The 72,089-nt window shown below is 30.7% G+C and overlaps 1 protein-coding gene across 1 annotated transcript; it reads left to right on the top strand.

Moving 5' to 3' along the window:
• The first annotated feature begins 31,908 nt into the window (after positions 1-31,908).
• Positions 31,909-53,580, top strand: LOC145239950 (uncharacterized). Its single transcript, XM_080103540.1, has 2 exons — positions 31,909-32,145; positions 49,277-53,580. The coding sequence occupies exon 2, from the start codon at positions 50,946-50,948 to the stop codon at positions 52,047-52,049; it is 1,104 nt and encodes a 367-aa protein (XP_079959666.1). The 5' UTR covers positions 31,909-32,145; positions 49,277-50,945; the 3' UTR covers positions 52,050-53,580.
• Positions 53,581-72,089: the final 18,509 nt, after the last annotated feature.

The following is a 72,089-nucleotide window of genomic DNA, read 5'->3' as shown; positions in this document are numbered from 1 at the left end:
GATATTCTTGTTCCCAAAAATTTACGTTAGTGACACATATGAGAATGCACACTAAGGAAATGTTATATTCTTGTGAAGTGTGTGAATATTCTTCTGCTCAAAAATCATCGTTAATATCACATATAAAAACTCACACTGGAGAAAAGCCATATACTTGTGAAGTGTGCGAATATTCTTGTTCTAAAAAATCACATTTAGTCATGCATTTGAGAACTCACACTGGGGAAATGCCATATTCTTGTGAACAGTGTGGATATTCTTGTTCTCAAAAATCAAGGTTACTGTCACATATGAGAACTCACAATGCGGAAAAGCCACATGCTTGTGAAGTGTGTGGATATTCTTGTACTGAAAAATCAAATTTAGTCACACATATGAGAAAACACACAGGGGAAAAGCCACATTCTTGTAAAATCTGTTCATATTCTTTTTCTCAGAAATCAAATTTAGTCACACATTTGAGAACTCACACTGGGGAAAAGCCACATTCTTGTAAAATGTGTGGATATTCTTGTTCGCAAAAATCTCATTTAGTTTTGCATATGAGAAAACACACTGGGGAAAAAAATCCTAGCAACATATACCCGAACGAACAGTTGGGAATGACAACTACACTATTCACTATGACTACATAATCCCTACTGCTACATATCTTGAAAATGCAGCTTTTAAACCAGATATAGTGATTTGGGACAGAGCAAACAAAAAAGCGACCGTAATAGAGGTCAGTGTACCCAATGATACAGGGCTTAACAGAGTTGAGAGGGAAAAGATTACAAAGTATCAAGGACTTATGTATGATATGAAACGAAATTGGAAATTAAAAGACGTTTCAATTATACCAGTCATCATAGGAGCAACTGGGCTTATGAAAAAGAACTTTAAAAAGTACATAGCAAGCATACCCGGTGAACCAAGTGCAAGTGAAATACAAACGATTGCACTGAAAGGGACGGCTAGAATCCTGAAAAGATCTCTTGGTTGGACTCACTAAAATAGGGGTAAATGTCAGACATCTGGTTGGATGTCCCATCCCCTAGAAGAAAAAGTTTAAGAAAAATGAAAAAAAAAAAAAAGGGAAAAATTGTAAAAAATTAAACATCCAATGTAGCAGCAAATCCTGGGAACATCAACCTGAAAGAACAGTTGACAACGTCTTATATACCATACATTACGATCAAGTAATCCTTACAGCCTTGCAACTGCTACTGTGAAACCTGACATAGTTCTATGGAATAAGTCAGAGAGTTGCAACTTTGGTTGAAGTGAGTGTTCCTAATGATGGAGGTCTGAACAGAGCTGAAAGGGAGAAACAGACCAAATATCAATGTCTCATGTATGATATGAAAAGAAACTGGAATTTTAAAGAGATAGCAATCATACCAGTCATTATATGTGACACAGGGTTTAAGAATAAGAACTTGAAATCCTACCTAACCAATATTCTTGGTGAACCAAGTGCAAGAGAGATCCAGACAATTGCACCTAAGGAAACAACGACTATACTAAAAAAAAAGCTCTCGGTTGGTTTCAATAAATGCAGAGCAATGTTGGCCACAGGTTTGACTGCCCCATACCTAGCGTTACAATCTTCAAAGGAAGAAAATGAAAAGGGAAAACCCATATAGTTGCAAAGTGTGTGTATAATGCTGTTCTCAGGAAAAAAAATTGTATTATACATTAAAAATTTACACAATAAATAAAAACCATATTCTTACAAAACATGCATAGTTAAAAAAAAATAGATTCCAATAGGAGGTACTAAGAATGTTCCTATTCTTTTTAATAAATGTGTTGTGGAAACAACTAATTCACAGAGGCCATATTCTGATATGCTATTCCAGTATTTATTTCCTTGTAAATACAGGGTTAAAAATTAACAGACAATTGACAAAAGCCGTATTTATTTTCTTGTAAATAAAGTGTTCTTCAAAAAAACAATTCATAAAAGCAATATTCCTGCATCTGTATATAAGGTGTTGAAGAAATAAACAATTAACTCTGTTAATATTCCTGTTCTTGTCAATAAAGTCTGCTATTAACAAACAATTAACAACAGAAAAATTCTTTTATACATAAACAAATGTTGTGAAATTAATCACCAGTTCAAAATGTCATATTCTTGCTTATTATTTGAAAATTCTTTTTAGAAAAACAAATTTTATGAAATTAATTACCAATTCAAAATGTCATATTCTTGCTTACCATTTGAAAATTCTTTTTTAGAAAAACAAATTTTACGAAATTAATTACTAGTTCAAAATGTCATATTCTTGCTTACCACTTGAAAATTCTTTTTTAGAAAAACAAATTTTACGAAATTAATTACCAATTCAAAATGTCATATTCTTGCTCACCATTTGAAAATTCTTTTTTAGAAAAACAAATTTTACGAAATTAATTACCAATTCAAAATGTCATATTCTTGCTCACCATTTGAAAATTCTTTTTTAGAAAAACAAATTTTACGAAATTAATTACCAATTCAAAATGTCATATTCTTGCTCACCATTTGAAAATTCTTTTTTAGAAAAACAAATTTTACGAAATTAATTACCAATTCAAAATGTCATATTCTTGCTCACCATTTGAAAATTCTTTTTTAGAAAAACAAATTTTACGAAATTAATTACCAATTCAAAATGTCATATTCTTGCTCACCATTTGAAAATTCTTTTTTAGAAAAACAAATTTTATAAAATTAATTGTCAATTCAAAATATCGTATTCTGGCTTATTATTTGAAAATTCCTTTTAGCATAAAAAAATTTTGTGAAATTAATTACTAGTTCAAAATGTCATATTCTTGCTTACCATTTGAAAATTATTTAAAAAAAAAAACAAATTTTGTGAAATTAATTACTAGTTCAAAATGTCATATTCTTGCTTACCATTTGAAAATTATTTTAAAAAAAAAACAAATTTTGTGAAATTAATTACTAGTTCAAAATGTCATATTCTTGCTTACCATTTGAAAATTATTTAAAAAAAAAAAAAAATTTTGTGAAATTAATTACTAGTTCAAAATGTCATATTCTTGCTTACCATTTGAAAATTATTTTAAAAAAAAAACAAATTTTGTGAAATTAATTACTAGTTCAAAATGTCATATTCTTGCTTACCATTTGAAAATTATTTAAAAAAAAAAACAAATTTTGTGAAATTAATTACTAGTTCAAAATGTCATATTCTTGCTTACCATTTGAAAATTATTTAAAAAAAAACAAATTTTGTGAAATTAATTACTAGTTCAAAATGTCATATTCTTGCTTACCATTTGAAAATTATTTAAAAAAAAAAACAAATTTTGTGAAATTAATTACTAGTTCAAAATGTCATATTCTTGCTTACCATTTGAAAATTATTTTAAAAAAAAAACAAATTTTGTGAAATTAATTACTAGTTCAAAATGTCATATTCTTGCTTACCATTTGAAAATTATTTAAAAAAAAAAACAAATTTTGTGAAATTAATTACTAGTTCAAAATGTCATATTCTTGCTTACCATTTGAAAATTATTTAAAAAAAAAAACAAATTTTGTGAAATTAATTACTAGTTCAAAATGTCATATTCTTGCTTACCATTTGAAAATTATTTAAAAAAAAAACAAATTTTGTGAAATTAATTACTAGTTCAAAATGTCATATTCTTGCTTACCATTTGAAAATTATTTTAAAAAAAAACAAATTTTGTGAAATTAATTACTAGTTCAAAATGTCATATTCTTGCTTACCATTTGAAAATTATTTTAAAAAAAAACAAATTTTGTGAAATTAATTACTAGTTCAAAATGTCATATTCTTGCTTACCATTTGAAAATTATTTAAAAAAAAAACAAATTTTGTGAAATTAATTACTAGTTCAAAATGTCATATTCTTGCTTACCATTTGAAAATTATTTAAAAAAAAACAAATTTTGTGAAATTAATTACTAGTTCAAAATGTCATATTCTTGCTTACCATTTGAAAATTATTTTAAAAAAAAACAAATTTTGTGAAATTAATTACTAGTTCAAAATGTCATATTCTTGCTTACCATTTGAAAATTATTTAAAAAAAAACAAATTTTGTGAAATTAATTACTAGTTCAAAATGTCATATTCTTGCTTACCATTTGAAAATTATTTAAAAAAAAACAAATTTTGTGAAATTAATTACTAGTTCAAAATGTCATATTCTTGCTTACCATTTGAAAATTATTTAAAAAAAAACAAATTTTGTGAAATTAATTACTAGTTCAAAATGTCATATTCTTGCTTACCATTTGAAAATTATTTAAAAAAAAACAAATTTTGTGAAATTAATTACTAGTTCAAAATGTCATATTCTTGCTTACCATTTGAAAATTATTTAAAAAAAAACAAATTTTGTGAAATTAATTACTAGTTCAAAATGTAATATTCTTGCTTACCATTTGAAAATTATTTAAAAAAAAAACAAATTTTGTGAAATTAATTACTAGTTCAAAATGTCATATTCTTGCTTACCATTTGAAAATTATTTAAAAAAAAACAAATTTTGTGAAATTAATTACTAGTTCAAAATGTCATATTCTTGCTTACCATTTGAAAATTATTTAAAAAAAAACAAATTTTGTGAAATTAATTACTAGTTCAAAATGTCATATTCTTGCTTACCATTTGAAAATTATTTTAAAAAAAACAAATTTTGCGAAATTAATTACTAGTTCAAAATGTCATATTCTTGCTTACCATTTGAAAATTATTTAAAAAAAAACAAATTTTGTGAAATTAATTACTAGTTCAAAATGTCATATTCTTGCTTACCATTTGAAAATTATTTAAAAAAAAACAAATTTTGGGAAATTAATTACTAGTTCAAAATGTCATATTCTTGCTTACCATTTGAAAATTATTTAAAAAAAAAACAAATTTTGTGAAATTAATTACTAGTTCAAAATGTCATATTCTTGCTTACCATTTGAAAATTATTTAAAAAAAACAAATTTTGTGAAATTAATTACTAGTTCAAAATGTCATATTCTTGCTTACCATTTGAAAATTATTTAAAAAAAACAAATTTTGTGAAATTAATTACTAGTTCAAAATGTCATATTCTTGCTTACCATTTGAAAATTATTTAAAAAAAAACAAATTTTGTGAAATTAATTACTAGTTCAAAATGTCATATTCTTGCTTACCATTTGAAAATTATTTTTAAAAAAAACAAATTTTGTGAAATTAATTACTAGTTCAAAATGTCATATTCTTGCTTACCATTTGAAAATTATTTAAAAAAAAAAAAAATTTTGGGAAATTAATTACTAGTTCAAAATGTCATATTCTTGCTTACCATTTGAAAATTATTTCAAAAAAAACAAATTTTGTGAAATTAATTACTAGTTCAAAATGTCATATTCTTGCTTACCATTTGAAAATTATTTAAAAAAAAAACAAATTTTGTGAAATTAATTACTAGTTCAAAATGTCATATTCTTGCTTACCATTTGAAAATTATTTTAAAAAAAAACAAATTTTGTGAAATTAATTACTAGTTCAAAATGTCATATTCTTGCTTACCATTTGAAAATTATTTTTAAAAAAACAAATTTTGTGAAATTAATTACTAGTTCAAAATGTCATATTCTTGCTTACCATTTGAAAATTATTTTTAAAAAAACAAATTTTGTGAAATTAATTACTAGTTCAAAATGTCATATTCTTGCTTACCATTTGAAAATTATTTTAAAAAAAAACAAATTTTGTGAAATTAATTACTAGTTCAAAATGTCATATTCTTGCTTACCATTTGAAAATTATTTAAAAAAAAACAAATTTTGTGAAATTAATTACTAGTTCAAAATGTCATATTCTTGCTTACCATTTGAAAATTATTTTAAAAAAAAACAAATTTTGTGAAATTAATTACTAGTTCAAAATGTCATATTCTTGCTTACCATTTGAAAATTATTTTTAAAAAAACAAATTTTGTGAAATTAATTACTAGTTCAAAATGTCATATTCTTGCTTACCATTTGAAAATTATTTAAAAAAAAAACAAATTTTGTGAAATTAATTACTAGTTCAAAATGTCATATTCTTGCTTACCATTTGAAAATTATTTAAAAAAAAAACAATCTTGCTTACCATTTGAAAATTATTTTAAAAAAACAAATTTTGTGAAATTAATTACTAGTTCAAAATGTCATATTCTTGCTTACCATTTGAAAATAATTTAAAAAAAACAAATTTTGTGAAATTAATTACTAGTTCAAAATGTCATATTCTTGCTTACCATTTGAAAATTATTTAAAAAAAAAACAAATTTTGTGAAATTAATTACTAGTTCAAAATGTCATATTCTTGCTTACCATTTTAAAATTATTTAAAGAAAAAAACAAATTTTGTGAAATTAATTACTAGTTCAAAATGTCATATTCTTGCTTACCATTTGAAAATTATTTAAAAAAAAACAAATTTTGTGAAATTAATTACTAGTTCAAAATGTCATATTCTTGCTTACCATTTGAAAATTATTTAAAAAAAAAAACAAATTTTGTGAAATTAATTACTAGTTCAAAATGTCATATTCTTGCTTACCATTTGAAAATTATTTAAAAAAAAACAAATTTTGTGAAATTAATTACTAGTTCAAAATGTCATATTCTTGCTTACCATTTGAAAATTATTTTAAAAAAAACAAATTTTGTGAAATTAATTACTAGTTCAAAATGTCATATTCTTGCTTACCATTTGAAAATTATTTAAAAAAAACAAATTTTGTGAAATTAATTACTAGTTCAAAATGTCATATTCTTGCTTACCATTTGAAAATTATTTAAAAAAAACAAATTTTGTGAAATTAATTACTAGTTCAAAATGTCATATTCTTGCTTACCATTTGAAAATTATTTTAAAAAAAACAAATTTTGGGAAATTAATTACTAGTTCAAAATGTCATATTCTTGCTTACCATTTGAAAATTATTTTAAAAAAAAACAAATTTTGTGAAATTAATTACTAGTTCAAAATGTCATATTCTTGCTTACCATTTGAAAATTATTTTAAAAAAAACAAATTTTGTGAAATTAATTACTAGTTCAAAATGTCATATTCTTGCTTACCATTTGAAAATTATTTTAAAAAAAAACAAATTTTGTGAAATTAATTACTAGTTCAAAATGTCATATTCTTGCTTACCATTTGAAAATTATTTAAAAAAAAAACAAATTTTGTGAAATTAATTACTAGTTCAAAATGTCATATTCTTGCTTACCATTTGAAAATTATTTAAAAAAAACAAATTTTGTGAAATTAATTACTAGTTCAAAATGTCATATTCTTGCTTACCATTTGAAAATTATTTAAAAAAAACAAATTTTGTGAAATTAATTACTAGTTCAAAATGTCATATTCTTGCTTACCATTTGAAAATTATTTAAAGAAAAAAACAAATTTTGTGAAATTAATTACTAGTTCAAAATGTCATATTCTTGCTTACCATTTGAAAATTATTTAAAGAAAAAAACAAATTTTGTGAAATTAATTACTAGTTCAAAATGTCATATTCTTGCTTACCATTTGAAAATTATTTAAAAAAAAAACAAATTTTGTGAAATTAATTACTAGTTCAAAATGTCATATTCTTGCTTACCATTTGAAAATTATTTAAAGAAAAAAACAAATTTTGTGAAATTAATTACTAGTTCAAAATGTCATATTCTTGCTTACCATTTGAAAATTATTTAAAGAAAAAAACAAATTTTGTGAAATTAATTACTAGTTCAAAATGTAATATTCTTGCTTGCCATTTGAAAATTATTTAAAAAAAAAACAAATTTTGTGAAATTAATTACTAGTTCAAAATGTCATATTCTTGCTTACCATTTGAAAATTATTTTAAAAAAAAACAAATTTTGTGAAATTAATTACTAGTTCAAAATGTCATATTCTTGCTTACCATTTGAAAATTATTTTAAAAAAAAACAAATTTTGTGAAATTAATTACTAGTTCAAAATGTCATATTCTTGCTTACCATTTGAAAATTATTTAAAAAAAAACAAATTTTGTGAAATTAATTACTAGTTCAAAATGTCATATTCTTGCTTACCATTTGAAAATTATTTTAAAAAAAAACAAATTTTGTGAAATTAATTACTAGTTCAAAATGTCATATTCTTGCTTACCATTTGAAAATTATTTTAAAAAAAAACAAATTTTGTGAAATTAATTACTAGTTCAAAATGTCATATTCTTGCTTACCATTTGAAAATTATTTTAAAAAAACAAATTTTGTGAAATTAATTACTAGTTCAAAATGTCATATTCTTGCTTACCATTTGAAAATTATTTAAAAAAAAAACAAATTTTGTGAAATTAATTACTAGTTCAAAATGTCATATTCTTGCTTACCATTTGAAAATTATTTAAAAAAAAAACAAATTTTGTGAAATTAATTACTAGTTCAAAATGTCATATTCTTGCTTACCATTTGAAAATTATTTAAAAAAAACAAATTTTGTGAAATTAATTACTAGTTCAAAATGTCATATTCTTGCTTACCATTTGAAAATTATTTAAAAAAAACAAATTTTGTGAAATTAATTACTAGTTCAAAATGTCATATTCTTGCTTACCATTTGAAAATTATTTAAAAAAAAACAAATTTTGTGAAATTAATTACTAGTTCAAAATGTCATATTCTTGCTTACCATTTGAAAATTATTTAAAGAAAAAAACAAATTTTGTGAAATTAATTACTAGTTCAAAATGTCATATTCTTGCTTACCATTTGAAAATTATTTTTAAAAAAACAAATTTTGTGAAATTAATTACTAGTTCAAAATGTCATATTCTTGCTTACCATTTGAAAATTATTTTTAAAAAAAACAAATTTTGTGAAATTAATTACTAGTTCAAAATGTCATATTCTTGCTTACCATTTGAAAATTATTTAAAAAAAAACAAATTTTGTGAAATTAATTACTAGTTCAAAATGTCATATTCTTGCTTACCATTTGAAAATTATTTAAAAAAAAACAAATTTTGTGAAATTAATTACTAATTCAAAATGTCATATTCTTGCTTACCATTTGAAAATTATTTTTAAAAAAAACAAATTTTGTGAAATTAATTACTAGTTCAAAATGTCATATTCTTGCTTACCATTTGAAAATTATTTAAAAAAAAAACAAATTTTGTGAAATTAATTACTAGTTCAAAATGTCATATTCTTGCTTACCATTTGAAAATTATTTAAAAAAAAACAAATTTTGTGAAATTAATTACTAGTTCAAAATGTCATATTCTTGCTTACCATTTGAAAATTATTTTAAAAAAAAAACAAATTTTGTGAAATTAATTACTAGTTCAAAATGTCATATTCTTGCTTACCATTTGAAAATTATTTAAAAAAAAACAAATTTTGTGAAATTAATTACTAGTTCAAAATGTCATATTCTTGCTTACCATTTGAAAATTATTTAAAAAAAAACAAATTTTGTGAAATTAATTACTAGTTCAAAATGTCATATTCTTGCTTACCATTTGAAAATTATTTTTAAAAAAAACAAATTTTGTGAAATTAATTACTAGTTCAAAATGTCATATTCTTGCTTACCATTTGAAAATTATTTTAAAAAAAAACAAATTTTGTGAAATTAATTACTAGTTCAAAATGTCATATTCTTGCTCACCATTTGAAAATTATTAAAAAAAAACAAATTTTGTGAAATTAATTACTAGTTCAAAATGTCATATTCTTGCTTACCATTTGAAAATTATTTTTAAAAAAACAAATTTTGTGAAATTAATTACTAGTTCAAAATGTCATATTCTTGCTTACCATTTGAAAATTATTTAAAAAAAAACAAATTTTGTGAAATTAATTACTAGTTCAAAATGTCATATTCTTGCTTACCATTTGAAAATTATTTAAAAAAAAACAAATTTTGTGAAATTAATTACTAGTTCAAAATGTCATATTCTTGCTTACCATTTGAAAATTATTTAAAAAAAAACAAATTTTGTGAAATTAATTACTAGTTCAAAATGTCATATTCTTGCTTACCATTTGAAAATTATTTTTAAAAAAAACAAATTTTGTGAAATTAATTACTAGTTCAAAATGTCATATTCTTGCTTACCATTTGAAAATTATTTTAAAAAAAAACAAATTTTGTGAAATTAATTACTAGTTCAAAATGTCATATTCTTGCTTACCATTTGAAAATTCTTTTAAAAAAAAACAAATTTTGTGAAATTAATTACTAGTTCAAAATGTCATATTCTTGCTTACCATTTGAAAATTATTTAAAAAAAAACAAATTTTGTGAAATTAATTACTAGTTCAAAATGTCATATTCTTGCTTACCATTTGAAAATTATTTTTAAAAAAAACAAATTTTGTGAAATTAATTACTAGTTCAAAATGTCATATTCTTGCTTACCATTTGAAAATTATTTAAAAAAAAACAAATTTTGTGAAATTAATTACTAGTTCAAAATGTCATATTCTTGCTTACCATTTGAAAATTATTTAAAAAAAAACAAATTTTGTGAAATTAATTACTAGTTCAAAATGTCATATTCTTGCTTACCATTTGAAAATTATTTTAAAAAAAAACAAATTTTGTGAAATTAATTACTAGTTCAAAATGTCATATTCTTGCTTACCATTTGAAAATTATTTAAAAAAAAAACAAATTTTGTGAAATTAATTACTAGTTCAAAATGTCATATTCTTGCTTACCATTTGAAAATTATTTTAAAAAAAAACAAATTTTGTGAAATTAATTACTAGTTCAAAATGTCATATTCTTGCTTACCATTTGAAAATTATTTAAAAAAAAAAACAAATTTTGTGAAATTAATTACTAGTTCAAAATGTCATATTCTTGCTTACCATTTGAAAATTATTTTAAAAAAAAACAAATTTTGTGAAATTAATTACTAGTTCAAAATGTCATATTCTTGCTTACCATTTGAAAATTATTTTAAAAAAAAACAAATTTTGTGAAATTAATTACTAGTTCAAAATGTCATATTCTTGCTTACCATTTGAAAATTATTTTTAAAAAAACAAATTTTGTGAAATTAATTACTAGTTCAAAATGTCATATTCTTGCTTACCATTTGAAAATTATTTTTAAAAAAACAAATTTTGTGAAATTAATTACTAGTTCAAAATGTCATATTCTTGCTTACCATTTGAAAATTATTTTAAAAAAAAACAAATTTTGTGAAATTAATTACTAGTTCAAAATGTCATATTCTTGCTTACCATTTGAAAATTATTTAAAAAAAAACAAATTTTGTGAAATTAATTACTAGTTCAAAATGTCATATTCTTGCTTACCATTTGAAAATTATTTTAAAAAAAAACAAATTTTGTGAAATTAATTACTAGTTCAAAATGTCATATTCTTGCTTACCATTTGAAAATTATTTTTAAAAAAACAAATTTTGTGAAATTAATTACTAGTTCAAAATGTCATATTCTTGCTTACCATTTGAAAATTATTTAAAAAAAAAACAAATTTTGTGAAATTAATTACTAGTTCAAAATGTCATATTCTTGCTTACCATTTGAAAATTATTTAAAAAAAAAACAATCTTGCTTACCATTTGAAAATTATTTTAAAAAAACAAATTTTGTGAAATTAATTACTAGTTCAAAATGTCATATTCTTGCTTACCATTTGAAAATAATTTAAAAAAAACAAATTTTGTGAAATTAATTACTAGTTCAAAATGTCATATTCTTGCTTACCATTTGAAAATTATTTAAAAAAAAAACAAATTTTGTGAAATTAATTACTAGTTCAAAATGTCATATTCTTGCTTACCATTTTAAAATTATTTAAAGAAAAAAACAAATTTTGTGAAATTAATTACTAGTTCAAAATGTCATATTCTTGCTTACCATTTGAAAATTATTTAAAAAAAAACAAATTTTGTGAAATTAATTACTAGTTCAAAATGTCATATTCTTGCTTACCATTTGAAAATTATTTAAAAAAAAAAACAAATTTTGTGAAATTAATTACTAGTTCAAAATGTCATATTCTTGCTTACCATTTGAAAATTATTTAAAAAAAAACAAATTTTGTGAAATTAATTACTAGTTCAAAATGTCATATTCTTGCTTACCATTTGAAAATTATTTTAAAAAAAACAAATTTTGTGAAATTAATTACTAGTTCAAAATGTCATATTCTTGCTTACCATTTGAAAATTATTTAAAAAAAACAAATTTTGTGAAATTAATTACTAGTTCAAAATGTCATATTCTTGCTTACCATTTGAAAATTATTTAAAAAAAACAAATTTTGTGAAATTAATTACTAGTTCAAAATGTCATATTCTTGCTTACCATTTGAAAATTATTTTAAAAAAAACAAATTTTGGGAAATTAATTACTAGTTCAAAATGTCATATTCTTGCTTACCATTTGAAAATTATTTTAAAAAAAAACAAATTTTGTGAAATTAATTACTAGTTCAAAATGTCATATTCTTGCTTACCATTTGAAAATTATTTTAAAAAAAACAAATTTTGTGAAATTAATTACTAGTTCAAAATGTCATATTCTTGCTTACCATTTGAAAATTATTTTAAAAAAAAACAAATTTTGTGAAATTAATTACTAGTTCAAAATGTCATATTCTTGCTTACCATTTGAAAATTATTTAAAAAAAAAACAAATTTTGTGAAATTAATTACTAGTTCAAAATGTCATATTCTTGCTTACCATTTGAAAATTATTTAAAAAAAACAAATTTTGTGAAATTAATTACTAGTTCAAAATGTCATATTCTTGCTTACCATTTGAAAATTATTTAAAAAAAACAAATTTTGTGAAATTAATTACTAGTTCAAAATGTCATATTCTTGCTTACCATTTGAAAATTATTTAAAGAAAAAAACAAATTTTGTGAAATTAATTACTAGTTCAAAATGTCATATTCTTGCTTACCATTTGAAAATTATTTAAAGAAAAAAACAAATTTTGTGAAATTAATTACTAGTTCAAAATGTCATATTCTTGCTTACCATTTGAAAATTATTTAAAAAAAAAACAAATTTTGTGAAATTAATTACTAGTTCAAAATGTCATATTCTTGCTTACCATTTGAAAATTATTTAAAGAAAAAAACAAATTTTGTGAAATTAATTACTAGTTCAAAATGTCATATTCTTGCTTACCATTTGAAAATTATTTAAAGAAAAAAACAAATTTTGTGAAATTAATTACTAGTTCAAAATGTAATATTCTTGCTTGCCATTTGAAAATTATTTAAAAAAAAAACAAATTTTGTGAAATTAATTACTAGTTCAAAATGTCATATTCTTGCTTACCATTTGAAAATTATTTTAAAAAAAAACAAATTTTGTGAAATTAATTACTAGTTCAAAATGTCATATTCTTGCTTACCATTTGAAAATTATTTTAAAAAAAAAACAAATTTTGTGAAATTAATTACTAGTTCAAAATGTCATATTCTTGCTTACCATTTGAAAATTATTTAAAAAAAAACAAATTTTGTGAAATTAATTACTAGTTCAAAATGTCATATTCTTGCTTACCATTTGAAAATTATTTTAAAAAAAAACAAATTTTGTGAAATTAATTACTAGTTCAAAATGTCATATTCTTGCTTACCATTTGAAAATTATTTTAAAAAAAAACAAATTTTGTGAAATTAATTACTAGTTCAAAATGTCATATTCTTGCTTACCATTTGAAAATTATTTTAAAAAAACAAATTTTGTGAAATTAATTACTAGTTCAAAATGTCATATTCTTGCTTACCATTTGAAAATTATTTAAAAAAAAAACAAATTTTGTGAAATTAATTACTAGTTCAAAATGTCATATTCTTGCTTACCATTTGAAAATTATTTAAAAAAAAAACAAATTTTGTGAAATTAATTACTAGTTCAAAATGTCATATTCTTGCTTACCATTTGAAAATTATTTAAAAAAAACAAATTTTGTGAAATTAATTACTAGTTCAAAATGTCATATTCTTGCTTACCATTTGAAAATTATTTAAAAAAAACAAATTTTGTGAAATTAATTACTAGTTCAAAATGTCATATTCTTGCTTACCATTTGAAAATTATTTAAAAAAAAACAAATTTTGTGAAATTAATTACTAGTTCAAAATGTCATATTCTTGCTTACCATTTGAAAATTATTTAAAGAAAAAAACAAATTTTGTGAAATTAATTACTAGTTCAAAATGTCATATTCTTGCTTACCATTTGAAAATTATTTTTAAAAAAACAAATTTTGTGAAATTAATTACTAGTTCAAAATGTCATATTCTTGCTTACCATTTGAAAATTATTTTTAAAAAAAACAAATTTTGTGAAATTAATTACTAGTTCAAAATGTCATATTCTTGCTTACCATTTGAAAATTATTTAAAAAAAAACAAATTTTGTGAAATTAATTACTAGTTCAAAATGTCATATTCTTGCTTACCATTTGAAAATTATTTAAAAAAAAACAAATTTTGTGAAATTAATTACTAATTCAAAATGTCATATTCTTGCTTACCATTTGAAAATTATTTTTAAAAAAAACAAATTTTGTGAAATTAATTACTAGTTCAAAATGTCATATTCTTGCTTACCATTTGAAAATTATTTAAAAAAAAACAAATTTTGTGAAATTAATTACTAGTTCAAAATGTCATATTCTTGCTTACCATTTGAAAATTATTTAAAAAAAAACAAATTTTGTGAAATTAATTACTAGTTCAAAATGTCATATTCTTGCTTACCATTTGAAAATTATTTTAAAAAAAAAACAAATTTTGTGAAATTAATTACTAGTTCAAAATGTCATATTCTTGCTTACCATTTGAAAATTATTTAAAAAAAAACAAATTTTGTGAAATTAATTACTAGTTCAAAATGTCATATTCTTGCTTACCATTTGAAAATTATTTAAAAAAAAACAAATTTTGTGAAATTAATTACTAGTTCAAAATGTCATATTCTTGCTTACCATTTGAAAATTATTTTTAAAAAAAACAAATTTTGTGAAATTAATTACTAGTTCAAAATGTCATATTCTTGCTTACCATTTGAAAATTATTTTAAAAAAAAACAAATTTTGTGAAATTAATTACTAGTTCAAAATGTCATATTCTTGCTCACCATTTGAAAATTATTAAAAAAAAACAAATTTTGTGAAATTAATTACTAGTTCAAAATGTCATATTCTTGCTTACCATTTGAAAATTATTTTTAAAAAAACAAATTTTGTGAAATTAATTACTAGTTCAAAATGTCATATTCTTGCTTACCATTTGAAAATTATTTAAAAAAAAACAAATTTTGTGAAATTAATTACTAGTTCAAAATGTCATATTCTTGCTTACCATTTGAAAATTATTTAAAAAAAAACAAATTTTGTGAAATTAATTACTAGTTCAAAATGTCATATTCTTGCTTACCATTTGAAAATTATTTAAAAAAAAACAAATTTTGTGAAATTAATTACTAGTTCAAAATGTCATATTCTTGCTTACCATTTGAAAATTATTTTTAAAAAAAACAAATTTTGTGAAATTAATTACTAGTTCAAAATGTCATATTCTTGCTTACCATTTGAAAATTATTTTAAAAAAAAACAAATTTTGTGAAATTAATTACTAGTTCAAAATGTCATATTCTTGCTTACCATTTGAAAATTCTTTTAAAAAAAAACAAATTTTGTGAAATTAATTACTAGTTCAAAATGTCATATTCTTGCTTACCATTTGAAAATTATTTAAAAAAAAACAAATTTTGTGAAATTAATTACTAGTTCAAAATGTCATATTCTTGCTTACCATTTGAAAATTATTTTTAAAAAAAACAAATTTTGTGAAATTAATTACTAGTTCAAAATGTCATATTCTTGCTTACCATTTGAAAATTATTTAAAAAAAAACAAATTTTGTGAAATTAATTACTAGTTCAAAATGTCATATTCTTGCTTACCATTTGAAAATTATTTAAAAAAAAACAAATTTTGTGAAATTAATTACTAGTTCAAAATGTCATATTCTTGCTTACCATTTGAAAATTATTTTAAAAAAAAAACAAATTTTGTGAAATTAATTACTAGTTCAAAATGTCATATTCTTGCTTACCATTTGAAAATTATTTAAAAAAAAAACAAATTTTGTGAAATTAATTACTAGTTCAAAATGTCATATTCTTGCTTACCATTTGAAAATTATTTTAAAAAAAAACAAATTTTGTGAAATTAATTACTAGTTCAAAATGTCATATTCTTGCTTACCATTTGAAAATTATTTAAAAAAAAAAACAAATTTTGTGAAATTAATTACTAGTTCAAAATGTCATATTCTTGCTTACCATTTGAAAATTATTTTAAAAAAAAACAAATTTTGTGAAATTAATTACTAGTTCAAAATGTCATATTCTTGCTTACCATTTGAAAATTATTTAAAAAAAAACAAATTTTGTGAAATTAATTACTAGATCAAAATGTCATATTCTTGCTTACCATTTGAAAATTATTTAAAAAAAAACAAATTTTGTGAAATTAATTACTAGTTCAAAATGTCATATTCTTGCTTACCATTTGAAAATTATTTTAAAAAAAAACAAATTTTGTGAAATTAATTACTAGTTCAAAATGTCATATTCTTGCTTACCATTTGAAAATTATTTAAAAAAAACAAATTTTGTGAAATTAATTACTAGTTCAAAATGTCATATTCTTGCTTACCATTTGAAAATTATTTTAAAAAAAAACATTTTGTGAAATTAATTACTAGTTCAAAATGTCATATTCTTGCTCACCATTTGAAAATTATTTTTAAAAAAAACAAATTTTGTGAAATTAATTACTAGTTCAAAATGTCATATTCTTGCTTACCATTTGAAAATTATTTTTAAAAAAAACAAATTTTGTGAAATTAATTGCTAGTTCAAAATGTCATATTCTTGCTCACCATTTGAAAATTCTTTTTAACAAAAACACATATTGGTGAAATTAATCACCAATTCAAAATGTCATATTCTTCCTTACTATTTGAATATGCTCTGTTCTCTGAAAAAAAAGTGTTTGGAAAATAACAACCCATTGAGAAAATTAATATTCTTCTACAAGAATGTCAATTATTCTGTTTTGAAAATAATATACAATCAAAATAATCAATTGACAAAAACCCTATGCTCGCACATTGTCAATATACCTGTACTTGTAAATACAGGGTTGTGAAAATAAACAATCCACAAAAGGCATATTCGTGTTCTAATCTCAGCCAGATTAAACCATCACCATCTTTTATGAAACATATATTTGGACTGAAAAATTTTAAAAGCCACTTTACGGTTTCTGTGAACTCTACATCCATAGTCTTTTGAAGTAGTTTACAAACCTACCGTGTTCAGCAATTTCCAGATTTCATAAAAGCAGATGAATTCTTTTCGCAATTGACGTGGCAGAGGTATTCATAGCTTCTATAGAATGTGTCAGACGTTTAGTTATGATCAGGGATGTAACTAAACGTGTATATGGTGTTCCCTATCATGCTTTTCTCTCCGTTCTTTGTTGCGATTTTGAAAACTAATTTCTGACTTTTGTACAGTTTTTTTTCACAGCTGTAGTTTCTGAAGGTGTTGTAGAATCAATTTTTCCTTAGTGTCATGTTGTTGTTTTTTTCAGTTTTCTATAGTTTAAGCATATGGAGTTTTTGTAGTTCTTGTTGCTATTTAAACATCTTTAAAAATATCTTTGATATCTTGTATTGCCTTTTCAAAAGGGAAAATGACTTGTAAAAAAGCTTATTAATAATCAATGTTTACCACTGTTTATTGAAAACAGTTTGTTTTCTTCAACAGAAAAATATTTAATTTAAGAAAAACTATTTTATTACTTTTAAATGGAAAATCTTAAAGTAAAGTTTGAAATCTTCTTAAAGTAAAGTTTAAATCTTCTTTCAACAAAAAGACATTCTATTTCGGCAGTGAAACATTTGTGTTATGTGTCCGTAATCTAATAGCTTCTGTGTGTAATTACTTGTAGAATTTTATCATTTCCCTTTTCCCGTCATTGTATATTTTTTTGTTAGTGGTCATTTCCACAAATCTTGTAAATATAAATATTGTGGAGTATGGATTAAAAAAGGGATATGCAAAAAGAAAGAACAGAAAATCACAAAGATATAGATTCAAAAGTTGATTTGCATTAGAATAAAAGGATTTGTATTACTGTACACATAGATTCGAAAAAGTTGTCAAAAAAAAAAACAAATATATGACAAATAAATGTTATCAAAGGCAAGATAAGTTACTTTTCTACCAAACTGGATATATTTTTTGTGTTTTTATTCAATGTAACATGTTTATTTAGCTCGAAAAACATGCAGTGTTTACCAATGTATTGGAAAATCCAAAATGGCGGCCGACTCTCTCTCGGAGAGGGTAAGTTTGGGAAAAGGTATTATAAATAATAAACTAGACAAAATACTGTTAGAAATTCGCTCAATATATGTTACCGTGACATAAGTTGACATATATTCGGTTGTTTTTTAATAGTATTTTGTCTAGTTTATTATTTATAACATCTTTTCCCAAACTTACCGTGTTAAAGAGACAGTCGGACGCCATTTTGAATTTTCCAATACATCGGTAAACACTGCATGTTTTTCGAGCTGAATAAACATGTTACATTGAATAAAAACACAAAAAATATATCCAGTTTGGTAGAAAAGTAACTTATCTTGCCTTTGATAACATTTATTTGTTATATATTTGTTTTTTGACAACTTTTTCGAATCTATGTGTACAGTAATACAAACCCGAATAAAACAATATAAAAAGGAAAGAGTCGAAACACATAGCGCCAAGATGGTGTAATTTGAAGTGCACAGATATACCCGAGATTCACCGTCTATTTATACAGTTTAGAGGGCTTCATCTCTTGTGCATGGTTATGCTACACAAAACTATGTCATTATTCTTGTTTTCATAAATAATATGTTGTGCAAATAACAACCGGTTCACAAAAGCCATATAAAATGTGAAAATAACAACCAATTGAGAAAAGCAATATTCGTACACACCATGTCAGAATTTTTATGGAAGAGAGGAAACTAAAATGATAAAAAATAATGATATATTTTTTATTTTTATAAATTGTAACTTTAATTGTAAATAAACTTGTATGTTTACAAAATTCTTTGTGTTGATTTTGAGAACAACAACAAAAATGTCAAATGTATATAAAATTATATATACATTCAGTAACATAATAACATTATATATATATATATATATATATATATATATATATATATATATATGCAGCCGGTAAAAAGAAAGTCCGCATTTGCAATTTTTTCAAAAACTGCAAATTTAAGCTAAATAGAATGCAACTGTTTGAACAGACTATATATCATTTGATTCGCCTTTTATTCTTCTGTAATTTTACCCGTTCATATTTGACTTTTAATTGAAATAGTCTAGTGTTTGTGTCAATTTAAAAAAAATAACTTCAAATTGAGGAGGCAAAAAGAAAGTCTGCACAATAGAAAATTGTTATTTAAATGTAACTTTAGGACATTAATGCAACACAAATACAACAGGAACACAATAAACTAGTTAATATTTAGTAGCATAGCCCTTTTGCAATTTGACAGCCTACAATCTTATGGGAATTCCTTGAATTAAACTGCAGCACTACCCCGGGGAAAGGGCATCCCACTTTTCTTTAATTTTTGCCCGAAGTTCTTCCAAATTTGAAATTTTATTATTGTGTAGCTGTTGCTTGATGAAATGCCATACGTTTTCGATAAGATTGAGGTCTGGAGATTGGGCAGACCAATCCAAACACGGAATATACTGCTCTTCCAGGAACCTCTTGACATTGGCAGCAGTGTGAATGGGATAATTATCCTCCATGAAGATGGGATTATTATCCAAATTCCGACCAGAGTAAGGTAGAAAATGTTCAGCTAACATATTAATGTAGTTGGTCGAATTAATTCGACCTTGCAAGCAAACTATAAGCCATGGACCATTGGTACTTATAATGCCCCAGACCAAAACTGAACCTCCACCACTTTGCAGCGTTGAAATTGAGCACTTAGGATTAAATTCTTCGTCTTTTGTCTGACGGACGTCCTGCCTACCATCACTGCCTAGCCTATTGAACTTGCTTTCATCGCTAAAAAGCACTTTTGACATATATGGAGAGTCATGATCATCATTGCATCTGACGAAGTCCAGACAACGCTTTCTATTCTTTACAGAAATCATTGGCTTGCGTCTTGCAACATATCCTCACAAATTAAATTTCTTTAATCTGTTCTTGACAGCAGAAATAGAGCATTTTTTTAACAAGATTGCACTGTTGTTGGATTTGGGGAGCTGTTTCAAATCTGTTTCTTAGGCTGCGGATCTTGATAGCAGTGTCTTCTCTGTAAGGAGTAACTCATGTACGAGCAGATTTAGGGGCATCACGAACACTGCCAGTGTTTTGGTGCTTTTTCACAATCTTTCGTGCCGTTTTCTCATCACATTTCAATCTGCGGCCGATTTCTCGATTGGCTAAACCAGAAAGGTGGAGATAATGAGCTCCTGACGAGAACTAAGAGAAAGTCGTCGCATATGGACTGAATGTTACGTTGAACAACAACAATTACGATTAGAGTTGCTTTGTTGCCCGTTGGTGGATATTTTAAACTGATTCAGGGGCGATAATTTAAGCTGGTTTTAAGCAAATTTGTTGCTGTAGACTTCTTTTTGCCTCCTCAATTTGAAGTTATTGTTTTAAATTGACGTGATTACTAGAATGTTTCAATTAAAAGTCAAATATGACCAGGTAAAATTATAGAGGAATAAAAGGCGAATCAAATGAGGTATAGATTGTTTAAATAGTTACGTTAAATTTAGCTTAAATTTTCAGTTTTTGAAAAAAATACAAGTGCGGACTTTCTTTTTGCCGGCACTGTATATACAAAGAAACGGAACACAAGACATTTTAACATTTTTTTATGGAAATACCTACTTAATAGAAGGGGTACACTAACTCGCAAAAAATGCCGAGAAGGCAGGTTAGCATTATGGAACCTATGTTGCAGGCGAAAATTTAAATCTACCATCTTCCTGGCTTGGCAATTACAAGCCAGCTTTCAGGTACATGATCGAGTGTATAAAACGTGAAACAGGCAACAAGCTCTGTCTTTTTCTCCTTGGTTGCATCGCCTGTATGATTACCACAAACTAATATGGCTATCTTCACACACATGTACTCTAATCCTTGCCCCCATCTCTACTATCAGACGCATGCTCCTACAACATGAATGCTTTTCTCTTTTTTTCTCCATTAACTGGCCTAATCTATGTATCAGCACTGTCTTATCCTTTGTCCCAACTACTACTGATTACAACGCGTGTATAATGAACTATTGTAGCGACATGCCAGAGACATTAAAATGGATGGATAAAGAACGTTTCAGTTATGCGTACATTTGTCATATCCACCCACGCAAATTCTGGCAAAGTAAAAAGTAAAACTGTGCCTCTTTGCATGGACGTAGTTCAAGACTATACCACGTGACAGAGTATCTGTCCACTTTCTCTCCAATCAACGCTCAAAGAAAACACCTTTATAAATTATTTTTTTGATAGCCTTCTCTGGGAACCATCGAGAACCATATGAAGGCACTGCATGCGAAATCCATATCAGTTCTGGATGCAGTACCACGAGTAAGCCACTTTCTGCCCGACTCCATCCCTCGACGTTAAACCATGAGCATGACTTCACACGTTTTTTCCTCTTTGCCTATTTTCTCGCCGTGAGCTAGCAGCAAACCTTGTGGGGGCTGTGACCCCAGCCTAAGCGCATGGTACAGACCCAAGAGGAAAAAAAAGGGTTTGTACAGCTAATATTAACGCTCAAATTTCACTGGATTAATTCCCTCATAAAATGACCTTGTGTCACATCCGACACATGTATGGAGTAAAATTATCACATGACTGGAAATCACTCATATAAAAAATTTTTAATTCCTTTTGTTTTTTAAAAAAAAAAAAAGAAACATTTTTTTTCTCCAAAGAAAAACATGATTGCCTCAGTCAGAGAAGGACTTCCTTTTCTCCTTTTAGCTACTGTTCTTTTACTCCAGTCCTAACAAACTCTATTTAAGAGAAAAATATATAAAGTCCTCGCGACTGTACATAGTTCTAAAATCCTATCATTTATTGCCAGGATACTCTTTACGAGAACATTAAACTTCTCATTAAACACTGAACGATATAATCTTTTTGTCGCGTGTCCAATCGGCACACGCACATATCAAATACAACAACAAAAAGATTTTATTATTTTCTTTCTACTGTTAAATAAAACCATATTATGAACTTTGAAATTCGTTTCTACTGATTCTGACACCTTTTAATATTCTTGTTTACGATGAAGTGCATAAAGAAAACTTTATCATCCTCACCTGTAACACTATTACCTCTTTCAACAAGCCGGTATAATATATATTATTCCTTAATTGGAATTCATTTTTGGGATGAGCATTATATATACTAATTTATTTTTATTTCGGATTATTATTCTCATCTTTATTAGTTGTTTTTTTTCATCTTTATTAGTTGTTGTCTTCATCTTTATTGGTTGTTGTTTTTCACAACGTTTCGGTCAACTATTCCTCTGGCCCTCGCCAGGTGGTAACCGCGACGGATAGGAACTCCTAACTGCATTCTCAGCAATCACTGCCATCCATAGTTGTTGTCGTCTCACCACGTTTTTGGCCAAGTAAACCTCTGGCACGCTTTGGGTAGGATTGAAACCGCTATCTTCAGACAATGTCCATCTGGAACCGATTTAACGTCTCTATTAACTGCACCACGGGCCCCGAAGGGCAATCAAGGTTGAATTCTTTGATCTTATAAATCCTCGTTTATTTATTATCTGTTAAAAAAAAAATATATATATAACAAATAAATGTTATCAAAGACAAAATAAATTACTTTTCTACCTAACTGGATAAGTTTTTAGTGTTTTATTTAATGATAAATGTTTATTCGGTTCGAACATCCCTAGGTGTATCAGAATTTTGGGGGAATTTTTGACACCCTGCGTATAAAATATAAAAAACTCGTAATTTCTCTTTTAAAAGTGGATTGTTTATTTTTTTTATGGAATATACTTCCAAAATAAACTATTAAAGTTGTTTAAAAAATAATAGAAATATTATTTTTTTATTTAAAAAAAAAAAACAGTGTTTACAAAGTGCCGGCGCGCCTTCATGCAGCCATGTTTTTACGTAATGAAATCAATTGAATTTTACGAGTTAATTTTTTTTCAATTTTTAAAATTTAAAAATCTATCAAAAATTTTCTATTGGTTAAATTCTTACGATATTTTCAGGGTCAATGTGAAATTTTATGCTCTTTCCAATAAACTGAATATGATATTTTAGATAAACGTTTTTTTTAAAAATCCACCCCCATTTTGAAATGTCTATTAAAATTTTAATCAATTTACTCACCAAAGTTTTATATATCACAAATTGAAGATAAAAGATCAATAAATAATGTATTGTAAATTAAAAAAAAAACGAAATGTTTTTTGGAAATTTACCTGTAAAGTTCAAAGTATAAAAACATTTTTTTAAACCACGTTCATTTTGTTTTTAATTGGAAATTTATGTTCTGCTTATATTGTCCAGTAAGTATTGGACACTGACGACAATGTTTTTCTATTTCATTCAATGTTTTCTTTTTTTTAGATATAAAAAAGAATCACTAGATAAAGAAGAATTTAAATATATTAAATCAAAAATGTATGCATTTCTTTGAGAAAAAAAAATTCCTCTACTGTTTTTTGTTTTAAGTCAAAAACTTATAAGTAAAATTTGACTAGTTTTCACTTATGGGGACACATATCTCTTTATGCACAAGGCTAACGTGTGATTTTTACTTCCTTCTTCCCATCCGTAATTCTTAACAAGAAAAAACACTACTTCCAATGTTTCAATAAGAACATGAAAATGCTTACGTAATGGCGGCTTTTTCAAATAGTCGTTTAAAAAATTCTTTTATTTAAAAAATAAATGGAATTTAAAATATAAATATGGATAAATTCTTAACAATGAAGAATGGAAGCACACATTGAATATTATTTTTTATAAATAAGTGATTTTTTTTAATTTATATCGATTTTTATAATCAAAGTAAGTAAAATTTCGTTGATTTTCTTCAAATCTTTTTTTTAAAGAAAAACGATTAAAAAAACAAATACTGCATGATTTGCTATTAAACCTGTTATTTTTTTTAAAATTTGGTCTTTGCGCCTTTATTTGAAAAAAAAAAGATTAGGGTTTGAATTACATTTTTCAAGTAGTTATAAGCTTGGAAAGATAGGAGGTCGATTTATTCAATTTTTACGCATTCTTTATGCTAGAAAATCACAGTGTTTATCGATATATTTGAAAAAGACAAATGGCGGCGAGCTTGCTGTTGATTATGTTAAGTTTAGGAAAAAAGTTTAAACTAAAAAACTATACAAAATAATGTTAGAAACTCGCTCAATATATGTTACCGTGAGATAGGCTGATATATATTGAGTGTGTTTATAACATTATTTTGTAAAGTTCTTAGTTTGAATTCATTTTCCCAAAATTAACGTATTCAACAACGAGCTCACCACCATTTGTCTTTTTCAAATATACCGATAAACACTATAATTTTCAAACCGAATAAACATTTTACATTAAATAAAAACACTAAAAACTTATTTATTTAGGTAGAAAAGTAACTTATCTTGGCTTTGATTACATTTATTTGTTATATATTTATTTTTTGACAACTTTTTCGAATCTGTGTATAGTAAAACAAACTCCCAAAAAGATATCATAGAAATTTTATTTAACTTGGAAATTCTATTAAAAATACACGTGCGTACACTGCACAAGCATCCTGATTATTATTATTATTATTATTATTATTATTATTATTATTATTATAAAAAAAACTGGTGTAGATGACATCGACTGGCGTCACACCAACTATTTGTGAAGGGTCAGGGAATATGGAAAGACCGAGGTGGGAGAGTACAAACCAGATCTCCACTAGAAGTGTGCAGTACAAATCTGGTACCTTGGGGAGACATTTTGTCACCCAAACCCCAGGAAACCCCAATGGCCAATGTCAACAAGAAATCATGACAACGGCTGTTGTGATAACTTGCAATCATCTGCACAAGTGCTCAAGAGGTGGAGCACACTCGAACTCTGGGGAGACTTCTTGTCACTCGTTCTCCAGGGAACACCACAGGTTACTGCCAGTGAACGATCACTGATGATGGCAGTGAAGCAACTCCTTATGAATGAAATAATAATAATAATGTCCCTTCCCAAGTACACCACCATCCTGATTTACTATCGTAGATGTTTACTGTATTTTTTTTAGTTTTTAACCAATGTTCACCTTATGGTATGATTGTCTTTTAGTAGTTATGTGAACTTCATTTTGGTATTCATGTATTTCTGCACTGATATGAAAATGAAGACTATAGCGGTGTATAGGGTTTCTAACCAAGTAACTGATGAAAATACACTACACATTTTGATGAAAAACATGAGGAAAAATGTGTTTCATGTGTGAGGATGCCCACGGATAAAATATAACATAAAACCAGTCGTTGTGTTTACTCGGCAACCATCTTTATTTAATACTCTTCTTACACCGCTCACCTCCAAGGGGCGTTACTCCAAACAGTGTAACACCTGTTGCTGTTCATGCAACATCTTCCCTTTTCTCAAAGAAAGGAGAAAACAAACAAACAAACAAACAAAAAAACGTCTGAACGGAATTAAAATAATATATACATAAAAAAGTGACCGAGGCATTCATTGGGCAGACTACCCTCCTGCCTAACAGGGATTATTCTGCCCTTCCCTACTTTATTTCACGTAGTCCCTGAATCTCACAGGATCTCTCACTACTCTTCCCGACCGTGTTGTCCGTAGGCTTGGTTTTGTTTGTTCGGGGCTTGATATCATTGGGGGTGGTGTCGGGTTAACTCCCTCTCCCAATTCACCTTCATACCCAGGTTGGCCTGTGTCATCTCTCTCTTTTATGCCGTTACCTTCATTCCTGACTATTTCGCTCTGCACTCTGCATGGCTGATGAATCAACGATGAAAGTGGGGGTGCTTCTGCAGTTTTTTTCAAGTCGACCCTATTCCGTCGATATAGCTCCCCATTCACTTTTACATTGTATGACCGCTCATCCAGTCTCTCTCATACAATTGCCTTCTTCCATTATCTCTGACCCTTTATGTGGGGTTTCATCCATACTACATCTCCAGGGTGTAACGGTTGAAGTGGTTTCACTTTGTGGTTAAAAAACTGTTCTTGTCTCCTGCTGTCTCGTTTGACACACTTTTTGAGGTTTTTGGCCAATTCTGGTCTGAGTAACTCCTCTCTAGTTGGGAGAAGCGTTTTTGTTCTCCTTGACATCAGCTTCTGAGCTGGTGATAAGAGACCCTTAGATGGTGTATTCCTATTATCCAACATTGCTAGGTATGGATCAGCCTTATCCTCTATCGCTTTCCGGAAAAGGTTCTTTGCCATTTTTACTGCAGATTCCACTTTCCCATTCGCCTTGCTATTGTATGGACTGACATGTGTATGTATAAAACACCACTTTTTAGCAAAGGTGGAAAATTCCTGGCTGCTAAACTTAGGCACATTATCAGTTACCACCTGATCTGGTATTCCATGTCGTGCAAAATGATGTTTCAGTTTGGTTACTACTGTCTTAGCTTCTGTATTTTGAAGATGATCAATTTCCCAGAAGTTGCTCATGTAATCCACAGTACTATCTGTAAACTTAAACAGGTCCACTCCAACTTTCACCCAGGGTCTGTTAGGAACTTCATGAGCCATTAATGGTTCGGCTGGATTGGCTACTTCGTATTTTCTCCATGTGGGGCATTTTGAAACATAATCTCTGATCTCACTGTTCATGTTTGGCAAACATTCTCTTGCCGTTCTGCAACATCCTTCTATTCCTAGGTGTGTAGAATGCAGCTTCTCCTTCAGTATAGCTCGCTGGGTAATTGGAATCACTACACGATTACCTCTGAAAATTAACCCATCTTGTACAGTCATTTCATTTCGTATACCAAAAAACGGTCTCACCTCTGGATCAAGATGTATTTTATCGTCTGACCATCCCTCCACAATTACTTGCTGCAACTGCTGCATGCTTCAGTCTTCTTTTGTGACTGAGCACAGTTCAAGCAGCCTCCTCTCTGTTACAGGAATGTATTCAGCTTCCTTGACATCATCTTCATTGTCCATATCTTCGCTGTTCACTCCGTGGATGCTCTTGTGTCTGCAAGGAACATCTTCCTACCTGGATGGTACAGAACGGTAGCATCGTAAGCCTGTAATCGCATCAGCATGTTTTGCAGTCATTTGGGTCATTTTCCCAACTCTTTTTTCATGATAGCTACTAATGGCCTATGATCGGTCAGTACCGTTATCTGTCGACCAAACGTATATTGATGAAACCGTTCGGTAGCATAGACTACTGCTAGCAGTTCTTTTTCAATTTGCACATATCGGGTTTCTGTGTCAGTCAGCGCATGGCTGATATAGGCTAGAGGTTGACCTTCCTGCAGTAGTGCAGCCCCCATACCCTTCTCACTTGCATCACATTGAATGACCAAAGTTTTGTTGGGTTCATATTATTTCAATACTGGTGCCTCACTCACTAACCTTTAAATTTTTTCAAAAGCTCTTTCATGAATTTGGGACCACGTCCATGGCACATCTGCCTTCACTAAATTCCGAATTGGGGCCATCATGTCAGAATATGTGGCAGAAACTTTGCCAAGTAGTTCACAAATCCAGCCAATCTTTGCACGCCTTTAACATCTGTTGGGCATGGCATCTCTTTTATAGCTTTTACCTTCCCAGGGTCAGGAATTAACCCATCACTGGTTATCGTGTGACTTAGGAAAGATATAGATGTTTGTCATAGGTTCAATTTCCCAGCATTCAACCGAATCCCACGATCACGGCATCTCTGCAACAGTTTTCTCAATTTTTTGTCATGATCAGCTGTTGCTTCCTCCATTGTTTTACCTTTCCCAATCACCAGAAGATCATCTGCGTTGTTGATCACACCCTCTAAATCCCATAAATTGTTAAAGAGGGCCTTTTGAAATATCTCTGGAGCTGGAGTAATCCCAAATGGTAAAACCTTCCACCGAAACTGACCAAATGGCGTGGTAAATGTAGTCAAACGACTGCTGACTTCATCCAATTTCAAATGCCAAAATCCATCTCGTAAATCCAGGGTGGAAAATACTTTGCTGTCAGCCAGTTCTGGCAGCAAATCATCCAATGTAGGTAATTGGAAATGTTCCCTTTTCAAAGCTTTATTTAGTGATCTTGGGTCTATGCAAATCCTTAGATTTCCATTTTTCTTCATCACCAATGCCAATGCACTTTACCCATGGAGTTGGCTCACTTACTGGTTCAATAACTTTCTTTTTAATCAATTTCTCGAATTGAACTTTTAATTTGTCTTTCAGTGTGACTGGCACACTTCGTGCTGCAGCTACTTTGGTGTTACTGCTGTATCCATCTCCAAATGCACCGCTCCAGGTAACTGACCCAATTCCTCCTTAAATACATCTCTGAACTCGTTTATAATGCTGTCAGAGTTCTGGCTGCTGGATTCATCCACTTGGGAAATTTTGGCTATCATTTTGAACTGATCCTGGTTGATTGTGATGAGTTCCATCTTCTGAATTGCATTTGCTCCCAGTAAAGGATGGAAATGCTCTTTTACAATGACAAACAACTGCATATTTTTGTCCAGTTTTGGGGTTTATCATTTTGACTCAACACTCTCCCAATGGCTTCACTTCTGTTCCATTCTACATGACCAGTGTCTTATTTGAAGGCTCCAGTGTTTTCCCCATTACATGCTTCTCATTCAGTATGTTTACTGATGCTCCACTGTCAAGCTGAAAAATAATTGGCTTTCCTTTCACCATCATTTCCGCTTTTATCATCTCATGATTCACAGCGTTAACTTTTTCTTTTATTGTTACACTGTCTACCTGCCCATAGTCTGAAGAACTACTACTGTCATCTTGATCCTCGTATTGTTGCGTTTTGACAGTCTGCACCTTCTCTTTCCTTGCTAGTCTGCATTTCGCAGAAAAATGATTTTTTTCCATTACAGTTGGAGCATGTCTTGCCAAATGCAGGACATACTTCCTTGTTCGGTCCATGTTGCAGTGTACACGCGCTGCATTCTCTCACAGTTTTTTCCCCTGGCTTTTTCTTGTGTCTGATCTCCACTCGGTTCACTCTCTCAGGCCTTAGGATACTGGCTTGTAACGTAGCATTTTCAGACAGCTTACAAATGTCTATACATCTTTGTAAATCCAGCTGTCTTATTTTAAGTAACTCAGCTTGTGTCTGAGGGTTACGTATTCCCAGCACTACTTGATCTCTGAGTACTGAGGAAACGCAATTGTCACAAAAATTGCACGTTTTTACTAACGTCCGAAGTGCCGTAATAAAAGATTCCACGGTCTCTGTTTCTCCTTGCTTTCTCGTGTGAAAAACATAACGCTCGTAAGTTTCATTTGTTTCCCCTATAGTATATTTATCAAACGCCTGAATAATTTCCGTATGCGTTCTTTCATCTTCGGGCATTGAAAAGTGAAACCCGTAGTACACTTTCAAAGCATCATCCCCTAACGTATGAAGCAAAAGTGCAGTTTGATATTGTATCGACTGGGTTGTCAGATACGTAATAATAGCATAATTATGCCATTTCAGCTTAAATAGCTTCCAATTCTCTGTCAAATTCTGCTCCATACAAAAGGGTGGTGGTGGTCTTATACCAGCTATTGGTCTGTTTATTGCACTCATGTCTCCTTCCGACATTTTTTTTCTCACCACCTCGTGGCGTCGTTATTTATACACCGAAAAATTAAACGTTACTTATCTGTTTTTTTTTTCTTTTTCTGCTTCCTTTCCACCGTTTTGATTTTTCTTCTCTTTATTGTACATCCCACCGCCATCACCATGTTTCATGTGTGAAGATGCCCACGGATAAAATATAACATAAAACCAGTCGTTGTGTTTACTCGGCAACCATCTTTATTTTATAACCTTTTTACACCGGTCACCTCCAAGGGGCGTTACTCCAAACGGTGTAACACCTGTTGCTGTTCATGCAACAAAATGGACATAGAAAAACAGAAAACTAAATATTTAAATATAATTTCTGTATTTAAAGTAATAGTTATTTAAATATTTCAAAATATAATCTTGCGGGGGAAAATCTGGCTTCCCAATAAGGGGCACTCTGGATAGGAACAAAAATAATCTCAGTCGTGAAAGATTTCTCCTCCACCGACCGAGAACAGAAAAGATAAAGTGTAACATCAGAACAGATACTACACTGTGATCTTGTTCTGAAGGCCAAGAAATGTTTGTGTGTAATATGTTTTTTTAATTGTTTGTTCCCTAAATTCATAATTCAGTTTTATCATTGTTAGAGTATATATTGCTTTAAAATTACGTAATTTTAACTAGATAATATTTTTATTTTATATTTTACATAGATAATATTTTTATTTTATATTGAATAAAGTTCAGTTTCATTATTAATCGAATTGGGTTCCTGTTATTTTCTTTTTTTAACATTTTTTAAATTTCTTTTTTTTTTTTAAATGCCCTCATATAATATCGACAGTGAGAGTTTGACAAATCTTACCTACATTAGCCGCAAGCATTTTTCAGTTAACAGGCCTTCTTATATCTCGGTGGTTGTGATCTAGTCAGACTGATGATAACGTGAAACCCGGCTGATATGAGCATAAACTCCTAGAACAAATAATACACTTTGATCGTTCTTCGATACCTGCTGAATGTATGTATGTCTAACAGGTTAATTAATAGGTTTTAGGAATGTCATCGTAAGTTTAACCGAATCAGGTTTGATAACAATAAGATGTTGCGAGTTTGTCTCTGATGTATCGTTATTTTCATGGAAAGTGTTCGACTGAGCTTCAATCTATGGTCCCCCCTCGCCAAACTTTCACAAGAAACACTCGTCTAGCTGTAAACACTATCAATAATTCCCCCCCACTCTTTATCTGTGCCTAAACCTAAACGTAGATTCAATGAACAAAGCTTCTTTCTTAGAACTGCACGCCTGTGGAATTGTCTTCCGTTTTCCTGCTTTCCGGCTGACTACGATATGGTTGTGTTCAAGTCTAACGTAAATAAGTTCTTGATGAGCCGTTCCATATAAGTTATCAAATTTACCAAATTTTCATTACTAATGATTACTATATTGTCCAATTTCTACTGTACACTCTTTAACCCTTATCCTTGAGTGGCCTCTTGCCCTTGATAATGTGGTGACGCCTATGTAAAAAAAAAATAAAAATAAGTTGCAAGTTTTTTAACGTAATCATGTTTTATAATGCAATCATGTGCTTATAGTTTACTTTCTTCGTTCAAATCTGTTTTTTTTTCATTTGAATTCGCCATTTGTGCAGTTCCTTTTGCTTATTTGAGTTGCTTATGTGTAATATTAAGTTTTGCAATTTTTTAATGAGGATTATTTGATTTGATTAAACTTTCTCATCTTAGATGTTAACAGGAGTTCAACAACGATTCCAACTAATAATGAAATGTCCAGTCTTAACCTACTTTTTATATCTTCATATATTCTATTTTTTTATGAATTCGACATACAAAAAGAAATTTATTAAAGGAATCCTAACAAGCTTAAGCATTGACAATATAATCAAATCTTCAGAGAAAAACTAATCCAAATACTTAACTAACCTAACGAACATTTTCACACGAGGAACAAAATAATGATTACACCGTGTGACGATGATTTTAAGTCATTGTTCTTTAGAAGTTGAAAAATAGTTTCGCGGTTAATCGTGTCTTTTCATCTTTGAATTTTGATTCTTTTAAATTTTCATATATTTTATTTCTTAATGGATTGTACACACAAAACAAAATGTGTATCAATTTACAAAACAAATTTTCTGTTTTGAACACAAAAGAAAAAACGATTTAATCCGGTTCTTTTTTCTTTTCTTTTTTTTTCCATATTGAATTCCTGGAATGACAGGTAAGTTATTTTCTACCTTTTTAAAATTTTGTTGTTTACACTTTTAATTTATTAACTTTTAAAATAATCTTAAAAATGAAAATAAATTTATTTTGGCAGGATTGGAGTTTAGGTGGCGATTAACCTCGAACCCAAAACAACCCAAACCAAAGCGAAAGCGACACAAATATCGAATCACCGGTTTGTATCCCTGGAAACAGTGCCCATTTTTATTTATATTTTAAACATATAGAACTTTTTATGATAATTTTTTTTTAAATAATACGAACAGAATTGTTTTAGTACTTTTGTAGAATAGTTTTGCAACTATTCTGTACTTTCACCTAACAATTTAATTTTCTTTCTTTTTTTTTACGAAATCCATTTTTTGTTACAAAAACAATTGAAAAAAAAAAGAAACTGAAAAATTGATACGCGTGTAGGATTAATTTTAATATAAATGGTCGATTAATTAATCACGTGGTCAATTATTCGACTTATATAATTAATCACGTGATTTCACCTAACAATTTACTAAAACAAAATATCGCTTAAATTGAATTAAAAAAATATTGCGATACAATAATTGCATTAATATGAAAAAATTTAATTATTAAAAAAAAAAAAATCCGTGCCTAACAATTTAATAATAAAAAAGTCGAATAATTGACCCCGTGAATAATTAATGGAACATTTATATTTATATTAACCCTACACGTGTATCAATTTCTCTTTTCATTTGTTTTTGTAGAAAAAAAAATGGGTTTTGTAATATAGCGATTTCTTAATAGGATGCTATAAAAAAAGGTATAATCAAGGACCAAGGTCTGAGGCTAAGAAATGTATCCTGACACATCAATGACAACTGGTTGAGAGAGAAAGAGAAAATCAACATCTTACCTCTTGCAACAGATGCCGTCGGTTGCGACCTCAGGTATTAGTCCTTGTGGTCCCTTAATAATTCTTTATCAATACAATAATTGATTGAGAAAAGAAAAAACAAAGGAACTACCAAGACGGTGTTCCAATTGTAAATAAGAGAAGAAGAAAAAAAGAAAAGGAAAAAGAAGAAAAGGAACAACTACAGACACGGTGTGAACCGATTGTAAAGATGGGGGGGGTGAAAAAAAAATATACAAGCTAGTCAACCCATACAATTTTATAAGAAAGTCTAGGGTCACATGATTTATCCATTAGTATAAAAAACAATCACAAAGGGAAAGACGCTTTCGCATCCATCTCCCAAAACCCGAGGCCATTGAAGGTAGGAAAGATTTTCTTATAGTAAAAAAGAAAAAAAAATGCGTAACAATTTAATAATAAAAAAGTCGAATAATTGACCCCGTGAATAATTAATGGAACATTTATATTAAAATTAACCCTACACGCGTATCAATTTCTCTTTTTCAATTGTTTTTGTAAAAAAAAAAAAAAAAAAAAGGGGTTTTTAAAAAAAAAAAGAAAAGAAAATTAAATTGTTAGGTGAAAGTACAGAATAGTTGCAAAACAATTCTGCAAAAGTACCAGAACAACTTTGTTCGTATTATTTAAAAAAAAATTTAAATTATAAAACTTTCTATTTCTATATGTTTACAATGTAAATAAAAATAGTCACTGTTTCCAGGGATACAAACCGGTGACTCGATATTTGTGCCCCTTTCGCTTTGGTTTGGATTGTTTTGGGTTCGAGGTTAATTGCCACCTAAACTCCAATCCTGCCTTTATTTTTATTGCAATGCGATAAAAAATACTTTATTTCTATTGCAATGCAATAAAAAAAATATTGATTCTGCCATGTTTTATAACAGATGTGAATCTAAATATATGCATCTCTAGGTATATCAGAATTTTGGGGAGAATTTTTGACACCCCTAACACAAAACTGCGAATAAAATATAAAAAAAACTCGTAATTTCTCTTTTTAAAGTGGGTTATTTATTGTCTCTATGGATTATACTTCCGAAATAAACTATTAAACTTGTTTAAAAAATAATAGAAATATAATCTTTTATTTTTTAAAAAACAATGTTTACAAAGTGCCGGCGCGCCTTCATACAGCCATTTTTTACGTGATTAAATTATTGAATTTTACGAGTGAATTTTTTTCAATTTTTAAACTTTAAAAATCTATCAAAATTTTTCAATTGGTTCAATTTTTACGATATTTTCAGGTTCAATGTGAAATTTTATGCTCTTTTCAATGAACCGAATATATATATATATTTTTTAATTTAAATAATTAATTTATGTACCAAAGTTTTATATATCGCAAATTAAAGATAAAAGATCAATAAATTAAATAAGCTAATTTAAAACAAAAAAAAGTGTTTTTTTGAAATTTACCTGTAAAGTCCAAAGTGTAAAACCCTTTTGTTAAAAAAAAACTCTTTGATTTTTTTTTAAGTGGAAGCATATGTTATGCTTAGATTGTCAAATACATATTTGATTCCGACGACAATTTTTTTCTATTTCATTCAATGTTTTCTTTTTTTAGATATTAAAAAGAATTCACTCGATAAACAATAATTAAAATATACTGAATCAAAAATTCATGTATTTCTTTAAGAGAATAAAAAAAATCGGTCGACTGTTTTTTTTTATAAAGGCAAAAACTTATAAGTGAATTTGTTCATTTTTTTTAGCTACGGAGGCCCCAAAATACTAATTTTGGTTTACAGTATGCAATAGAAAGAGATATTAATTATGTCCCTTTGAAGCCACTAGAAGATAAAGGCAAATAAAATCAGACGTCTGTCTCCCTTTATCTGAACAGTTAAAAAAATCTGAGTTCGCGTTTTTTTTAATCCTTGTTTAAAAAAGTATTTCATTTAAAAAGGACGTGGAATATAAGCATAAATATGGTTAAATTCTTAACAATGAACAATGGAAGTACTCATTGAATAGTAGTTTTTATAGGTAAGTGATTTTTTGGAATTTATATATATTTTTTATAATCGAAGTAAGTAAAATTTCGTTGATTTTATTTAAATGTTTTGTAAAGGAAACCGATTTAAAAAAATAAATATCGCATAACTTGCTATTAAACCTGTTATTTTTTTAAAATTTGGTCTTTGCTCCTTTAAGTGAAAAAAAATTAGGGCGTTAATTACATTTTTCAAGTAGTAATAAGCTTCGAAAGATAGTAAGTTGAATTATTCAAGTTAGATACGGCATTTTTAATTTTCTGTTAAAGTTTATATACAATGAGCAGATATATAATACTTAATGTAGAAAAAATATTTGTACATTTTTACAATCTAATCCAGCCTAGATTGTGGGGACTAGTGAGTGCTGGCTGCAAACAGGTGGATACCCATGGTCGGAAAGGGGAGAAGGGGCGTGTCATGTGCACCAGAAAAACGTGGGGCTTCTGATTGGAAAAAGGAAGTTTTGCTTTATTGGCCCCTGTTTTTGAGAAAAGGAAACAGGATGGCCAACTGCCACCGCTGCCAGAGGAGCCCTGAAAAAAAGGATGAAATTGGACGAACCCCAGAGAGCCGTATATGAACAACTAGGTGTGGCAGAATTTTTTTTTGGGGGGGGGGGGATTTTTGACACCCCTAACACAAAACTGCGAATAAAATATTAAAAAAAAACTCGTAATTTCTCTTTTTAAAATGGGTTGTTTATTTTCTTTATGGAATATACTTCCAAAATAAACTATTAAAGTTGTTTAAAAAATAATAGAAATATTTTTTATTTTTTTTAAACAACAGTGTTTACAAAGTGCCTGCGCGCCTTCATGTAGCCATTTTTTTACGTAATGAAATCAATTGAATTTTACAAGTGAAATTTTTTTTAATTTTTTAACTTTACAAATCTATCAAAGTTTTTCTATTAGTTCAATTTTTGCGATATCTTCAGTGTCAATGTGAAATATTATGTTCTTGCCAATAAACTTAATATAATATTTTAGACAAGGGTTTTTTTTAATTCACCCCCATTTTGAAATGTCTATTAAAATGAAAATAATTAATTTTCTCACCTCAAATTTATATATCACAAATTGAAGATAAAAGATCACTAAATAAAATAAGCTAATTTAAAACAAAAAAAGAATAGTTATTTGCAAATTTACCTGTAAAGTCCAAAGTTTAAAACCTTTTTTAAAAACCACATTGTTTTTTTAGTGAAATCTTACAATATTCTTATGCTGCACAAAAAGTTTCGTTTAATTACAACAATTATTTCTATTTCATCCAATGTATTTTTTTTTAGATATTTAAAACAATTCACTCCATAAAGAAGAAATAAAATGTATTAAATCAAAGGCTCATGTATTTCTTTGAGAAAAGAAAAAAATAATATTCCTCGACTGATTTTTTTAAAAGGCAACAACTTATAAGTAAAATGTGACTAGTTTTCACCTATGGTGACGCATATTTCTTCACGCACCAGGCTAGACAGGTAACGTTCATCCGTAGTTCAAAACAAGGACAAGCACCACTTCCGGCGTTTCACTAAGAATGTAACAATGCTTATGTAATGGCAGCTTTTTCAAATAGTTGTTTAAAAAATTCTTTTATTTCAAAAATACATGGAATTTAAAATATAAATATGGATAAATTCTTCACAATGAAGAATGGAAGTACCCATTGAATAGCATTTTTTTAATAGGTAAGTGATTTTTTGGAATTTATATATGCATATATTTATTGAAGCAAGTTGAAATTCATTGATTTTCTTTAATTTTTTTAAATAAAAACCGATTTAAAAGCACAAATATTGCATAATTTGCTATTAAACATGTTATTTTTGTAAAAAAATTGGTCTTTGCTCCTTTAATTGAAAAAAAAATTAGGGTTTAAATTATATTTTTCAAGTAGTTATAAGTTTGGAAAGATAGGAGGTCGAATTATTCAATTTTTTCACGCACTTTTAATGTCGGTTTCTGACACACCTAATGAACAACCTGTTTAGAAAACAAAAGATAAAGAGCGTGTAGGAATAAAAGTTAAAAAGACGTCTTCTCTCACACCTCAGTCTACGTGAAGCACAGCTATCTCCACCTGAAGACACACTGCTCAAGAAAATACTCTCAGCGGTAAACCATCTTACCTCATTATTACCTTCTTCACTGTGATTCTATATTAACATTTAGCAACCTAAACACGTGGTGTAGGTCAATTAAATAAATGCCTATGTTGTTATCTATAGAAGGGTTTTGTTTTCCTTTCATTTGATGGTCCTTTTGTAACACAATATTAGAGGAGTTGGTTTTACAACTCATGCAAAGACCAAACCGTCACCACGATAAGTTCACCCGCTAATCATGACTTTATTTTAGCAAGTACATTCCAACAATCTTACAAATATCTGCAGAAGGAATAATAAAAAATAAATACATAATTAAGATTTTAGAGTGGGGAATCACTTTTCCTGTATAAATTTAACATAAAAAGAGCACGCACTTCATAATCTGTTAGCATCTATGATACCTGTAATCATTAAAATTGTTATTGAAATAGGAGGGAGGTGGGCTCATATCGGTTTTTGCTTCTATTTTTTTAATTTTTGTACTGGGATTAGGTCGTTTATATTAACTATTCTGTATATTTATTTAACAAAAAGTAGCATAAAAAATAGAATACAAAACTTTGCAAAAAGTGTCACCATGACAAAAATATCAACTACAATCGTTACATTTGACATAAATATCAATTACAATCATTACATTTGACATAAATATCAATTACAATCGTTATATTTGACAAAAATATCAATAACAATCGTTACATTTGACAAAAATATCAATTAAAATCGTTACATTTGACAAAAATATCAATTACAATCGTCACATCTGACAAAAATATCAATTGCAATCGTTACATTTGACAAAAATATCAATTGCAATCGTTATATCTGATAAAAATATCAATTACAATCGTTACATTTTACAAAAATATCAATTACAATCGTTACATTTTACAAAATATCAATTACAATCGTTACATCTGACGAAAATATCAATTCCGATCGTTACATTTTACAAAAATATCAATTGCAATCGTTACATTTGACTAAAATATCAATTACAATCGTTACATTTGACAAAAATCTATATTAATTGTTCTAATAATAATAATAATAATAATAATAATAATAATAATAATAATAATCTTTCTCTTAAAATCACAAGGGTTATATTTTAATCTAAAATGTATAAATGTAATAAAATATAACTGTATGGAATTACTTTGTGTAGGGATTAAATTATGGTTGACAAAATACATTTTTGTATTTTTAATTAACTTTAGTTTGCAATGATTCATCAATGACAATGTACTCTATCACCCCCTCTCTCTCTCTTTCTCTCTCTCTCTCTCTCTAAATGTTTACTTATATATAAAAGAATTACACATACCGCACATTTCCTTTTAAACACAAAGCTTAAAAAGAAATATGTTTTGTTCGGCCAATAAGTGCAAATCTTATAAACACAATTAGATATGCAGGAATATAGGAAAGCAAATAACGTAGATGTGTAAAATTCCAACCAGCAAATTGTTCACGAAAAATATCATTTATATTTAACCTTGCTATAAAGTTTTTACTATTTTTTAAAAATTAACTCTTAAAAATCCATAAAACTGATGTCACGAATTTACTTCCAACATATTAAAGCATTTTCACAAGACATGATATTTGAAGCACATACAATTCCCGGTGGCATAACCTCAAAATTAATGGCAAACTGATGAATATACTAATGAAAATACGGGGTTTCAGAATAATAAGAGTGTCTCTGAAACCATCTTCCAATATGGCAGTGACACCTCTGGACACTACCTCTAGCCAAGGCACTGGTATCTACCCTGAATAACTGGTGCTCCACTTTTAATTGAATAATTAGATACGTTTGAAGCCTTATAAACCACACACAAAATAGTGGTAGCTGAAAATTTTTAGGTAACCATGCCTAATGCAATGCACATACTGAAATAGTACTGATTCAACACCTAAACAAGAGTAAAGAGGGCACAATAGACCGAGTTGTCGAAATTGTTCCTGCCAAATTAAAGTAGATGCGTTAGAGAATAGCTCTGTAAATAACCAACCATCCGATATCGATCCATTTAAATGATTTGTCTTGCTAATTAAGATAAGTAAATTTATCACTGTTTATTATTTATAATTAAAATAAATTGTCCTGCTAATCTACATATTATTATCTGTATTCGGTTTGACCGTTATGATGATGTGAATCCCTAATAAAGGAAATAAACCTTGTCACCCCTTAAAAGGAAAGTCGAATATTCCAACTCCAAAAAAAAAAAAAAAATTGGTGTCGCTTTTTAGGCAAAACTAATAAAAGTGATTTGTTCTTCTTGCCCCTTTTGGCCAAGATCAAGGTGTAGTATCTGTTCTTCAGATGCTACATTTCAATTTCTTCTTCTCTCTCAGTAGAGTAGAAACCCTTCTTGATTGAGACAATTTTTGTGTTCCCTTTCGCCACGTTAAAAAACGACCCTAATGTTTAAATCCGTCCCATGGGGAGGCATTGTAAATAGGTGCTATATTTAATGTAACAAAGTTTTAATATTACAAAAGTAACTGAGAATAGTAATTTCTGATGTAGTTACAAAATACCCTGGAAATGTCTCTGATTAATTATAAAATGCCCTGGAAATGCCCCTTCTGATTAATTATAAGATACCCTGGAAAATGTCCCTTCTGATTTTTTTTGTTTGTTTACTTGCCTCCCCACGAGGGCAGAATTAGACATGAGGTCGGTTTTAAATTTGGGGGGAAACCAGCTCCCCAAAAGAAGCACTCTAGTCAGTGACAAAAATAAAAATTGTATTAGTAATGAAGGAGTTCTCCTTCATTAACTGAGACTAAAAAAGGGGGGATTAAAATCACTGGAATTCGGAGACTGATACTACATTCAGAACTTCATGTTGAAGTAATGGTTGCCTAATCTCTAACCGTGTTAATGTTTTTTATGCATTAATTTCGAAAGGATGCTGAAACAGTTTATGATTTAAACATTACTTTATTTCAAGTATATTTTTAACAGTAGGGTGGGGATATGAAGTCAGTCTCGGAAATGGCTGCAACAATTTACGTTTTAGACATTACTTTATTTAATGTATATTTTTAACAGTGGGGTGGGGGATATGAAGTCAGTCCCAGAAATGACTGAAACAGTTTATGATTTAAACATTACTTTATTTCATGTATATTTTTAACAGTGGGGTGAAGGATATGAAGTCAGTCCCAGAAATGAGTGAAACACTTTATGATTTAGACATTGCATTATTTCATGTATATTTTTAACACTGGGTTGGGGACATAAATTCAGTCCCCAAAATGGCTGAAACAGTTTACGTTTTAAACTTTGCTTTATTTCATGTATATTTTTAACAGTGGGGTGGCGGACATGAAGTCAGTCCTGGGATTTAGATAAGTGCAAATATATACTAGCAGAATGCTCAGCATCGCTCAGGATTGATAAAATTATAAAAAGTAATCGTCGGAATTAGTACCATATCCAAGAATTATGAAAAATGATGAAATGTGAGTTAATTGATTGGTTTGTTTGTAATGAAATAATAAGCACAGACAATATACCATAGGTATTATTTTAGTAAGAGTAAGATAATGTTGGTATGAAAAATGATTGTCGAAATTAGTACCATATCCAAGAATTATGAAAAATGATGAAATGTGAGTTGATTGGTGTGTTTGTAATGAAATAATCAGCCCAGACAATATATCAAAATTATCATTTTAGTTAGGGAGGGGTGATGATGTGAGTTAAAATTATGAAAAATTATTGTCGAATTTTGTAACATACCCAAGAATTACGAAAAATGATGAAATGTGGTGCGTTTGTAATAAAATAATCAACCCAGTCAATACATGAAAGTTATTATTTTATTAAGGTTGGTGATAATGTGGGTTAAAAATATAAAAAATGATTGTTTAAATTAGTAACATATCCAAGAATTATGAAAAATGATGAAATGTGAGTCAATTGATTAGTGTGTTTGTAACGAAATCATCAACCCAGACAATCTATCAAAGTTATTATTTTACTAATGGGGGGGGGGCTATAATGTGGGTTAAAATTATGAAAAATAATTGTCGAAATTAGTAATATATCCAAGAATTATGAAAAATGATGAAATGTGAGTTAATTGATTCGGTGTATTTGTAATGAAATAATCAGTCCAGTCAATATATAAAAGTTATTTTAGTAAGGGAGGGTGGGGGCGGTGATGTGAGTATAAATTATGAAAAATGATTACCAAAATTAGTAACATATCGAAGAATTATGAAAAAGAATGAAATGTGAGTTGATTGGTTTGATTGTAATGAAATAATCAGCCCACACAATATATGAAAGTTATTATTTAAGTAAGGGTAGGTGATAATTTGGGTTAAAATTATAAAAAATGATTGTCGAAATTAGTAACATATTCAAGAATTATGAAAAATGATGAAATGTGAGTTAATTGATTGGTGTGTTTGTAATGAAATAATCAGCCCAGGCAATATATCAAAGTTATTTTTTAGTTTGTAGTATTATTTTCAGAATAAATTCATGCTGAGCGCCCACTGATTGCCAACCAGCAATATATTACATATGAAAAATGCTGCTGTGAAAGTAATCCATTGCTGTTTTAATATTTATTATCTCTTCAGAGTAATTAAAATATTTTGTCTTTCTAATATTTAAATATTTAAGATAAGTTAAACGCCCTTAGTTACAAATAATTTTTACATTCAGATGAATTAAGTGAAAACGGATATTTTCGTTCCCCCATTAAAAGTTAGGTGGACCTTTTAATTTACCCTTGTCCATTCGTCCGTCCGCACATTTCTCAATAACTACGCCTTGAAATTTTTTGAAATTTTGCACAAACATTAAACATGATATGAGTAAAACAGTAACAGTATGGATTTTCCGGGAAAACTCCGGTTATCTCCCTCTAAGGATGCCTTTTGGGTTAAAATGGCTCAAATTGATACTTTTGTGCTTATTAAAAAAAATTGATGACTTGGATTTTTAGAAAAGTTTCTGAAAAGTTGTAACTAACGGATTTCTATATAATTTGGTTTGTTTATACTTCGCAATGACTTTTGGGTGTGCCCTGGGGTCTCTTTTCGGGCTAATAAAAGCACTTCATTTTTGGAACTATTTTACCATATTTGTTCAAAATTTTTTGTGTATGTCTAGCAGTTTTGCATGGTGTTGAACTTGGGGACTTTTGGGACCAAATGGATGAGAAAATGATGGATTTAATCATTTCTTTTTTTTTTTTGCATTGTGCCGAACTCAAATTTACATATGTTAAGGCCTAAAACTGCACCGGTTGTTCATTTACACCAGGATTTGACGTCCTCTGGGAACTTGGGTCAGAATGGAGGGGGGATTGCTGAACTTAATCATTTTTATGCCTTGTACACTGTACACTCACGTGGGAACCATGCATACTTGTTTACTATTTTTTTTAACCCCAAACAAGTCACAATGCTACTCCAAATGAAGGGTTAATATTTGGGACCAAAAGTATGAAGATATTGTGTAATGCTACTGTTAAATATTTATTATCTGTTTATAGTAATTTAAATATTTAGTCTAATATTTTAAGAACAGCCATTAAACACGCTAATTAGCTAATTTTAATTAAAATATTTTTACATTAATATAATTAGGAGTGAACAGATGAGATAAAACATTGAAGATGTTTTTTTTATTCTTTTTTATCCCGGAAAAAAGCGTATTACAACTTAAATGCAATGGACTACTACTTGGGACTAAAAGAGAGTAGCGAGATATCTGTTTACATTACACTTAAAACTACTGCATTTCAGGAAAGCAGAAAGCAGGAAGCGAATTGCAAAGTCTTACAAGTTGAGGAAGACAACTATTAATGTAAAAGGCATTTCAACATATCGAAATATCATCAACGAAAGAGCGTGCTTTTTTCTGCTTGTCGGGTTATTATGAAGCATATACGTCGAGGGGTACAATTACTTTAAGTTCATCAGAACACATTCGATTAAATTACTTGTAAAATAGGCATAGCGGGGCAACATTGATGAGGCACAGTGGAGCTTGGACGTAGTAGCAGAATCTATTAGATTTGAGACTCTATTTAAACTTTGTCTAAGATGATAGTTATGGTAGTGTTATGTCAGGTTTCTATTAATAATAACAGGACAAGGATATGTGACTGTTCAGACCAACATGGCCGACTGACCAAGTCTCGTTTATTCACGTTTACGTCCGAGAGTTTACATTATAAACATTGAACAAAGGGGGACACCTCCTACCGATCCAAGGGACATAACATCTCCCTTTTTTATTTTATTTAATAATGTTTAATGTTCTTTTACTATATGGTCTCTCTCTCTCTCACACACACACACTTGATATATCTATTAAAAAAAAGAGTTCATTTATTTACTTTTATATATATATATATATATTTGTATATACATATATTATAGGTCTAGTTTAATAGGTGGTCTTGACTGACGCCCAGATCTGGTTGTTGTATACTCTTGAGAGGTGAGAGTGGGGCATGCTGTTTTGACTGTTTCTTCCCTAGGTAGATGACTGTCTTCATGGGTCTCCGATGTGTGAGCCTCGACCATTTCTGGTGGTTTGGGTACAATGTGTCGTCGATTGCGTCAGATTATTGTCCCTTCTTCTTTGGTCCGTAGAATGTAGGAACGTGGTGTATTTGCCATTCCAACAACGATGCCTTCCTGGTTTGGGGGGTTGGAGCTTCTGTGCCATTTTCGAGTGGTTGTAGCTCTTTAGCTTTTTTTGATAGGCGGTGTGTGAGTTGCTGTTGAGCCTTCTGGTTCCTTTCCCTCTGTCTAAAATTCTCAAGATCGGGCCAACTGGGATTTAGTAGATCCGGGTGAGTCGGGACGTTTGTCCTCAGACGTCGGCCCATTAACAGTTCGCTGGGGCTAAACCCACAGTCAATTGGTGTCGCTCTGTGTGCAAGCAAAGAAAGATATGGGTCTTTTGCCTTTTTTAACATTCTCTTCATTGTTTTCACACAGGCTTCTGCAGCTCCGTTGCTTTTGGAATAGCGGGGACTGTTTGTAACGTGCTGGAAACCCCAGTCATTTGCGAACTTGGCAAAGTCCTTCGAAGTGTACTGGCTTCCTGGGTCTGTTCTTAGGATGACAGGTACCCCATGCCTGGCAAAAATAGCTTTAAAACTCTGTATCATTGCGCTGGAAGTCATTGATGTAAGCATGGCGATTTCTGCATATCGAGAGAAGTAGTCGACAAGTATGACATAGCTGCTGCTTTTCAACTCAAACAGATCGGCGGCTACAGTGTGCCATGGTCTTGTTGGAAGCTCAGTTGTCATGAGGGGTTCAGGCGGTTGGTGTCTGAGCTCGGCGCATCTTGGACAGTTTTCTACAGTTCTTTTGACTTGTTCAGATAGTCCTGGCTACCATACGGACTGGCGACCTATTTGTCTGCACCTGGTAATTCCCTGATGACCAGAGTGGATTTTGGCAATAATAGTCGGTCTCAGTAGCGATGGGATTATGATCCGTGTGCCATACATCAGTAATCCATTCTCACACGTGATGCTGCCACGGTAGGCCCAATAGGGTTTAATTGATGCTGGGACATGATCCTTTGATGGCCAGCCATTTCTTACATATTGTAATATGCAGTTGCTGATTTCATCAGTTTTAGTGGCTTCCTCCAGCTTTTTCAGACGTTTTTCTGTGGCAGGTAAAGATTCCATCATGGTGTGGACGAACGCTGTTGCTAACTCTTTGAGGTCCTTGTCTTGTTTGGTTGGTCTGTTGTCAGATACCGCTTTTGACAGAGCATCAGCTGTGTATAGTTCCTTACTAGGGACATAGCGAATTGTGTATGCATACCTCATTAAACGTATTCGAAACCTCTGTATTCTTGCTGGAAGTTCACTGAGGTCCTTAGTACCTAGTAGTGGCACCAGTGGTTTGTGATCTGTCTCCACTGTGAAGTGTAGTCCAACAAGATAGTCTGAAAAGCGTTCACAAGCCCATGTTATGGCTAGGGCCTCCTTTTCTGTCTGTGCATAACGAGTTTCAGTTTCTGACATGGCTCGTGAAGCGTAGGCGATGGGATGTAATTTTGTGTCATCCTGTCATTGTAATAATACTGCTCCCAGCCCATTAGATGAAGCGTCGCTAGAAACCACAGTCTCACTTGATGGATTGTACAGGCATAGCACAGGTGCTAAACACAATGCTTTCTTGATGGAGGAGAATGCATCCTGCTGTGCATTGTCCCAAACAAACGCATATTTATGACTCAATAAATCCCTTAATGGTTTAGTCATGTCTGCTAGGTTTGGAATGAATTTTCCTAATTGATTCACCATCCCTAAGAACCGGCAGGTTTCTGTCATCTTCGTTGGTGTTTGGAATTTCGAGATACCAGTGAGCCTTTCCGGATCAGGTCGCAGGCCGTCAGCACTGAGTATATGTCCAAACATTTTACTGACGACTTGGATATTTCGCATTTTCCCGAATTGAGCGTAATACCAGCAGCCTGAATTTTTTTCAGTGTGCTCTTCAGCCGAGCATCATGTTCTTGTTGGTTTTTTCCATATACTAAAACATCATCTTGCATACATATGGCTCCAATTTCGGTCTCTAGTACTTGTGACATGCGTCTCTGGTAGATCTCACTCGCTGATGAAATACCAAACGGGAGGCGGTTGAATTGGTATCGTCCGAATGGAGTTATGAGGGTCGTCAGCGAACGAGATTCTGATGAAAGTGGAATCTGCCAATACCCGCTATTGGCATCCAACTTGCTCATGATTTTTACTTCCCCTAACTGAGCCAAAAGGTGGTCGACCGTGGGGAGCATGTGGAGTTCACGTTTTATGCACTTATTGAGATTTGTGAGATCTACGCATATCCTAATCGTTCCATTTGCTTTTGGTACTACAACCATGGGGGAACACCATTCGGTGGGTGTGTCAACCTTGCTTATGACCTCATGTTTCTCCATTTTCTGGAGCTCAGCCCGTGTTTTCTCCATCAAGGGTAGTGGTACGCGTCGTGGTGTGGGTACTGAGTATGGACTCGCATCCGGATGTAAGAGTATGGTACATTCTTCTCCAAATGTGCCTAGGCCTGTGAATAAGTCTGGCATTTCTATTTTTGGGTCGAATGGGCGTTTCTGGCTGCTGATGGTATGTAAGTTTGGGTGGACAGTTACGAGCTTAAGTGCTTTGATGGCTGGCCTTCCTAACAGTGGCTCCTCGAGATTGGAGATAATAAATATCCTCTGTTCTGCTGAAAGATCTTCATGCGAGACAGTTGCAGTGACCACTCCAGTCACTTTGAGTGGAATACGTCTTGGACCATGAAGAATTTTGTGGGTATCTGAGAGGTCTGGTAGGTCTCTCCATAACTTATATATGTGTTCTGGAATCGTGGTCACATCCGCCCCAGAGTCCAGCTTGAATTTCAGTGGCACTCCATTGATGGCGATATTGGTTCGCCAAGGCTTACTTATGCTGATCTCTGATATCGTCAGAACATCAAGGTACGCATTCTGATCGCTTTCACAGTCATCTGAGCTAGGTTTAATTTCATGCAGCCTTCTTGTGTGGCAGCACTGAGCATAGTGGCCAACCCTACCACAATTGTGGCAGGTGGCTGAGATGGCAGGACACGTGCATCTCTGATGTTGGGTTTTGTTACCACAGCGGTGGCACTCAGCCTCTGGTCTATACTGCTGTGTGCGCTCATTTTTTGTTGATTTTCGTAGTGCAGTTCTCGCCCGGGTCTTGTCATGTGTTTACCCTGACCTTGTCTGCGAATTCGGCTGTCACTAACGTAGTGGATTGCAATATTATTGTCAGCTGGATCTTCACCAACGATATGTTCTGGGGACCGCAGGAGATGCTGTTGTGATTTTATTGTTTCACTCTGTCGTGCGCGTCTGATGGCCCCATCCAAGGTGAGGTCCGGAATCATTTTCAGACTTAGTGATAGCTTAGGATCTGTGCACCCAACTACAATTCTATCACGAATTAATTCCTCGTGCAGCTCTCGAAAATTGCAGTTTTTAGCTAGTGTGTGGAGGTTAGTGATGAATGAATCAATGGACTCACCTTCCTCTTGACACCTTTGGTTTAATCTGGCCTGTTTATAAATTACGTTCGTATCACCCTTGAAATGGTCATTGAACTTTGCTACCACTATATTGAAGTTCTGGGCTTCATCGGGTGCAAGTTTAAATGTGGCGAAAATGTCTTCGGCTTTATCACCCATACAATATATTAGGGTATCCACTTGATAAGCATTTGGTTTTTTGTCAAGGCTGGACACTGTCCGGTAATGATTGAACCGTTGTATCCATTTTTCCCATGACTCGGGTTGGTCGAATGGAAAGGGCTCTGGTGGACTCACGTGGCTATTCATACTGGGGGGTTATTATGGAACTTCACATATTTTTTTTAACGGCTCTTAGGCTCGATATTTAGTATAACTCTTTCCACGTATTTTGCTCACATTTGTTAGTAAATCCCTTGTTCTGACACCATGTTTTGTCAGGTTTCTATTAATAATAACAGGACAAGGATATGTGACCGTTCAGACCAACATGGCCGACTGACCAAGTCTCGTTTATTCACGTTTACGTCCGAGAGTTTACATTATAAACATTGAACAAAGGGGGACAACTCCCACCGATCCAAGGGACATAACAGGTAGTTTCACCCGATACACAATGCATCTGCTAATATGAGCTACCTAGGCGTCTAGGATACCTTCAGTGTAAAGTAATTTTCTAGCAGTGTTAAGAAAACACCTTTTTAAGCAGGTTTTGTAATATTTCCTTAATATTTGCCAATGTATTTTATAAGTAGTAAACTAATTTTTTTTCGTAATGATATTTAAAGACAGATAAAACATTATACGCTTTTTAAAGAAGTTTGTAATGTTCCAAAATTATTTGCTAATGCAGTGTATAATTTGTAAATTAAAATTTTTGGTGCTGATATTTAAAGGCAGGTAAAACATTAACACACTGATACGTTAAACAGCTGCAGTTTCTAAAAGACATTATATTCATTCATGAATGGATATCTTACAGCAAACAAGCCTAAGAGAGACTAATAGCATTCAGACAAAATTTAGATCGACTAATATGATTGCTACCGTAAACTGGGGTGACACTGGCCACCTTGGTTACTTTGATCCTTTAAAATAAATAATGAGTAAGTAATATATGATCTCTGAATTTTAAATATAATTTCCAGGTCGTATACGATTTCATAATTTTACAGACGTGTAGTGGCGCAGCAGCAAATATTTGCGGCAGAGTTATTTACACATTTATTTATTTTTTTAATTTTATTTTAATGGCTCAAAGTCACCCCGGCTGATCAGAGTCACCCTATCTTACAGTAACTTGACAAATATATAATGGAAAAAGTATAAGTAAATAAAAATTAAAATGTATAGAATTTGGCAACTAAGCATATATTAAGAAAATGTTTCTATATTTTTTTAATTATTTTGCATCTTCATATATCACTTATATGTATATGTTTGTAGGAAGAAAAAACGTGTATGAATTCTTTTTGATTGACTTATTATAATTTACTATCATTGTTACATTAACATTTGTATTTATACATACACACACGCACATATATATATATATATATATATATATATATATATATATATATATATATATATATACATTGTAATATTGTATAGATAAATATTAATGTATTTCTTCTCGTGGTGATGAAATAAAAAACAATTCTAAATATAATGTCAACTAGATTATATCTTAAGCAACACCTGGATCGATTAGCTGTGTGTCAAGTTAGAAAATATTTGGTTAATTCTTGTGTTTCATACGGATTGAAAATTAAATAGTGAGTTCAATCTCTCTCTCTGTCTCTCTCTCTATATATATATATATATATATATATATATATATATTTGTAGTCAACGACATATATATATATACTGATTTATACTGACAACAATACAATGTGTTTCATATAGATTGAAAATTAAACTGCAAGTTCAATCTATTTTTATTATATATTGACTCATACTGACAACAATACACAAACTGAATTGAAATATTTGAATACGATTACTAAAAATATTGAATTTTTTCAATTTTTTGCAGATGTTCCTGATTGAACCCTATAACTGAATTTCAATGGAGTATCAGTTTTTAAACTTCAGCCTATAAACATTTATTACTTTATTTGAGGGACTACAGCGACATCCATTGGAAGATTTGTGTGTATGTATGGGTATTTTTTCATCAAAATACTGTTTACTCGGACATTTGAGAACACACACTGAAGTCCATTCACTGCCTACTAGACACTGTCCTCGAGTGTCTAAGGTCTCTCTGTACAGGGGTTTGTCAGAACAATCTGGCATGAGGATACTTTTTCCATAGAAGTAAACCCTGATCAAATATTCAAAATCACATAGTATTCGCAGCCCAAATAAGATCTTCTCACTACCGCTACCCCATAGCTTTTCCAAGGAATGGTGCACCTTCTCCAAGTGATATTACCTCAAGTAATAGCACGAAGCTGGATACTCCACTAGACAAGATAAATTCTTGTCTTTGAATCCAGTAAGACCATGAGACCAACATGAAAGATATACTACAACATATAAAAATGATTAATTGGTGAGAGGAAAATTATGTTCTCAATTTCTTTACTAACTCAATGCTTGAGAGATAAAGAACCTTAATGGAGCATTCGAATATCTATGTATCTCATATAGAGTTCAAGTGTTAGCCCCAGGTCATGGGCCCCTTGATTTCTGAGAACTTCTACTGAAGTAAAATAAAACAGGAAAGTCCATTCACTGGACCATCCGTAAAATAATAAACATCCAGCAAGTCCTGGTAACATTAACCCGAAAGAACAGTTGGAAATGACATATATCACACATTATGACCGTATAATCGCTGCAGACAGCTACCTTAAAAATGCTACTGTCAAACATGACATAGTTATATGGAATTAGAGACGGGGAGAGAGAGAGAGAGACAACCTTGGTTGAAGTGAGTGTCCCTAATGATGGAGGTCTTAACAGAGCTGAAAGGGATAAACAAACTAAATATCAAGGTCTCATGTATGGTATGAAAAGAAACTAAAATATCAGGGCGATATCAATCATACCAGTTATTATAATTGCCACAGGTCATATGAAGAAGAACCAGAAGTCCTAACTAATATTCCTGGGGAACCAAATGCAAAAGAGATCCAGACAACTGTACTCAAGGGATCGATGAGGATATGTGTGTGGGAGTATTTCTCATCAAAATAGGGTTTACTGGGACATTTGAGAACTTGAATTCCTACTAGACACTATCCTCGAGTGTCTAAGGTCTCGCTGTACAACGGTTTATCAGAACAACCTTGCATGAGGATATTTTTCCATAGAAGTAAACCCTGACCAAATATTCAAAATCACATAGTATTCACTGCCCAAATAAGATCTCCTCACTATGTCTAACTTACATTGGCTTTTATGAGGAATGGTGCACCTTCTGCAAGTGATGTTACCTCAAGTAATAGCACGAAGCTGGATACTCCACCAGACTAGATAAACTCTTGTCCTGGAATTCAGTAAGACTGAGAGACCAAACAGAAAGTGATACATATGAAACTCGTTCTGAATATTAAATTTTAACGATACATGTGAGAATTCACACCGGAAAAGATTGCATTCTGTACCTGGATATTCTTGGTCTGCAAAGTCAAGTTTAGTGAAACATATGCGAACTTAATTTTTGAGAGGTAAAATTACAAAATAAAATTTATAAAATGGAAAAGCCACATTCTTGTGAAATTTGTGGATATTCTTTTTCTCAAAAATCAGACTTAGTGAAACATATTCGAACTCACACTGGGGAAAAGCCACATTCTTGTGAAATTTGTGGATATTCTTTTTCTCAAAAATCAGACTTAGTGAAGCATATTCGAACTCACACTGGGGAAAAGCCACATTCTTGTGATATTTGTGGATATTCTTGTTCCCAAAAATCATCGTTAGTGACACATATGAGAATTCACACTGGGGAAAAGCCATATGCTTGTGAAGTGTGTGGGCATGCTTTTACACAAAAATCAACTTTATTGAATCATATCAGAAGTCACACTGGAGAAAAAACACATGTTTGTGAAGTGTGTGGGCATTCTTTTATTGGAAAATCAAATTTAGTGAGGCATTTGAGAATTCATACTGGCGAAAAGCAACAACCCTGTGAAGTGCGTCGATATTCTTGTTCTGAAAAATCAATATTAGAGAGACATATGATAAGTAATACTGGGAAAAAGCCACGTGTTTGTGAAGTATGTGGGTATTCTTTTTCACAAAAATCGAAATTGAAGAGACATATGAGAACTCACACTGGGGAAAAACCACATTCTTGTGAAGTGTGTGGGTATTGCTGTTCAGCAAAATCAAACTTAGTGAGACATATGAGTGTACACACTGGAGAAAGACCACATTGTTGTAAAGTTTGTGGGCATTCCTTTTCTGAAAAATCCAAGTTACTGACACATATGAGAACCCACACTGGGGAAAAGCCACATACTTGTGAACTGTGTGGTCATTCTTTTTATGAAAAATCAAATTTACTTAAACATATGAGAACTCACGTTGGGGAAAAGCCACATACATGTGAAGTGTGTGGGCATTCTTTTTCAGAAAAGTCAAAGTTAAAGAGACATATGAGAACTCACACTGGGGAAAAGCCACATGCTTGTGAGGTGTGTGGACATTCTTTTTCTGAAAAATCAAATTTAGTGACACATATGAGAACTCACACTGGTGAAAAGCCAAATTCTTGTGAGGTGTGTGCATATTCTTGCTCTAAAAAATCAACTTTACTCAAACATATGAAAACTCACACTGCAGAATCTTAGGGACATATCAATCAAACTAATCATTATAGGTGCCACGCGGCTTATGATGAAGAACCTGAAATCCTACCTAACAAATATTCCTAGTGAACCAAGCGCAAAAAAGATCTAGACAATTGCACTTAAAGGAACAACGAGGATACTAAAGAGAGCTCTCGGCTCTTTTAAATAAAAGCCGAGGAAGGTTTGCAGCTGGTTTGGCTGCCCCATACTCAGCATTACAATCTTTAAAGGAAAAAAGAAAATGAAAACCAACGTTGTGTTGAGTATGCTTATATTTTTGTTTTAAAAGTCAAATTTACAGTCCAATATGAGAACTCAGACTGGGGAAACCTATATTTTTAATCATGATTCTATTTTTGTTCTTATTTATTAAGTTTATCGATACGTATGAAAAAGCACATAATTGGAAATTGTTTTTTCTGCAAAATATGTGCATAGCCTTATTCTAAGAGTTTGCATTTGTTCATATGACAATTTTGAGCTTAAATAAAGCAAAAGTGAAATAATTCATGAGTGATGAATCAATTTTAAATTACTATTGGCATAATATGTCTCTGAAATATATAAATATTATTGATATTTCAGAGTATGCTACAATATGTAAAAGTGAAGAATTCTGTTAAAACAACAATGTCTCTGAAATATATAAATATTATTTATTTTCGATTTTATAATATGCTACAATATGTTTATAAATACAAATAATGTTTACTTTTGATTCAAGTTGCTGCAAAAAACAAAGTTATAAAAGCAACAATTTCTAATGTATATTTTAATCTTTATGAAATTAAATATTAACTCATGCTAAATTATATGAGAAATCACGTTTAATTATGAGAATGTATATCGAGGTAAAGTTCCAAAGCTACTTGTAAATATACACTTTCAACCAAGTTACAGATGCATTCAAACAATTGCGCATCATGGGATTATTAGAATCTTAAAAAGAATTCTCGGCATGTATTAGATAGCAAGTGATTGCTTGGCATCCGCTAGGATGCTCTATATTTGCTAGAACAAAAGGATAAAGAAATAAAATATATAAAATAAACGAGAGATGAAATAGATCTTGAATATATCTGAATGTCACGAATACCCGACGAAATTTCTGGTTGAAGAAGCTATCATAACTCCTTAGCAACTATAGTGGCCGTTTAATCAATCTGTTTGTAAGAAGCCCACTGAAGCATGGCTAATAAAAGCCGATACAATCCTAATATCTCTTTAACAGTTAGGCATTCGTCCTTACGAATAACAGACAAATGAAAAAGCTCTTCGCTCATCTATTTACATACAACATCGATGAACAATCAAAAAAGTGTTAAAGAAAGTAACAGAAAATTATTATAAATATTTTTGAAACTCGGGAATGAATATTACAGTCTACAGTAAACTAAAAGATGACTTGATTAGTGACGTAAGAGAATGAAACGAGTTATAAATTAGTCATCCTTTTGTCAAGATCAAAGTGTAGTATCTGTTCTTCAGATGCTGCACTTCCATTTCTTGTTCTCTTTTGGTGGAGGATCAGTCCTTCACGACTGAGACAATTTTTTTTACCTTTTCTCCGTGTTAAAAAACGACCCTGGTGTTTATCTCTGTCCCGTGGGGAAGCATAGTCAATAGGTACTAAAAGAGTAAGCAAGAGATTGCTAGTGGACAGCGTCGGTTACATTTTGTCTCTGCAATCTCTGAAAGCAGATGAACTTACTAGAGATGATGCATGAAACTGAGGGAAGTCAAAGACATTGAATAAAGTTATATTAGAATATAACTTTGAGTTATAGTGTTTCACTCGGGGAAAGTTATACTCTTTGTAGAATGAAAACATATAAGGTATGCTTTGCTTTTGTCTTGTCTGCTACAACGACAAAATATTCAATCCATTATGTGAAAAGAACTGTATTGCATACTTTATTTGTCGCAGTTGTGAACAGTGTTAACATGTGTATACACCCACACACAAAAAGCAATGGCGCTGTATACTAACAAAACAGAAAGGAGAACAATATACATACATCAAGAGACAGTTTTACATGAACGCAGTTACACATATGCTATACAATCTGACAAGTATATACAACTGGACACATATATATGCACGTTACATATATGCATACAGACCTGTATACAACAGTACATGCTCTTTCATTACCTGATATATAAAACGTCTATTTACAATTCTCGTCTACAGGATACTTCAAATAACGAACAAGCAAAATGCAGGAAGGAATGTGTAAACAAGATTATTATTGAGGTTTGTGAAAAGCAATAGAACAAGTGAAGTATGCATGGTCTCCCGTGAGTGCACAGTAAACGAGGTATAAAAACATTACTAAGGTCAGCATTTGCCCCTCCTCTTATTTAACCCCCAAATCCCCAGGGCACGCCAAATCCTTGTGAAAATGAACAAACGGTGCAATTTTGGGCCTTAACATAACGTAAATTTAAGTTTTGCACCGAGCAAAAAAAGAAATGACTAATTCTATCATATGCACCCCTCTATTTAACCCCTAAAGTCGCCAAGGCCTTAACATTTTTAAATTTGAGTTCAGCACCATGCAAAACTGCTAAATATACATACGCAGAAAACTTTGGACAAATATGATAAAATAGTCCCCAAAATGGAGTGTTTTTATTAGCCCTAAAAGAGCCCCTGGAGCACAGCCAAGAGTTATCATGAAGTATAGGCAATATATATATATATATATATATATATATATATATATATATATATATATATATATATATATATATATATATATATATAAATCAGTTAGTTACAACTTTTCAGAATGTTTTATAAAAATTTAAGGCATCAACTTTGTTTTAATAAGCATAAACGTGTCAATTTTAGCCATTTAAACCAAAAAGGAACCCCTGGGGGGGGGGGGGCAATCGGAGTTTTCCCGGAAAATTTGTACTGTTACTTTTTTAATTAGGTACGGACAATTTAATGTTTACTTTCGTAAGGGGGCATGGTTTTTAACGCCGGTTAATCATAATTTTTTAAATTTTCGAGTACTTTTTTTTATTGTATTTGAAAGATTATAGTTTCAAGTTAATTTCTCAAACAAAAAAAGTGTGTGAAATAAAAATACATGGAATAATTTTATCTAAAATCTGAAAAACCCCTAGACTTCACGTAAACATTCATTATGACAAAAATCGCGTTTACATTTTTCTGACAAGGAACATCAAAGTTTTCTTGAATTATTTCCAAGTTAAGTATTAAGGTAAAGTCTTAAGATAATGAATTAATACAATAAATGTACTTAAATTTTGCTAAAAATGTAATAATTATCCAAAAATGTATCACTGGTTGGACCGAGACTTGTTTATCGTATCAAAAAAAAAAAAAACAAACCCTGGCTGCAATATTCAAATATGTATGGAAGGACAAATTAGACATAATTTATGTCTTTATTTAACATTATTCTGGCATATCGAGCGACTTTTTTTTTAGTCGCAGACCCCCCTTCCTTCATACAGAAAAGTTAATTAAATTCATTACTTATACTACTGACAATTTATTCTCTGGAAAAAAAAGTTAGCACCATTATTTATTAATATTAATGCAGAATTACAATTGGTTAAGAAAACAATTTATAATCATTGAAAAATTATACACTAAAAAAACATACAGACTTACGTTAAAATTTATCATAATGTTTACGTGAAATTTAAAGTTCATAAACGCAAACAGGCGGGTATTTCAAAATAGGAGGAGGGTGGGCAAAACAGACTGGTTTTCTTTTCAATTCTGCGCATCCGTACTTACCGACATGGAACGTTCGTATAACTTTTGCCATTTTTTAATTAAATTATTTTTCTATGTTCCTGTTTTCGCTTTAATTTTTTTACTTTATTTTCCAAGATTATATGAACATTATTTTATGTTGATAATTATACGTTCTTGCATGCAATGGAAATATTAGAATCATACATGTAAAGATTACGTTAAAAATGTAAGCATAAAAAAGTAGAAATATTTTTTGCAATTATAATTTTTTGTGTTAAAATATTAAATAAACAATATTTAATTCAATGATAATATTGGTAGTTCGGGAAATTAATTTTTCTTCGAGTTATATAGAATTCATTAATACGAACTTCAGGGGCTTTTTTCGTAATGTTCCTGTAAAAATTATTTCATTTTTATTTTATTGTTACAAATTACGATGCTTTATTTACATAAAAATAAAAGAAAAAAGAAATTCTTGCGTTTTTAATTTACTACTGAAAACCATAACTTAAAGGTATTTTTTGTTTAAACAAAATAATACATTTCCACTAAGATGTAAATAAAAATAATTAGTTCATTATATTCCGCGATCATTATTTGATAAATACTGAAAATTTCATTAAAATTGGTTGATTTCCTGATTTTTGGTGAATTTTTAAGTAAAGGGAGGGCTCAAAATTTTGAGCATCGGCATTCATTTTGCCCGTACCTATTTTTAATTTTCAATAAAATGACAAGGCGTTGTTATTGAGAAAAGTGCGGACGGACGAACAGACAAGGGTGAATTTACAGGTCCACCCTCCGTTTGTCGGGGGACCAAAAATCTAAGCATTGATTGAAAACATAAGAATTTTTAAATTAAACAATCCTTAGTATCAAGAAAAATTGAAAACTAAATCATGAGTCAACAACCACCTAATCTACTATTTACCTTAAAAATATGATGACTCGTTTTTTTTTTAATCCACCTTTTTTTTAATGTTTAAATTCAAGATTTTTTCGAGCGGACCTTGTGAGTAGAATTTTAATTTCTTATAGTCGAATGCAATCAGGTTATTTTGGATGGTACAGTGGGGGTCAAAAGTGTTTGCAAATTGTAATATCTCGTGGTGAAGTCACCTTTGGTCTGCCACTTTTATGCTTTTTTCTTTCATCTTTGCCGTCAATGACGAAAACGTTTCACAGTTCGATGATCTCGTTTCAAAATTTTCGAAATTTCCAATGTAGACTTCTTTGCAGCAAGAAATATATCAATTTCACCCTTTTCCCTATCTGTCAACATCTTTCCTTTAGCCATTATCAATAAATTAAGATTACCTGTATAAACTTTTAGCTCACCTGAAAAGTGGAAACTGTCGAACTATTATTAAATTCTGACTTTTATCGTAAAATGTAGTAATGGAACGAACCAGAATAGCAACCAGCAAATGATGGAAGAGTCCAAAATGAAAAATAAAGCAAAATCAATAAAGAAATTGAGAAAAAATAGGGCTGCAAACTCTTTTGACCTCCACTGTATATTCAAGAAATGCAATATAATCGGAGTTTTCCTTTAGAATGATACAATACCTTTTAAATTCTTCATAAACTGCCAATACCGCAAACAAGTTAGCAACATGCTTTTCATGGGTTACTTTTAGACCAACTTAAATGCAAATATTCAAATTAACATGAAATTAAATTAAAAAAAAAAACATGCTCGAATCGATTACTAAAACTCATATGACAATGTACGCCACTCGTTTCTGTGACGATTTTTTAAATCATGTCCCACTTGGATCTACTACGACCATTTTTAAAAATCTATTGATATAAAAATTGGCAAAACACTATGTTATTAATATGGCTGGTGGAAAGAGAATATTTTTTCCTTTTTCATTATTTTGACTCTCGAGTATATATCAGTTAATATCTTATATGTTTTCAGATAGAGAGATGTGGTTCTCGATTGATTGTTTTTTTAACTGTGTCGGAGATATACCTGAGAACATACATGCTCTTCCCTGGCCTAGCATCTATGAACAATTCAATCTGAAGTAAAATACAGCAGGTGTTTAGGCATTAAGCACCAGTTGCGACAATTATTGCAGGTAATAATAGCAATAATAATAACAATAATAATAATAACAATAGTAACAATCATAATAATAACAATCATAATAATAACAATCATAATTATAACAATCATAATAATAACAATCATAATAATAATAACAATCATAATAATAACAATAATAACATTAATAATAACAATAATAACATTAATAATAACAATAATCATAATAATAATAATAATAATAATAATCATAATAATAATCATAATAATAATAACAACAATAATCATAATAATAACAACAATAATCATAATAATAATAATAATAATAATAACAATAATACTAACAATAATCATAATAATAGCAATAATAATAGCAATAATCATAATAATAATAACAATAATAATAATAACAATAATCATAATAATAATAGTAACAATAATTGTTGTGTCTGTATCAATAACAACACGAACGCAGAAATTAAAGGTAAAACAAATATATTAAGACGAAAGGATAATACATATTTACAAAGGTGCAGTTTTACTGCAGTTGGAAGATTGTCCGGTAGAGGTCGTGTTAAAATCTTTCATGGAGCAACTGGCACATGCGTCTTGCCTATCCGGCGTTCGAACACAGCTCCCCGGTCTTGCTGACTTGATACCTTTATCTACATCTTTTCACCCACGTATGCTAATTAGTGGGCGTCTCCACAACAACAACAACAACAACAACAATAATAATAATAATAATAATAATAATAATGATAATAATGATAATAGGGGAAAAAAGCAAAGAAATCTAAGCATTGCTTGGATTAATTACCAAAAATTGCAAGATTGCAAAAATCTACTTAATAAATGCGAGAAAGACCGCCAACAAGTAAAGATATTACAACGCGTCGGTTATATATATATATATATATATATATATATATATATATATATATATATATATGTATGTATATATATATATAAACTTGTGTTTGTTTCACATGAGGAAATTCCTCAGATATATAAATTTATCTAATAAAAGATCAAGTGCTACAAAGGAATTATTAATATCCTGGAATGACTTGAAAACAAAATAAACGACAAGAAAGTAATATAATTGTTGTGGTAAACGCGTTCTAAATTTTTTTAATATAAAAATTGAACAATTTTTGCAAAAGCAACTGTATAAAAACTAGTTGAAAATAAACTATACTCAATACTGTGTGTATTTGCTTACATTAGAAATTAAGATAAAACTTTCTGAATCAAAACTATATCATATGTTGTTTGTCTTTGCTTAAAGTTAATAAAAATTAATTACCCTCATGATACGATACTGGATAGGAACACTATATAATCTTTCATAAAATCTGTTATTTTATATTTTAGTTATTGTTTGATCAGCTGGTGACAAACTTCATAGAGATAAGGCTTCGACAATTTATTAATATTTATATTTTTTATTTTGTTATTTTATGTGTTCGCGTGCTAGAGAGACTCTTAATATATTCAAACTAACTAAAATAATGAAGTTATATATCATGACGTGAAAGGAATGATTAATAAACATTAATTACTCTAATGATAGACCAGACAGAGAGACACTTAATATAATTTCTATTTTTTATTTTATTATTTATCTGTGTTCGTGTGTTAGCCCTGACAGAGAGACTCTTAATATATTCAAACTAAACTAAAATAATGAAAATATGTATCATGACATGAAATGACTTGAGAGCAACATGATTCTTTAAAAAAATGTTACTTTTCTTTAATTTTTGCATTTTCTCTTTATTATTTTTAATAAACTTTTGATTTCATCAGAAAAAAAGGAATAAATAAATATAATCAACAACATAAAGTAACTTTAATTAATATTGATATAAACCACTAAACAAATATAATTTGTTTAGGACTTATTGTGTTGATATTAACTTGAGAGTTATACTCTTTTGTAAAATATAAAAACGTATCTTATCAAATAGAGACATTAATGATCATAATTAAATAGACCATCATAAAAACGTATTTTATCAAATAGTGACATTAATGATCATAAGTAAATAAAGCATCATAAAAACGTATTTTATCAAACAGTGACATTAATGCTCATAAGTAAATAAACCATCATAAAAACGTATTTTATCAAATAGTGACATTAATGATCATAAGTAAATAAACCATCATAAAAACGTATTTTATCAAATAATGACATTAATGGTCATAAGTAAATAAACCATCATAAAAACATATTTTATAAAACAGTGACATTAATGGTCATAAGTAAATAAACCATCCAGTCAGGAAGTTATTAAACTGACAAAGCAAATATTTGGAGAACAAGAAATTCCAGAGAGAGTGATAAGTGACAATGGCCCACACTTCAGCTTGATACATTTCAAGCAATTCGCAAAAGAATGGGGTTTTGAACACCACACATCCTCACCTAAGTTTCCGTAGTCAAATGGCTTTGCTGAATGCTGTATCCAGGGAGTGAAATCTGCATTCAAAAAGCTGCCTCAAGCGGTCATGACTGGGATATGGTATTATTATGCTTGTGTTCGACTCCTTTAGATCATACCCTTCCCTCACCAGGTGAGCTTATATACCAAAGGAAGTTAGCAGGGAACATCCCAGTCAAATGCACCAATAAAAACGCTAACAAGGAGAAAATAATGGAACGACTGTATCAGAAGCAAGAAAAACAGAAGATGTACCATGATCAACATACAAAAGAGCTGCCCAGACTGCCCATCGGACAACCTGTACGTGTGTTAAATAAAGAAGCAGGTGAGTGGTCTCCTGCAGTTGTCACACAATTGGACTGAGAACCAAGGTCGTACATAGTACAGACCCCGTCTGGAAAAACTCTTCGTCGAAATCGACAGCATCTTAGAGTAATCCCCTCCAGAAGCATAGCACATCCAGAGATGCACTCCACTGAAATTCCTCAGGAACCTACCAGGGACGGTTCATCGAGTATAGAGACGGACAGTACACAATGTCAACAGGCACCTTTCAAACGTACACCCCATGGAGTGCCAGATCTGGACAAGTTGTCAGACCCCCCCCCCAAAAAAAAAAAAGATTCAGAGATGAGACAGTTACTAACTGACTTTTTATTTTCTTTTTTATCTCATCATTGTAAATAAATTCCTCTTTTTTCTCTTTCCATTTCAATTATTGAAAGAAGAGGGATGTGATAGTATGGACCATTACCTCCCCTTAAAGAACTCTTCAGTAAAGAAGTCTCGGATATACCTTCACTTCCGTTTGACACGGAACTGGAGTTCAATAAAAAAAAAAAAATGGAGACCGTTTTCCGCTTCTCATAAATGAATCTCATGTTTTGGTATTCTTTTACATAATGTTTCATCTGCTGTATTTTACGAGACGGTCTAGTCTATGTGAGTTCGAGCTGTTTAAAAAGATCGCTTCCTAATTCTACACATGTTTCGTCTTGTCTGTTAAGCTAAGTATTCTCGTACCTATATGTCTGGTAAGCTGTCAGTGAACGTTAGCCCGTGTGTAGACCGTTCATTTAGTTCGCAGATATCATCATTCAGAATGTCAGCTTCGACTGCAGAAACATTCATCCCCTTTTCGAGCTGAAGTTTTTCCAATCTATTTTAGCTCCTTGTCAATAAAGGCTAATAAAACGTAAGGGTTAAACATGTCTTGTCCGCCTTTGCCTTTTCTTTGATCATACCTGTAGCAGCAAACATACAATGCATGTAATTTCTCTTTTAAAAGTGGGTTGTGTATTTTCTTTATGGATTATACTTCCAAATTAAACTATTAAAGTTGTTTTAAAAGTAATAGAAATATTTTTTTAAACTAATGAATTTTACGAACTCAATATTTTTCAATTTTTAAACTTTAAAAATCTATCAAAAATTGATTCTATTTTTACGATATTTTCAGGGTCAATGTGAAATTTTATGCTCTTTCCAAATTAAATTAAATTTAAATTTTGTCTAAAATATTATATTCGGTTTACCGAATATAATATAGACGTTTAGACAAACGTTTTTATTTAAATTCACGCCCCCCCCCATTTTCAAGTGTCTATTAAAAAGTAAATAATTAATTTACTCACCAAAGTTTTATATATCACAAATTGAAGAGAAATACTCAATAAATAATATATTCAAATTTAAAACAAAAAAAGTAGTGTTTTTTAGAAATTTACCTGTAAAGTTCGAAGTTTAAAACCTTTTTTTTAACCACGTTGTTGGTTTTTTCTTTTGTTTTTTTTTTTTGTTTTTTAATGAAGCCTTGGTCCTTGCTCCTTTAATTGAAAAATAAATTAGGGCTTGAATTACATTTTTCGAATAGTTATAAACTTGGAAAGACAGGGGGTCGAATAATTCACGCCTCACATTTTGAAATGTCTATTAAAAAGTAAATAATTAATTTACTCACCAAAGTGTTATATATCACAAATTGAAGATAAAAGATCAATAAATAATATATTCAAATTTATAACAAAAAAAGTAGTGTTTTTTAGAAATGTACCTGTAAAGTCCGAAATTTAAAACCTTTAAAAAAAACACGTTGTTTTTTTTTTCGTTTTTTTTTTGTTTTTAATCAAACCTTGGTCCTTGCTCCTTTAATTGAAAAAAAAATTAGGGCTTGAATTACATTTTTCGATGAGTTATAAGCTTAGAAAGACGGGGTGGAATTATTCACTATTTTTCACGAAATTTCTGACACACCTAGACATACATATGGCCATGAACGATTCGACGTGTTGTCTGCCATACTTGAAGGAGACATTTGGGTGATTGGTTGTAAGGATGAGGTTGAAATAATATCTTTGTAAGAAAACGAAATATATCGTCACTTCTGTTGCTAAAGGAATATTTATAATTCAAGTAGATTTGTTTTGTATCTCAGTATGGAACAATCATCAATCCGTTAGAAACTATATTTACATTGTCAAAAAATGTACGATTTGTAGTTTTTGTTGGTTGGTGTAGCTACGTCTAGTTAGAGCATTGGAATGTCGACATTTTATTGTAATGTATCCGGATTCATATTTCATAAAAACGTGTACAAATCACGACAAATAAACAATTTTCAAAACAAAACATTAAATCATATTTTTACACACAAGTTTATTGAGTATGAAAATTTAAAGGTAAAAAAAAAGTAAATTGATATATCCTGCGGTGGGTGGCCGTAATAAAAGGATATTCAAGAAAGGTATTCCACAAGGAAAATAAATGGATAAAGAGGTTCTGAAGTAATAAAGAAATAGAGAAGTTTATTGAGAATATTTACAGAGACAGCATGTTACGTTTTTAAGTGTTCCCGCCCAGGGAAGGCTCTCACAACCGGTGACCGGTGATAACGTTCTTTCGATAAAAAGTTCCGGCGGTGAATTGCTCATCTCGCCATAACACCTCCCCCTAAGACAATTTCTCCCAAGAGAATTTGGTTTAATATCGTTTGCTTCTTGGTTTGGGACTCAGCCGATTAACTTTTCTTTTCACCCTTGTACTTTTTCTCTTCAATATCGTTTGAGTGAGTGGAGTTGGTGGAGAAGCTGGAACTCTCAAATCTGGAGTAAGTTCTGTTAAGGGTTGGGGAATATTAAAAGAATCATACAAAACCTCTGGGGGCAGGTCATTTTCTTCTGCCTATTTGTAGTCATCAGTGTGTCGAGGTCTTAGCTGATTTATATGCCTGCGACAGTCGAATTTATTACTTCTTACAGAATATAGTATGTGTCCGATTCTTTTCATGATAATCCCCTCCTCCCAAAAATTTTTTCCACTCCTGTAATTCAGGAAGAATATTCTGTCACCAGGTTTGTAAAACCTTGTTGGAAAATTTTCTTTTGTTGTTGTTACTCTGGTTGCACTTGGCTGGTGACGAACCGGTATCAGTGTTTGCGTTCGGAATTATCCTGTACACAGATAAAAATTGTTCAAGACTCTTCTCGTCAGTGTCCATGCCTTGGTTTTTCTTCAAGGCTCTTTTGAATGTATCGACGAACCTCTCTGCTAGGCCATTTGACCTTAGGTGGTAGATTGCCGTTGTTAAATGTTCAATGGCTAGAGCCTTGCAGAATTCTTCAAATTCTTTGCTGGTAAATTGGGTGCCGTTGTCGCTGACAATAGTTTTAGGCACTCCAAAACGACTGAAGAGAACTCTTAGTGTATCTATTGTACTCATCGAAGTAGGGTGTTTGTATTTAAACACTTCTGGCCATTTTGTGAAACTGTCGACGACCACTAAGAAATAATGTCCATTTAAAGGACCTGCATAGTCGATATGTAACCGAGTCCACGGTGTATCAGTCTTTGGCCACGGCTGTATTTGCACAGGTGGTGCCTTTGCTGCTAGCTGACACCCTTGACATTCTCTTACGAGTTTTTCAATGTCCTGGTCCATCCTAGGCCAATACGTATATCCACGCATTAAAGCTTTCATTCTCGACATGCCTGGATGACCACTATGAAATTTTTTTTTTAATTCTTCTCTGAAGCGTTGTCGGTATGACGGCTCTGTGTGCGTACATCAAGGTTTGAGCACAAATGGAAAATGGTAAAATGTTAGGGTCTTTCTTTGATTTTCCATTTAGTTGCACCAACTTTTTCATTTTCACAATATAATCATCCTTTTCTGCTGCCTTATTTATTTCGTCTAGATCTAGAGTCACTGGTAACTCTCTGATTGTGTTGCACAGTAATCTGGAGAGTTCTTTTTCCTCTGTCAATGCAGCTATTACTGTGTCTTCCAAAGGTTCAGCACACTTTTGGATGAGCCTGGACAGTCCATCTGCATGTCCGATATTTTTGGATGAAATGTACTCCATTTTAAAGTTATAATTTAGTAGAATTATGCTCCATCGTTGGAGTCTGTTCGCAGTGTGCGTAGGTATGCCTTTTTAGAGCCAAAAATAGTCAATAAGGGTTTGTGGTCGGTTTGCAAAGTAAACATCCTTCCATGAATATATCTATGGAATTTTTTAATGGCATAAATAATCGCCAAGCTTTCTTTTTCAATTTGAGAATAGTTTCTTTCAGCCGGCAAAAGTGATCTGGATGCATGGGCTATTGGCTTTGTTGATCCATCTTCAAGTTTATGGAGAAGAACTGCTCCTACTCCATAGTCACTTGCATCTGATGCAACAATCAATTCTTTCTGTTGATCAAAATGTGCTAGAGCTAAATCTGATAGCAGGCATTTCTTAATATCTTCAAACGCATTTTGGCATTCTTTTGACCAAATCCACTTTTGTCCTTTTTTTAACAAATCATTCAATGGTGCTCTCAACTTATGCATGTTTGGAATATAAATAGCATAATATTGAGCCAAACCCAAAAAAGATTGTAACTGGGCAACATTATTGGGTGCTGGCATCCTCTCGATTGCTTCTGTTCTCTGAGGATCCGGTCTTCTGCCTTGGCTGTCGATAATTTGACCAAGATATTTTATCTGTTTTAAAAAGAATTAACATTTTTCGGCACTTAACTTGAAAGCAAATTCCTCAATTCTTTGGAAAACTGCTCTGATGTGTTCCTTATGTTCTTGTACATTTTTACTTTTGACAAGGATGTCATCCAAATATGCGATTGCAACATCTAAATCAGCAAACATTATATCCATTATTTGCCGAAATAGTGCTGGGCCACTTTTAATCCAAAAGGAAGTCTTTTTAGTCGGAAAAGTCCTAGATGGGTATTGATACACAAATACCTAGAACATTCTTCACTGACTTTTACCTGAAGGTAAGCTTCCGATAAGTCGATTTTGGAGAAAATTCTACCTCCATTCAGCTTTGTAAAAATGTCTTCAGGAGATGGAAGTGGATAACTATGATCCATCAGACAGTCATTAAGGCCTGTAGAAAAATCGGCACATACCCGAATCTTCTCATTTTTCTTTTTAACATACACAGTGGGGCTCGCCCACTCAGAATAGTCAACTTTTTCGACTACACCATTCTTCTGTAGTCTTTTTAGTTCAATTTCAATATCTTCTTTTGAAGAAAAAGGCACATTTCTTTTTGGTCTAAAAACAGGTTTCACATTCTGTTTTAATTCAAAATTTACTTCGGTTTTGGTGCACACTCCTAATCCGTCTGAAAAAACTTTGGGGAATTCACTTTTTAACACTGCCAGAAAATGGTCATTTTGTTTGGAATTTTTTTTTCCAACGCTCTTACATTATTGCAAAATGAATTTATGGGTAGCTTCCATAAATCAAACAAAACAATCCAATCCAAAAAGGCAAGAATTTATTCCTGGAACAACTGAAAGGTTTGAGGAAAAAGATTTCGATCCAAGAGAAACACTGCAATTAAATTCTCCCATGAATTTTAATCGCTCTCCGGAAACACCTTTTGCAATTTTTTGTGTTTTTCTCAGTTTTGGACCACCAATTTTCTTCCAAGTCACTTCGTCGATAATTGATATGTCGCTACCTGTGTCTAAAAGTAACTTCACTGAGTGACCAATTATTTGTGTGTGAACGAATTTCCGTTTCCCTCCTTGTTTTATTTCTTCTTTGGACAAGACCATTTCCGTCTTTTGTCTTGCTTTGTTCGGCAGTGGGATGCTCGGTGTCTCACTAGGCCACATTTGGTACAACGTTGGTCTTTATAAGGGCAGTTTTTTCTTAAGTGCGGACCCGCACAACTCCAACATTCAAAACTTTTCCCTTTGTCTTTTGGAAATGTCTTCTGTTTTACTACCTGGACTTGGGGTGTGACTTTTCCCTCTATCCTCGTAGTGTCCCTTTTTACATTTATCAATTTTTGACATTCTTCTGTCACTTTTTGCAAGTTCATTTCCGGGTCTTGCTCCATGATTGATAATATCCTTGACCTTAAATCCTTGTCCTTCGGTGCTGTCAGTCCCTGGACAAATATGTAGCACTTAAACATGTCCACTGATAAATCCTTTAATTTAAACAGTTCACACTGGGCGTTGACTTTGCCCGCATATGTGACAATGTCATCAGTTTCGTCTTTTGACATATTTAAACACCTATACCGTGTATGAAAAAGACTATCTCTTTCACCGAATATAACACACAAAATTTTCACCGTTTCAGAAAAAGAGATCTCTTCCGGTTTTTTAGGCAATATCAAATTCGTGAATTTAGTATTTTCTTCTGTGCCCATTTTTTGGAGTAATAGTTTTATTTTTTCCTCATCCGACCACTTCTCCCATCGTTTTGTAAATATCGTTTCAAACCTACGATAATAGGCTGGGAAAGTGTCACCTTTTTCTGGGTCATATTTAAACTCTGAAAGCGAGTTCGCTATACCCTCAGCCGAAAAAAATCTGGATGCACCCTCCTTAGAATTTTCTGACAAAATCGTTTCACAAAATAAGCGATTATCCGTCGTTTGTTGTATTACAAGAGTTTTGAAACGTTCTTGTTGAATTAGCATTTGTTTTTGAAAATCCATTTGGGCTTTTTGTTGAGCGATTAAACTCTCAGTTAACGTTTTCGTCAATGTCGCTATTTGTTCCGATGTCATTTTCTTTTTAAATGTACCAATAGCAAGTTAACGTATACCACAGAGAAAAAAAGTATTGTTAAAAAAAGATGCTTATTTTCGCAGAAAATTGTCAACACATAGGAAAGTTCCGAAAAAAAAAATCACCGTTAAAATAACACTTGACAAAATTTCAAGACACTCTTTTTTCGTCTACTTCAGCAGACACACGTAAACTTCTTTAAAAAATTTTCTTTATTAAATAAACATAGATTCCTCAGTATTGTTCATTTGTTGGTTTTTTATCGTATTAACCAAATACAAAAAACACGTCTGTTAATCATGAAGAAAGTCACAATTTACACACACACACGTTATATAACGTCAACTCTTTGGGAGTTTAAAAAGAGAAAAACGGAGTTTAACTCGTCAATAATATAAAAATTATTTTTTTACTTGCGTAAATTTGTGGCAGACACCAATCTTTCGCTTTCTAAGAAGCTTTTTCTTCAATTAAAAGTGAACTTTGTGAACAACAATTTTCAGAATGTTCTCGGTTACCATGTGTTTTTTTTTTTTTTTTAGATGAATTTTCAGTTCGTATCTCATCCTCGTCGGCAGTTGATATATCCTGCGGTGGGTGGCCGTAATAAAAGGATATTCAAGAAAGGTATTCCACAAGGAAAATAAATGGATAAAGAGGTTCTAAAGTAATAAAGAAATAGAGAAGTTTATTGAGAATATTTACAGAGACAGCATGTTACGTTTTTAAGTGTTCCCGCCCAGGGAAAGCTCTCGCAACCGGTGATCAGTGATAACGTTCTTTCGATAAAAAGTTCCGGCGGTGAATTGCTTATCTCGCCATAACAGAAATGAATAATAATTTTTCGTGTTTATTATTAAAAACTTTGCAAAGATGAAACACAAAATCATTTAACGTGAAAAGATAACTGAGGGGTGAGGGGACACTTTGACATGAACAAAAAATATATAGCAAACAATATTGGTCGTTTGATATTTCTAAGTAGCAGTTAATCATCTCCATGCGAAAGGAGGAAATAATGCTTAGGATGATGCAACTCATGAGATTTAGCCAGATAATACCTCATTTTCACAAGCAAATCCTGCCTTTAATTTACCATAATGATGATGATGCGAAACATGTATGTTATAACATAGTTAAGGAACAGTTACTACACTTTCATTTTACTGATCTGTATCCGAATACATAAACAGTTCATAAGAACGCATACAAACATCGACAGTCAAATAAACTCATTTCAAAACACGAAAACATAGTTTATTTTAAAAACAAATTTATTAACCATTAAAAAAGGTTAAAATTTATAAAGAAAGAAGAAACACAGACAAGTGGTTTTTATGATTGTACGATTCTGCGAAGATTTAACATATTTAACCATTTAACGTTTTATATAGAACCAGCTACTTAATCGTGGGGACATTCTCGCATTAAAAAAAAAAAAAAAATTACCGAGATCAAATTAAGTGGAATTTTTTTTTCGGATATCTTGTAAGAAATTTCTTCCCTACACACCCAATTTCCTCCCTGCAGATAGTAAAGGAAACTCTACAAACAAAAGTCATACCTTTAAAACTCAAATTTTATTCAAGATGTATCACTAAATAAAAGTTCTTTGGTTCACGGTAAGTCCTTTGCAAAAACAGTGGCTGAATTTGCTATCCATACGCAATGGAGCCTTTAGTTATGATTCCTCTGTTGGAATGTTAGTTCGGGGTTTCCTTAAACGGATGTGCATGTTGTACATGTTGAACACGGCGTGAATGTCGTTGCCCAATATGGCATATTTTAGGACCTCGTGGTCTCTGATTTCCTATAATCAAATATATCATGCCGAACACTGTAGAATATCCTCATAGGATAGAATAAGTTCAGCAATTATGTTGTCTCTGTATTTCGAGAAATGTCTTTCATCCATCCACTGCATAGTGTCCAATGGTAAATGGTAAAATCCTGGTACTCTATAACAGAGCACCGCGCTGTGTGAGCCTTGTTGTGGACCAGGATATAATAATACCCTAACTCGCCACAAAAAGTAATGGAACGAATGGAATTGAAGGAAACAAAAACTCAATTGATGGATAAGATAAACGTCGTTTATTTACTGTTGAAAGAATGAATGTTTTAGATATGACATGTGTTCATGTCTGCGCGGGTGTAACCATCGTTTGTTGTGGGACTGGTATCATAGAAGGAAAAAGGAAATGTGTTTTCATCTCACGTTCGGGTCACTACCGCTTGTTCGCGCGTGGGAAAAGAAGTGAGTAATATAGTAGAAATGAGAATGATAGTCCAGCGTGTAGACAAAGACAAAGGATAGAGGGTTGACATCAGTTAAACTGTGCGCCATGTTAGCCGTCAGCTATGCGGTGGTGTTCTCTGGCACAAGTAGTAGATAGAGAGAGAAAGAGTGTACGTACTGTCTGTTGGCCTTTTGTCCCACATAGTATTAAATGGCGTGAGGTACGCGCGTGCGCGCACCTGCCGAAACGGCGGTGACTGGTGCGCCGACCAACCACCTCGGAAAGGCAGATCGGAAAAGGGAAGAAGCCGCTTGTTGCTCTTTCTTTTATAGGTGTTTCCGGTGGTCTTTTGCGCATGTGTGGATTTCCTTTGAAAGGAAGTGACGTCGTCCATCTGTGTGCGTATGTGTGCGCGTGTGTGAGTACATGTGTGTACATTAGCATGTGTGTATATACACGTGAATGTGAGTGTATGTACGCGAACGTGAATATATGTATGTGTGGACGTGGGCGCGTATGTTTGTGCGCACGTATGTATATGACAAGTAATATAGCTTGAAATGTGAATGTGTGTTTTTGTGTGAGACTAGAAAAGGCTCGCGTATACCACTATCTGCCGGTCACTGAGGTGTGACCGACAGACGTGTTATAGTAAATGTCTTAAAGCGGTCTCATGAAGATATGAAGATGGGCCAGTCATTAGGGTCTGTGTAGCAAGAAGAAAATCATACCTGAGATGTTGGATCTGGGTGTGGCTCCTTTCTTTTCTCAAGATGATCTCTTCACCCTGGTGGAATTCTGGTTGGAATCTTCATCTCTTTGTCCTCAGGGCCGCCTTTCGACTTAAGACATTTATGAAGGCATTCATGGCAGACACAAGAAAAACGACACGTGACACAATTGTAATATACATAAGGTATAACTAACTATTTTATTTTACAAAATATATATAACAATACATATTACAATTAATTTTTACAATTAAAACTGGACAATAGGCTTTTCAACTAACTAGTGTTGAGGGAGGAGGGTGGCCCCCCCCTCATTTACGGAGAGACAGAATATGCGTCCCACATCATGGTGGTCGTGCAGGAAAGAGACAGAAAGATAGCAAGGGAATTATGGGAAGGGATTTCTTTGTATCTCTACGCTCATGGCCAAATTACCACTGGTCCATGCTGCAGAGTGTGTTAGAAACAGTGGCACAAAGAAATAGTGCCACATGTGCAGCCTTTACGGTTCCGTGTTCATTGTAATACTGAAAAATAAACACACATGTATACAAAATTAGCGCCAAACTGGCGCATTCAAATTGAACCAATTAAAGACAGTCTAGCAAATCATGTTAGGCGGGCAAACAAAATGGCGTTGCTATGGAATTTCTCACAATCTCCAGTCCAAAACGGATACGTACAATATAACCCTTTTTTTTATATATTATAGTCGCTGTTGGTAAAAGGAGACGAGAACAAGTGGCGATTTACAAATGAATAAGTACATATATATATATATATATATATATATATATATATATATATATATATGTTTTCGTAAAAAGTTTTTCTTTAAAATGGGAGTTTATAGAGTTATTTTTACCTCCGCTGATACGAAATGTGTTTTTCAGAGTGATGTGTGGTCTCAGACATTCTGACTCCAACTGTAAGTGTTTAAAGTGTCCGGTCAAAGTTATATTCAAAGAGGGGCTTTTGGTCCATTTGGCGAAGGTTTTTATGTTTTTTTTAGGGTTCTTTTTAAAGACTTTCTTTCCCCATGTATAGCACACACTCACACACAATCACACACGCATACATATACATTCATGTACATGTACACATGCACACGCACACGCACGCAGGCACACACACATACACACACGCACATACATAGAAATATATGTAGGAGCATACATATATACATACCCACCTACATACTCACACACGTACTCACACACATCCACCGCTAACACGTCAATTATTTTTATTTTTTATTTTTTATTTATATATATATATATATATATATATATATATATATATATATATACTTTTTTTTTTCAACCTACACCCAAAAATTAAATTCACCATAGAACAAAGCTCTACAGAATTACCTTTCCTAGATATACTGATAAAGATTAAAGACAATAACATTATCACAGACATTTACCACAAACCTACAGACACCCAACAATACCTACACTTTAAAAGTCACCACCCTAAAAGCTGCATAAAATCAATTCCTTACACCCTAGCACGTAGAATCTGCACCATAATCACGGACAATAACCTTCGAAAAATCAGACTCAAGGAACTACAAAAATTTAAGAAAAAGAAAATACCCATCACAACTTATAGACAAAGGGATCAACTTGCGACAAATATACCAGTAGAAGATTTGAGAACCCCTAAAGAACGAAACAAAGAACAAATCCTCACATACATCTCCACACACAACACAAACAACCCAGAGCTTTTCACAGAGATAACGAAAAACCTCGTCCTACTTAACCAAAAC

The sequence above is a fragment of the Euprymna scolopes genome, chromosome 19, assembly GCF_053919585.1.
Source record: "Euprymna scolopes isolate OS-2025 chromosome 19, ASM5391958v1, whole genome shotgun sequence".
Lineage (NCBI taxonomy): Eukaryota > Metazoa > Mollusca > Cephalopoda > Sepiida > Sepiolidae > Euprymna > Euprymna scolopes.
The sequence above is the reverse complement of the archived record's forward strand: the minus strand, read 5'-3'. Positions and strand labels throughout refer to the sequence as shown.

Excerpts from the sequence above, each read along its gene's own strand:
- LOC145239950 (XM_080103540.1), top strand. The coding sequence starts at position 50,946 with ATGGAAAAGCCACATTCTTGTGAAATTTGTGGATATTCTTTTTCTCAA.